Raw genomic sequence first — 72,089 nt, 5'->3', positions numbered from 1 at the left:
AGAGTGGTAGGAGAGATCATATCTCTCCAGTTTTAGAACAAAAAGGTTGAATCGCGTCATCTGAACCAGGTTCTTTAAGTGAGAAACATTTTGTCTCCCATCCAGAAGACTTCGTCAGCCTGCAGCCTGCCAACCAGATCTGTCCCATAAGTAGTCTTCATGGCAGTGTTTCCAGCCAGTCTCCTATGGAATCTCAGAAGTAGATTTTAACACATGCAAACAGAGCACACCCATCCAAAACAATCAATCATCATGTACAACAGTCAAATGTTTTAGGCTAGATGGCCAACTTGCTATACTCACAGAAACAGCCTGAGGACAACCAAGGACAAAGTGGTTCGGAAAAAGGGTTGTAAGCTCAATCATCCAGGTAGATAACAGAAAAAAGGTTAAATCATGTCATCTGGACTAGTTCCTTTAAGTGAGAAACGTTTTGTCTCTCATCCAGAAGACTCCTTCAGTCTGCAGCCTGCCAACCAGATCTGTCCCATCTCATCTCCAGGTTTATCTTCTCTACATTAATTCACTGTCAAATTCAGAATAGAATTCAAAATCTTACTTCTAACCTACAAAGCTCTCAGCAACCTAGCTCCATCTTATATTACAGATCTTATTGTGCCATATTTTCCTAACAGAGCGCTTCGCTCTCAGACCGCAGGTTTACTTGTGGTTCCTAGAGTTTCCAGGAGCAGAATGGGAGGAAGATCTTTCAGTTGTCAGGCTCCTCTCTTGTGGAACCAACATCCAGTTTCTGTCTGTGAGGCTGACACATTGTCCAGTTTTAAGACTTTCCTTTTTGATAAATCCTATAGTTAGGGTTGGTTTGGGTTACCTGAGCTATCCCTTAGTTATGCTGCTATAGGTTTGGACTGCTGGAGGACAAACTGACCACATGTCTTCACTTCACTACTGTCTTTACTTACTCTACTCTACCTGTCATTCTATGTTTGTTTCTCCTTCCCGTCTTCTCAAACCCCAGGTGGTCGAAGAAGACAGCTGCTTGTCCTGAGCCTGGTTCTGCTGGAGGTTTCTTCCTGTTAAAAGGGAGTTTTTCCTTTCCACTGTTGCCTTTGTGCTCGCTCAGGATGGGAGACTGTGACAAAGTGAAGATTCAACGAGTCTGCAGCTTCCTTAGATAGAGAACTTTACTAATTGACTTCTATGCATGTGAATGTTCTGTTCCGTGCCCTGAGACGACTTCTGTTGTGATTTGGTGCTATATAAATAAACTGAATTGAATGTAACTGAATTGTTTTTAGGATATTCAACAGAAATAGGTAGTTTGAATAAAAATTTTATGTTTTTATCGATCTGTACACATTGCATTTGAGCTCCATGAAAAGTTTGACATTAATGCCAGTCTGTGTGATGAAGGCGTTTTCCTTGTCTTCACACCCATTTTGTAGAAGCCAAATCTAAATAAAAAAGCTAGTTAAAATGTGGGACATTATTTATTATTTTATTATTATTAATTTATTCATTTCATTTAAAAAACACATATACAGTATACATAAACATATATGTACACATATACATAAACATATATGTACACATATACATATACATACTGTATATATACATATATATACATACACATACACATAAATATACATACAATATAAAAAATTTTTTTAATAAAATGAAAGGTGGCAGAAGAAGAACTAGTCTTATGAAAACTGCCCCACATTGCATTAATTCAGAGGTGGACAACTCCTTTTTCTAGAGGGCTCAAACCTAGACTGTTGCTGTGTGACAAACCAACAGGCTAAATTCAGTTTTGTCAAACCTTAATTTGATAATTTGATAATTTGATTTTCATCAGCTGAAAACAAGTCAGGAATCAAACCACATATCATCGTAAAGAATGAACATTCACAAAATCATTGGTGGAAAAAAAAAACCTACCATCAAATCTGTTTTCTTCACCAAAAGAAATCAAATTTTTGTTTGATATGAGCAGGTGCACACATAACTTACTTGAGGAAGACGTTAAGGACAGCTGCCAGGTCAGGATCTGTGTTTTGGTTTCCATTTGAAAAAGTAAGTTCAGTGGGTTACTGTTTATTTTCAGTGTAAATTATTGACATTACATGAACTTCACTACAAGAGTGCGTGAGATGCAGGGCCTCTTGGGACAGAAAGAGGTGGACTTTTATAAATTACATGTTCAGATAAGTTGTCCCTGTTGGTTTTTCTGTTTGGTGTTGGGTTGACATTTACATTCAGGTTCAGATTCATGTTAATAACTGTAAAAAATTGACACCATAAGTCAGATGTTACACCTGATGCATAAAAAGATGGAAAGTTAGTTGTGTTCAGCAAGTACCTGTATTGTGAAACTACAAATAAATTGATGCAATCAGACTGTTACAGTTTTATTACCTAACAGAAGGTCTGTCAGGGATCTGCAACCTGCAGCTCTTTGGTCCCTCTGCAGTGGTTCTTTCAAGCTTTGACCAAAACTGACATAAAACTGATTTTTATCGGTTGTTATACGAGCAACAAAAAAGGACAAGTTGAAACAGTTTTCCTGTCATTTCTTTTGCAAATATGTGAACACTGGAGTGAGTACAAGAAGAAACATACTTTAAGTTGATGCTTTATTGCTTTATGAAGAACTGGCTGCTTAGTTTACATATTTTTTAATTAAGAAATTGGTAAAAACTGACTTTTTTCTTCCTTTACAAAATCTGGTTTTAAAATCATTTATATTTTGCTTTTTTTTTAAGAAAGTTTTTTAATGTCACCCCTACCGGCCACAAAAGGCCCCTCCAGCAAACCCAAAGTGGCGCACGGGCCACCAGTTGATAACCACAGTTGTTGCAGGTTGTTGCAGCTCTGGACACGTTTAATGTAGTGAAGGAAGGTGAAGAATGGCTCTTTTGATCGTAAAGGTTGCAGAGCCCTGGTCTAGATCTTATATTTATGGTTCACCTCTATGGAAAATGATTAATATTTGAATTCTGAGTTTTACTGAACCTTCATGGGTCTGGTGGAGATAGTTAACAGGCAGGAAGTGGCTTGCAGGCTGTAAGATGCCAACGTGTGTCTTAATTTAAATGCATTCTGTAAAGGATAAGAGCACAGCAGCAGCTACGTGTACTCCGTCCATCTTTCGGAAGACTGAACAGACATATTCTTGTTGTATCTCGGTACAATGATAATAAAGCTTATTCTGATTCTGAATTTGGCAGACAAGGGACAAATAATTTTAAGAACTTTGTATTAATTGTCTTTTTTCATTCTCTTTGAGGCATTCATATCATTGATGTCCTGTTGGATTGGTGCAAGCTCGACTGTCTAAAAGACCAAAAGTAAAAATATTACATTAGGTGCTTTACAAGAAATAACCGTTGAACAGGACTGAGGTTTCATGAAACTAACTAAAAGAATATAGCTATGGAGTTATTTATTCATCTAGAGTGACACCCACAACACACTCTTCATAAAGTACTTATAATCCTGCAGTTGAATTTAATTGCTGCTGTATCTTTTCAAGTGGATTTGTGTGTATTGAAACAATTCTTTTTTTGTGCAAGTGAACACGATCGTGTCTGACAGCTACACAGAGGAACACCCAACAGACCACCTGGCTGAATTATTTTCTGGAAAAGCAATCTGATACAATATTTCCCCATGACTAGCTCCACAGAAATAGCCCACATGTAGCGGTCAGCCTGGTCAGGTTTTTATGGGAGACGCTGCATGTACAGTATATAACAGCACAAAACAAATTATAAAGCAAGTAAATGGCCATGAGGCTCAGAAACGCTGCTGATACCAGCTGCACGCCGAGGAAACATCCCAAACAGCATGTGTTGTTTGGGTGCTGCTGGAAGCTGAACAATGCTGCTGGTTTTCATAATCAATTCTGTGGGATTAGTTAAAAGAGGAGGACAAAACACCAACAAATCAAATGGCTTCCACTAAAACAGCCTTATAAAGACTGAGCAGAAAAGCATATAGATTTTCCACAGGGCACACTTGTGTGAGAAGTTGTTGGGCTTGCATTATTGACTTTTGCAGAATGGTGGAACCAGAGTAGTTAGGTGCCTTTCCTCAACTCTAATTACGGTGTCATAAACAGGAGAGACCATTAATGAAAACCACTCATGGCTTTAAAACACAGATAGGATGTGGAGAGCAAAGAGGGAGGGAGGGATGGTAGAGGCGTTAGAGCAGTCACGGTATCAATCACAGCAAAGTAGTGTGTCCTGTGTGTAGTAACGAGCAGGAGAGGTGGTCAATAAGTCAGCCGAAGAGTCAACAGACTGTAATAGAGACACAGCGGAGGATGGGAAACAGAGGTATTTGACCCCAGAACTGGCTGTCATGTTCACGAGACTGTGATTGTGCATCATCCAGGAGAAAAAGTCATTCTGTCATGTGCTTGGCTGCAAAAATCAATAACAGAAAATATCACTATGTGTCACATCTGTCCAATCATATGACGATAAAAAAGCTTCAAAATAGTCTGCTACCAGTTTCTGTTCTTTGATGACCTTTTTTTTTTTTAACCTTCTAAACTGGACATTTTCTAAAATAGCATGTAGCTAAGAACATTGTTTAACTGAGACTGTAGTCAATTTCCAGGAAGAGGTCCTGAGTACTCCAGTTTCATTTCTGTGATGGCTGAATATTGGACTAGAAACCAGTCCTGAGTGCACTAGGGATCCTGTTAAAAGGGTATGAAGAGTTTATATTTTGCCTGCTGTAAGCTCTTTACACTGCGCTCGTTGGAAGAAATAGACTTGTTCAGACCTGAGCATCTAGTTAACTGTTAGTCAAAGTCTGGTTAAGATCAAAGTGGATTATTGCCGTTCTAAATCAACTCCATTTCCAAAAGTTTCAGGTGAAATCTGTTCCACAGACTGCTTTTAGATTTTTGTATTAGACTGTTTTCAATACTGGTATTTACACTGAAGTTTGTGGGGGAGCTCGGTAGCTCGGTGGTTGGGTCTCATAATCCTGAAGCTGCATGTTTAAGCCCAGTTTGCATCAAGAGGGGCATGCGTTGTAAAATAATTTCCAAATATTCCATGTGAGTTTTCTCACTGTGGTGAATTCTTTACCAAATATTGTTACATGAAATATGTTGCAAAACAAAATATGTAAAATATAACCTGGCTGAGAAACTTTCTGATGCAGTAAAAATACGGTGTAAACAAGGTTTTTATGCAAATGCACTTTTATTAATTTTCACACGCTTGAATTTATCCATAAAATACTCCAGTTGAGTACACATAACACACTGTTTGTGTCATAAATGATTCTCAAAGAGCTTTTTTGTCAATGAATTGCAAACAAAGATAGTTTTGAATGTAAATAACCAAGTACGGCAGATTTGAGGGCTGTGTAAAATTTATAAACAAGCTTTCGCATGAACTTTTGGGAGAAGTTTTGTTTAAACATGGCAGCAGTCCATTTTGGTTTGGCCCTTCTCAGACAAGCTGCAAATTTAAATGTCTCATCAGGACCAATTTATTGTGGGGATTCCAGTGTTTTCCACCACTGACCACTTTACTGCAGCTCTTGAGTGGCAAGCAGAGCCAACTGGTCCAAGCTGTTTTCAGCTGATGAGCTTCCACCAGCATATCAGGCAGAGTCCAACCATAACCCGACGCTGGAGCGTTGGTTACTCGTTGATACAGCCTACAGCCTCTGTGCACTTTGTCTACATTTAATAGTAACCTTGTGTTTTCTCTGTGGTCCTTGCAGCACTGACTCCCGTCTTTAACCTCTGTCCATACAAACCATACAAGAACCAAACACCAGTGTCACCGGCTCAGCCTTGCTCTGGTGTCTGACCTGTTGAAATCGATGCCGCAGATACTCCCGCCGCACTCCCATTCACCTTAATTGTAAATAAATCACTTACCTTTTATTAAGTCTGTCCTCGTGTTTCCTTGGTTGCAGCGGCTTGAACTCTGGGTTTAAGATATTATTAAAAATGACATCTATGAGGTCAAATAAAGAGCTATGGTTGACATGTAAGATACTGACTTCTCATAACAGCTCCACAGAACCCCACTTCAAAAAAATAAAAATCCCTTTTAAAACTGCAAAATCTAATCTTGTTAAAGTTATATTGTTTTGCTAGTGTAATGTATTAATACATATTGAGTACTTTAATGTGTATGAAATCTTTGTGGAATTTTAATATGTACTTTTTAACTGTTGTGTAACAATAAACATAAAATGTATTCCTACACGTAAAAAAAAAAATGCATAAAGGTTCACATTTATCAAATAAAGTTTAGCTACATCTATTTAATGTTCAATTTTTACATTGTATATAAATTGCTGTGCACAACACGCTATAATGAAAAAGCTCCTGATTCAAGCTTTAAATAAAAACTTGGAGGCAGCACTTTTGTGTTTATTTACAAGAACTGCATGCCACGCGGGCATTTGGAGTTTTACTCTTTGTTTGAACTGTGGCACGTAGCACGTCTACGTGCATTTACAATATGATGGCCGCAGTAAAGCCAATTTGATTTTCCACAGTGAGAGGCAATAAAATGTAATTACAACAATGTTTTACCATTAACTTCGAGACAGAGTCACAACAGCCAAAGCAATTTCATGCTGCCTGTAAAAACAGAAGCCAAACACGAAGGAGAGGCAGAGTCACGCTTGAGTGGCGGAGAGCGTGAGCGAGACATTGATGGCCCTCCATGGACTAAACGTGCACCAGGCCTCACACAAGCACCTAAACAATACAAATCTATCCCAGACACACATTAGATAAATATTTATATGCAATAAACTGTATCAATAAATCCTCTGAGGAGTGGAAGCTATTCTGCAGCATGTCAATAACGGATTTCTCCAGCAGATAATCATTTTTATTTCAATGGTGGAGCTTGATATGATGTCGATACAGGCTGTCAGAGTTCATTCGGGTTGAGGCTGTTAGAAAGAGCATCAGTGAACAGATATGGCACCTTTCTATTCAGCTCTATTGATTGGGAGGTTGTGTGTTAGTGGTGAGAGAGGAGCTAGCTGTCATGTCTCGTGTTTTATGTCATACACGGTATTAATCTAAAGGGATATGGGCGGTAGAAGGTCTGCAGATCCATTTGACCTCAGTCATGCAGGGGGACGTTGGAGTCAGGCCTTTTAATTGTCTTATTGAGACGTGGCTGCACACAAGTAGCCTGGACACGCAGGAGTGGGGAGGGGGAGGTCTGAAATGGCAACAGTACTCTGATACGATGAACATTTACAATCAGTCAGGATAAAGATCTCACCCTTGGTGGAGTGAAAGGGGGAAGTGAGCAGTGCTCAGGAAAAATCAATACGGAACCGCTCATTTTGGAGGGACATGTGTGTCACAGTCAATAGGAGTTAATAGGCTGGGTTGTTCGGTGAAGACAGGCGGCTTGGGAGAGCAGCCCACTTTGACAGCTTAATACATACTGAATGGCAAGCCGGCTGCGTGTAACAGTCACTGTGGACACATGGAGTGTGGAATGGAAGCTGATGGGCGCAGGCAAAAAGTTAATTATAGAATAGAGCTGAAGGTCTTACACACAGAACTACAGAATTACCCGTCCAATAATCAGAACAGACAGATGCAGCTGACCCATCGGTTCAGACCGAACACATTCGCCTGTTATTGTCCACCAAGACTGGATGGAAACACTGGGAGGAAGTTTGCTGAGAGCTGCAGCTCTGGGGTTCTGTCTATGATTTTAATCTGATCACAAAAGGTGTTCTCATTCACAATAAAAAAGATGAGAAGACTAAAGCAAATTAGGAATTGAAGTCAAATACCAATCAACTCAGAGCCGTATTTAAATAAATCATTATTAACATGAATTCCTAAATAGTTCAATTTGCCTACAGGAAGTGCATGTTGGAGTGGAGCTCTATGGAAAATTAGTACTGATTCGTATCATATTGTAGATACAGGTCCTTCTCAAAAAAATTAGCATATTGTGATAAAGGTCATTATTTTCCATAATGTAATGATAAAAATGAAACTTTCATATATTTCAGGTTCATTGCACACCAACTGAAATATTTCAGGTCTTTAATTGTTTTAATACTGATGATTATGGCATACAGCTCATGAAAACCCAAAATGCCTGTCCCAAAAAATTAGCATATTTCATCCCACCAATGAAAGACAAGTGTTTTTAATACAAAAAACACCAACCTTCAAATAATCATGTTCAGTTATGCACTCAATACTTGGTCAGGAATCCTTTTGCATGAATGACTGCTTCAATGCAGCGTGACATGGAGGCAATCAGCCTGTGGCACTGCTGAGGTGTTATGGAGGCCCAGGATGCTTCGATAGCGGCCTTAAGCTCATCCAGAGTGTTGGGTCTTGTGTCTCTCAACTTTCTCTTCACAATATCCCACAGGTTCTCTATGGGGTTCAGGTCAGGAGAGTTGGCAGGCCAATTGAGCACAGTAATACCATGGTCAGTAAACCATTTACCAGTGGTTTTGGCACTGTGAGCAGGTGCCAGGCCGTGCTGAAAAATGAAATCTTCATCTCCATAAAACTTTTCAGCAGATGGAAGCATGAAGTGCTCCAAAATCTCCTGATAGCTGCATTGACCCTGCCCTTGATAAAACACAGTGGACCAACACCAGCAGATGACATGACACCCCAGTGACTGTGGAAACTTGACACTGGACCTCAAGCAACGTGAACTCTGTGTCTCCTCTCTTCCTCCAGACTCTGGGACCTTGATTTCCAAAGGAAATGCAACATTTACTGTAATCAGAGAACATAACTTTGGACCACTCAGCAGCAGTCCCAGGCGAGATGCTTCTGACGCAGTCTCTTGTTCAAAAGTGGCTTGACCTGGGGAATGCAGCACCTGTAGCCCATTTCCTGCACACGCCTGTGCATGGTGGCTCTGGATGTTTCTACTCCAGACTCAGTCCACTGCTTCCGCAGGTCCCCCAAGGTCTGGAATCGGCCCTTCTCCACAATCCTCCTCAGGGTCCGGTCACCTCTTCTCGTTGTGCAGCGTTTTCTGCCACACTTTTCCCTTCCCACAGACTTCCCACTGAGGTGCCTTGATACAGCACTCTGGGAACAGCCTATTCGTTCAGCAATTTCTTTCTGTGTCTTACCCTCTTGCTTGAGGGTGTCAATGATGGCCTTCTGGACAGCAGTCAGGTCGGCAGTCTTACCCATGATTGCGGTTTTGAGTAATGAACAAGGCTGGGAGTTTTTAAAACCTCAGGAATCTTTTGCAGGTGTTTAGAGTTACGTCGTTGATTCAGATGGTTAGGTTAATAGCTTGTTTAGAGAACCTTTTCATGATATGCTAATTTTTTGGGACAGGCATTTTGGGTTTTCATGAGCTGTATGCCATAATCATCAGTATTAAAACAATTAAAGACCTGAAATATTTCAGTTGGTGTGCAATGAACCTGAAATATATGAAAGTTTCATTTTTATCATTACATTATGGAAAATAATGACCTTTATCACAATATGCTAATTTTTTTAGAAGGACCTGTAGCTCTTTAAACAATCTCATTTTGGACAAGGAAATCGTAATTTAGGCTTGACAAATTTGCTGAGACTTTTCGTCCTTCATCCACAAAAGAGTTCTTCAATCTGAGGAGCCAATCAAACAAGTTTGATTCTCATAAACAGCATCCTCCATAGAGGGGAAAAAACAGTTTGCTGGTGCTAAGACGACGTCCGGGGCTGCCCTCTTCCCCGTCAACTCCTCTGAGACAGTCATGCTAAAGTGGTTCAAAGTTAAGGATATAACAAGTAAGATATAAGATAACAAGTTAAGAATATAAATAATTACAAATACAAACAGAGCAAGTAAAACAGCAGCAGAGTGAGGAAATGTGGTCAGTTTCATCTAAATCTATAGCAGCATAACTAAGGGATAGCTCAGGAAACCCAAGCCAACCATATAAAATGTATCAAAAAGTCTTAAGCTCAGTCTTAAAACTGGACAACGTGTCAGCCTTACAGACAGAAACTGGAAGCTAGTTCCACCAGAGGAGCCTGATAACTGAAAGATCTTCCTCCCATTCTGCTTTTGGAAACTCTAGGAACCACAAGTAAACCTGCAGTCTGAGAGCAAAGTGCTCTGTTAGGAAAATATGGAACAAAAAGATCTGTAATGTAATTAGTAATTTATCCGTAATTAAGTGCATTGTTTTGTATTAAGACCATAACTCAAATATTTCATGGCATTTTGTTTTAACACTACTTTACAAATCTTTACACTGCAGTTCATTTAACATGACGTGATTATTGACATGTGTGGCTATTTACATGGACAAATAACAGCTGCTAGGTGCGACACTTAGCTGTAGAAGAAACATAATTTCTAACATTTTTACCACAATCCCCTTGTAATCCAAAAATAATAGTGATGTAAAAGTTTATGTTTTAAAAACTGCCGTTGTTTCAGTACAGCAGGAATCTGTTTTGAAAGTGTCCTCACTCAGACCAGTCTTTGTTAGCACAGGGTAGAGGAGAACCCACACCTAAAGAGGATGGAGGTGATCTTAAAACCACCCCAGTCTTTAAAATATCATCACGGTTCACGTGAAAACATTTCACACACCTTCACACCATTAATTTAGTATTTCACAATAACTCCAGATGAACAATTTCTCCAAAGTGAGGCTGTTTAAAGAACTATCTACAACAGGTAGTATTCAGACGTATGAAAACTAAACGTAACATTCTGTGCCACAATTTTAATACACTCATATTATTATGATACAAATGTAACAAAACCCTTCTGTTAATACGAACAAAAACTTGACATTTTTTTGTGTTTGTTCAGGTCTAGAAGAGAAATAACTTCTCGTTACGTTTAGTTTTGACCCACAATGCACTGAGTGAAGGTCAGAGTTCAGTTCATACATTTCACTTTTTAGATTTTTACTTTATTTTGACATTAGAGCAGGGACCTGGTGACGGCAAACCAAAACAGCATTTAGCTCAATGATATCCAAATGCAAAATATAAGAAAGGAAGAAAAAAAGGGACAGTAATAACTTTATTAATTGGGGTCTTCAGGTCATACCGTTCAGTTCCATAATAAAGGATTCTGCTTTTAATTAGTACCCATTAAGACCCATTATGATGATCATGATTTCTTAATTGCATCCAGCTAATTAATTAATTACAACTTCGGTACTGCCTTTAAGTTATCTCTTGCTTTTAGTTGACAGCTGATATGAAAGGTAAAAGTCATGATTTAAATAAAAAAAATATAAACAATGCAAAATATTCTAACAGAAAATGATCCCTTTTAGATTACGGCAATGTGGATTTGATCATTTAATGTATTAAAACCAAACTTCGTTTTATTGTTTGTTTGTGGATACAACTCAGAGAAGCTCCTTTGAGAAACAGCACGAGGAGAAGTAAAAGGGTTCTGGCTCCAATTGACATTTCAATAAGTGGAACAGAGCGTTAGCAATCCATTCCCAACTTTTCTGAAACAATTATTGAGATGGCACCTCCAGGCGATGTGCGTTCCTGGTCCCCGGAGTGCTGCCGGCTGAAACAGTAATTGACTAAATTGTAGAACATGTCGGGGCCATTTACAAATTTGCCAAAAATGAATCGTTTAAAATGGAATGAGGGTGACTCTCAAATTAGCAAGGAGTATGATTGAGATGTGGCTCTGGGAATTAAGGAACATGAGTTAGAGCTCTGCAGAAAGGAGCATCTGTGAACGGTCCAGCGTTACTCAAAACCCTGCTCTGCCTCGTATTTAAATATCACTGCGGTTTAACAGACTTTCATTAAAACACGACGGTCCATATGTGCATGCTTCCGATTTCAGAGATAGTTCACTTTCCTTCAGCCAGTAATGTGGCGCGCACATCAATTGTGTGATTGACTACACAATAAAAACACAAAGCGAAACAAACAGTAAAAACCACTGAGCTGTGACGCCGAGCCAAATAACTGTAAAAAACACAAGATTTAACCATGCAGTACATTAAGAAGAAAGTGACTTCAGACCACAACCCATGAAACACTTTCATAACTCAAAATAATGTTGTTGTTTTTTTCTTGAGTGCAGTGTGATAAATCACACAACACAGATCTCATTGGTTTAAACATATTGTGCTGCAAGGTGTTTGGGAACGTGATCTTAGCTACATTTTACAAGGTGTACTCATTTCTGGAAAACACTGGCAAATTACTCTGACGGTTCAAGGCCTGACAGCTGTGATTGATTGTTGCACAGACACTGTGTTGATTGTTGCCTGTTGTGCTGTTCCTGTGGCTCCCAGCAGCCACTGCTTTCAACTCGCCCGGGCTAAACTCTTCCAACCAGTGATGAGTAATTACTAACTTCATTAGCTGCACTACTGGCCTAGATATTTATTAAAACAAAATTCGTCATCAAGTCTCTCTCTCTGAACCCTCAGTGACTGCATAATAAGCCGTCGTTATCTTAACTGTGAGTGACTTTACAGGTGAGAGACGAGCAGAAAACTCACATTAAAAAGAGGTTGAATAAAGATTTACTGTATTTTCTGGACTATAAGTCGCTCCAGAGTATAGGTTGCATCAGTCACAAAATGCCTCATGAACAGGAAAAAACAATATACAAGTCACTTCAGAGTACAAGTCGTATTTATTTAGAAGTGTATTTCACAAAGTGCAAGAACAGACATTTAATCTGAAATAACAATAACACACAGAACATACCTGGCATCCTGAACAGGCTTAATAACAAGCCAACGAGTCCGACAAGCAAGTTACTGGTAAATTCACCAATCTCATTCCACATCACTTTCAAATTCAAGTATCTGCAATTACTTTCACAGTCAGTAGAAATATAAAACATCCATACAGCACAAAACATTAAGACAATAAAATAATATGGACATCATTAATGTTCATTGAAAAGCCTGATCACTCCAGGGATGAATGAGTTTTTCAGTCTGTTCGTTCTACATCTGGGCTGTAGATACCTGCGTCCAGATTCAACCTTTATTTAAACAGGTAAATCCCATTGAGCCTCGAGGACTCATTTACAAGAGAGACCTGAAAACAGATGGAAAAAACTTGAACTCACCATGGAGTGGGTGATCAGGATCTGCCAGAATCAGAGTGGCCTCGTTCACTGACCTCATATTGTGTAGGTCAGGGAGGTTCTGTAGAGCTATGACAGCAGTTTTGCTGCAGATCTCGACAATCCCTGAGTTTGTTCCTGTTCTGACATGTTAAAAGTCCAAACCAACAGATGAAGGTAACTTTTGGGGGCATTTTAGGTTAAGTTTTTCTCATTTGTCTCTAAGTGAATATTTGTGGTTGGGGTGGGGGTTTAGCGGTTGAGGAACAACAAATACTGTATTTGTCAAAAGCCTAGAGGGCCCTCTAGGTGATATTTACTCTTCGGTTCATGTCAGTATGAATGAACATTGAACCCGTCAATCAACAATTGCGTCATGAATAGGGGAAAAAGCATCACTTCAGACTATAAGTCACAGGACTGGCCAAACTATGAAAAAAGGTGTGACTTATAGTCCAGAAAATACGGTAGTTCTTCACATATGTGGCTTGGTGGGACGTCAACAGGTAGGTCCTTGTTGCTCCACAAAACTGAATAAATTTGACAGCAATTTAATTATTTGCATTACTGTTCCTCCTCTCTTCATCTGTGCATGCCATGTTTTTAATTGTGCAAAACATTGTTAAGTCAAGCAAAGGCTTAAATCACTGTTCAGGTATTGGGTGTAGCAAAAAAGAAACTGCCATTATTTTATTATTTATTTATTCATTGCTCTTTTCTGCTGTAGGTCACTGAGACTTTGGTTTTTACTTTTGTGCTGTAAAATTTGGTTTAAAAAATTGTAGCTTAAGTCCAAATAAACTCTTGTTTTAGATGTCATGATTTGTGAAAGTAGCAGAAACGCAGACTGGAACGTGGACCTCGAGTATAAAAATAATTTAGAAACACTATAGGCTGACGTGGCAGCAAAACCTAGTCACAGAGGAGACACACACATGGTGTGAATCATACATAATGCCACCCTGCAGGTGAATGAAGACAGGGAATAAAAATGTTGTGACTGAGGAGGTCAGTGGCTGCAGCTGAGACTAATGGGAATGGAGAACAGGTGAGTGGGAGGAGCCGGACTGAGGAGCAGAGGCTGACTGCGGAAAAGTACTGAGGGTGATGAAACACTGGAGAACAACTCAACTCAAGTAAAATGCAGAAAGTACGCATCATAAAAAAGTTTTGTAAGCTCAATCATCCAGGTAGATAAGAACAAAAATGTTTACATCATGTCATCTGGACCTGTTTCTTTAAGTGAAGAAACGTTTCATCCCTCATCCAGAGGACTTTGTTTGCCGGCCTGTCAACCTGATCTGTCCCATAGCTGTGTTTCAGGTCCAGATGACACGATTTAACCATTTTTGTTAAACATCACAAAGAATAGACGAGAGAACTGGAACCAAAAACACAACAAAGCTTCCAATAAACAAAATCTAAACTGTCAATGATCAACGTGGACTTTATTTTTAGTTCAGAAACGAGATGCATTAATAAATAAAACTAAAAAACAAAAACACAAGAATGATTCATCTTATCTAAAAATTGATTTCAAATAAGTGAACAAAAAGAAAGATATATACTTTTTACATGTTTTATGTATGAGATATCAGTAATGACAGGACACTGATTATAAAACCCACCAAAAACAAACAAACAAAAAAAAAACAAGAAGAGGAACAAAATGAAAAAAGGGTTACATTGAAAAAAATAAGGAAAATAGGAGCAAATGTACACAAATGACGAGTACAAATATGTTAATTAATAAAAAAGCTTTGATTTTTAAATGATGATTTTCCTGTAATGTTTTTAACTTGTGTTGGTGAACATTTAAAGTACATGACAACAATCTGTAACATGAAATAGTAATAATGAAAGTACTGAAACCAGTATCGACAGTAATAGCAGTAAAAAAATATAAGGCTAAAAACAGTGATTATTAATAGTGACAGTGAACATCATATTACTTATATTATTCAAATTGCTAAAGATAAAAACATAACTTGAGAATTCCTGAAAAAAAAAAAAAAAAAAAACTAAAATGAATAGAAAGACATTTATCCCTCACAGAGAAACTCCCATTGTTCCTTCAAAGTATCAAGATGAGACGGAGAAGTAAAACAATTCTTAAGTGAATGAAAAAATTTAATTACACCACACACACTTACTACAAGACTAAAGAATAGCAAAAATAAAACTGATAAAAATAACCATATCAACAAAAACTATGAACGTTGAAGCGGTTTGCTCTCAGAATGTAAACATGTGTCCAACTTTCACACATTAACTTATTATACTGTGCCTGTGAGATCAAATATTACACCCAGGTTTTACTTTTCAACAACCTTTAATTAACAAAAAAAACTTATTGGAAAAAAAATGGATACAACAGGAGCTGTTTTCATCAGGGTCTTCTCCTCATCACGACCTTTCCTCCATGGTCTGAGGTAAACAAACCACGAACTAACTTCGTGCATTGTCCTGGTAATTTTTCTTTAATAAGAAAATTGTTACTTATTGATCGGCACTTTGTAATGCCTTCCAGCAAAGCTCCAATCAACACAGCTGTCAAAACCATGAAACACATCCTGTTCCTTGGTGATTTGATGGGACACTGATTCCAATTACTGGCACATTTCCAACGTTAATTACCTTCAACATCACCACCTCACTCCAAAGAGTCCTGCACAGGACAGTGGTGCCCCACCAGAGGACGGGAGGGGGGTAAGAGCGGCGGGGTGAGCACAGAGATGTTGTGCTTTGCCTTTCTGGCGCTCATGTTGAATCTGTGCATCGCTGAGTCTGGCCATTAGGCAACATGATGGGCTTTTCTTTTCCAGACCATTTCATGTGGTCAAAATAGCACAAAAACACAATTTTTGGTTCAATAGCAGAGACTTCAACTGAATAATCACAAGGGTGAAACTGTAACTATTACAGAGGCACCTCTGGGATAACCATATATAACTGGGGTGTCAAAAACAGTGTTGGGTTTCTGGAGGGCAAAGTGTTTAAAGTGAACGCTGTTGGCTTTTGCTTCAACATCTGCTTTTAATTACTCAATTAGCACAATCATTTAGTCTCCTTGACATTCATCCAAATGGCAAATCATAGCCGGAAGTTGTTCTGTTGAAACAGAGCGTTAAGAGGAGTCATGAAAAATGCATGCTCGATAATGTATATGGATACTTAACTAATTGAACCAATTAAAGCGAGGAAACGGGGTTTGAGTGAGAACAGCGTTGACGTTGCCCTCTGGGAAGAAGCTGTGACACTTCTGATCTACAGCCTCCCTTCTCCCTGCTCGCAGACGCCGGCCTGGGGTCATATTTTAGCAGACAAAAGGTTTTTGACTCGAGTCAAACGGCAACAACGAGCCAACAAATTTAAAGACGTGCATATTGAAGAGTCTCAAACGTGAAAGAAAACTGAGATCTTCAAGAAAATACACTGAATTTTTTATTTTATTAGACGCTTTGAGCATCAATGTCAGGGTTTATTAAGCCATACACAAATTAACAACATTTTGCTATGAAATAAGAGTTGCAGACCACTATTTTGTGGTTCTTCGTTAAAATGAGGCCTCTCTGTAGTATTTATACGCGAGAACATACCAACGCATCAACCCCGGGGTCAAATGTAAATTTGCTCAATTTTAGATGAGCTAGCTTACTTATGCCCAAAGTTAAACCAATGCTATCCCCCTGAACTACACACACACACACAAAGAATGATTGTACCCCTGCGGTGGTGATTTCCTGCATGCTATGGATGCATAAATAAACATAGGCATAAATACACAGAGGACACTGACTGGGACTAGCCGGCCAAGTGGGGCAGCTGTTATTAAAAGGGCTATTTATCACTGTCACCCCTCTCAGGTTCCATCCTTCTCTGCCCTCCAGCGATGTCACTACAGGCTGCGCAGGAACAATGTGGCTCATCCAACCGAACCTACCCCCTCTATCAAAAACACACGCAGTAAAAATCTGCAGCTTCACCTGCTTATGTATATTGCATGCATACTCTGTATTTCCCTTCATATTTGATGACTTGGCTGGGGGAAGAAAAAAAAAACTCACAATACAAAGAACCTTGCTTGATTCGATTTCCGACACATACCTACAGCACAGCTACACAGCACACACCGTTAATTTTCTGCTCTGTTACTTTATTGATCTTGGCCACAATTATCCACTTTTCTGAAGCACTGCATTAAGTGAATTCCCCCTTTGTTGGACAATAAGTACAGAGGGCTGGCTAAGTCATGCTATTCCTCAGCCTAAGGGGACAGACTATTTCTGCAGCACCCTCATCCTCATTAGCAGGCCTTGATAAAAAAAAAAAAAAAAGGGAAAAGAAAAATGGAGAAATAAATAAATTAAATAAATAACACGCCTCAATTAGTTCACCACCTTGGATGCAGGAGGCTCAGCAAGAAGACTTTCAATGTTCAATCACAGCATCTCACTTCATATCCAAACAAACAGCCAAAGACCACATGCTCAAACCATCAAGCACGGCTACAAGGCCTTACTGCTCAGAGGGAGACGTTAATTAAAGCAAATCCCCAAATTTAAATCAGTCTGTTCAGGTAAAAGTATACACGGTGTTAGTCAATTACAAAACCACAGCAACACGCAAACAACTTTTTGTGGCGTGGTTAGCCAGGAAAGCACCTAAACCAGGGCTATTCAATTAAATTGATCATGGGGCCACAGCTACTGAAAGCCAAGAGCCCAGGGGCCAAACATCCAGCAGTTATTGTCATTAAATAAGTTTGTTTTATGGTTTAAAATCTAGTTTTATTAGAAAATGAACTCATTGGTGGGCCGAACTGAGTTCATCTGTGGGCCTGATTGGGCCCCCGGACTGCCAGTTGAAGACTTAAACCCTTACAGCACCTTTAAATGGATGTTCAGATTTTATAAGTGGAGTGGAACGGTTTTAAACATTTATTATCTTATAAAAGTTGCTTAGCTTTAAGAACAACCATCTGTAGGAATCGAGTTTAACTTTGATCAGACTGTTAGGCTAGTCCACGTGAGGCTACAGACAAAGTCAATTACTGTTTATTAAAACAACTGCAGTCACAAAACATCATGCACATTCTATTTTAGATGTTTTGTACTGAGATTTTACTTTCCACTGTCGCCTTTGTCCTTGCTCAGGATGGTAGACTGCAAAGAAGTGAAGATTCAACACGATCTGCTGGCTTCCTTCGACGGATAACGTTTACTAACTGGATTTAATAATGTATGTCAATGATTTGTTCAGCACCCTGAGACGACTTCTGCTGTGACTTGGCGCTACATAAATACACTGAATTGGATTCTCGGTTTTGAATCACACGCTTATTTTGGCAGAAATTTAAATATTTCAGCTGAAGTTCAAGTTCAAGTCAAGTTTATTGTCATTCGCCTCACATGTGGTGCATGAGGTGGAACAAAATTATGTACTCAGTGTCCCAGTTACACCCAAAAATAACAAAAAGTACAAAGTATAAACTAGAGATGCATGATATTGGATTTTTGGCAGATATCTGATATGCCAATATGTTAACTTATTTGGCCGATAACCAATACAAATATTGTATTCCTAGACCTACTTACAGAGACTGCAGAGCTTTCTCTGCTGTGGAATTAAAATACTACATTATTCTGCATGGACTATGTCAGTTTGGTCTGTTACCAAACGCAGATGTAAAAAAGGAGCTGAAAATGATGTAACACTTCAAGTTGATTATGTTTAATGTCAGATTTAAATGTTAAATTTTATGCCTTTTATATGGCAGCATGACGGCTCAGTGGTTAGCACTGTTGCCTCACAGCAAGAAGGTCCTGGGTTCAATCCCCGGTTGGACCTGGGGTCTTTCTGTGTGGAGTTTGCATGTTCTTCTCGTGCTTGAGTGGGTTTTCTCCGGGTACTCCGGTTTCCTCCCACAGAATAAAAACATGCATGTTAGGCTGCCTTCAGACCCCTCTTGCAAAAGAGATCTGTGATCTCAATAGGATTTACCTGGTTAAATAAAGGTTAATAAAATATATAAACAGCACCCTTTGTATCAATTAGTTATTTTGAAGAAATGGCCGATGTCCGATATTTAACTTTATCGCTAATATCAGCTGATACCAATAGATGCCAGTAATATCATGCATCCCTGATATAAACAGAAACAGTATATAAGCACTAAGCACTACTAATGTAAAACAATAGGGCAACCAACAGCAGCCCGAACATGAGTCTTCTGAAGTTGCCTAGGCTACACCAGAAGTGCTAAAGCTAGCTGCTACTGCTACCATTTGCACAGCAATTAATCATAGATGTATGTAAACATTAAAAAATGTGTTTGCAGGAACTGTTATGAAACTTTTGAGTTAGAAGTTGTTTAAAACAGAAGCAATCCTCTCGGCCTTGCTTGGATTAGCCGTTAGCTCGTCAATTTTGAAAAAAATACAATTTAAAAATAATTCCAAACTGAGTTTGTTCAAAGAACTAACTATCTACATGCGATAAGATATTATCATTCATAACCTTTTCACAGAAAACGATAACTATTGCTTCGTAACAAACTAAACTTGCAAAGAACACAGAAGCATCTGCCATTAAGTAACCAGCAACTTGTCTTTTTTTGTTTTTAATAACTCGTCTTACTCATAATTCGGCCTAAAAGTGAAAATTCCCATGACTTTATAAAGTACTGAGGTCATCAAATATCTACTGAAACGCTTCAAACTCAACACTGTTTTATTTACCATTAAACTGACAAAAAGAAGCATAAAACGTATTGCAATCTACGTAATTATTTCATTGTATTGAATGTTCTTACAATATTTTAATCTGATAATTAATTGTAAGGATTAAAAATAAAAATTCCCACTGTTCCCATTGAAACGTTCTGCTATTGTCCTCGACTACAGAGTTAATTTGTCTTCCTTTTTGTTCAAGCCAACTTTCTCGACACAAAACTCTTCCTTCTCCTCGCGCCAGCGATCCACACATTCCATCAACCTCTCACACGTAGCAATCCACTCACGATTAATGAAGTGCTTACTTAACCAATTTAAACCCTTAATTCCTATTAATTCAACATAATAGCCACCCTCTCTAGCAGAATTACAACACTCAAGCAGAAACCTCCAAATCTCTGAGGGCCAGAAAGAGTCAACCCAGCAAATTCCATATTCTTTGATAAATATGTAACAGTATGTATATCAGTGTGAAAATGCATAACCCTCGTGTAAGACCCCTATCAAGTCTGCTTTACACCTGTATTACATTTCTCCCTCAATCAGCAGCTTTTCTGAGACGCCGGCCTCCCGCGAGAAGCAGAAACCATTACAAGGCTCGGCAGCTCATTTGCAGAAAGATTGGAGATCACGCCGCATCAGAAAGCATGTGAAACATTTCTGAGAACAAAATTGATTTATTCCATTTCTGTGTTTGCATGCAGCATCAGTACGAGTGTATTTAATGTAAATCCCCAATCTGGAGCTGATTTGCTGTGTAAGTTGCTGCTTATTGTGCAAGGGAGAAACGAGGCGACCGCACGACACAAAAGATGGGCCGGCGGGCTGAAAATACTGCAGTGGCGATTTTAGACTCTTTGGGGGTGCTCAAGCACCCCTACATTTTAACTCAGCGCCCCTGAAAAATAAAAATAAATTGTGGAGGGGCAGTTCTGGGTTTGAATTTTGGGTTCTGTTTATCACATTTATGATCGTGCAACAAAATAAATTTAAAAAGGTAACAAATATACTTATTAGTGGATATATTAATAATTGTAATACTTGGTTTATTTACGTAATGACTTTAATTGCTGGATGTCCGGCCCCTGAGCTGAAACTGTGCCCCCCTGAGCAGTTTAGTTGAATATCCTGCTTTAGAGGGTGGAATAAAGTTTATTCAATTTCAAAAACCTAAACTGAGTCTGGAAAACTGTAGAAGATGATAAAGCCCTGCAGCCGACCTCATGATCAGCTGAATACTACAGTGATAAACAGGAAGTACCACATGTTCATCTGTACGAAGGTAACTGCAGGTAAATCCTCCATTTTCTGTCATTACTACATTGTATGATTAAAGGTTAATGCTTAAAACTAGTTTTACTTTGTTTTGTATGTAGATATGTGTTGTAACTTCTGGCTGTATACGTTTAGTTTTTGTTTGTTATGATCAGTTAAAACTAAACCGATTTTGTACAAAGAGTTTATAAAGTCGTGTAACGTTAAGTGGAGTGATACGACTGTAGCATCACATCTGTATTGCACGCTGCTAGCTTAGCGCCACTTCTTGTTGTGCCGAGCTTTCTAAAATAGATATTGAATTAAGTGTTTACTAATGTAGGTAAATGTATATATTTAACATCCTGTTAAAATACACCAGAATGCAGGAAATGGCATCTACTTTATTCTAAATTTTCTGGGGGACCCAGACTCCCCCTGTGTCAATAATTTGCACACGTCATGCTCAGTAATCGTGTTAAAATAAATAAAAATGGGAAAAAAAATGTTTAGTTTGATTTTTACACCAGCAACAAATGTTATTTAAAAAGCTACCTCATATGGCAACAAACAGCACAAAAACATTTGTTTCAAGGGAAGGCTTTGCTTATTTCAGCAAGGCAGTGTAAAAACAAAAACATTACAACAGCAACGCTCTAAAGTCCTGTCGGCGGTCCGGAGCGGTTCTGAAACATCCTGTGAACAAAAGTTTGAAATGTTTCCTTTGCAATGTTTTCAATTAAGCATAAGTGAAATGTGCAGTGGCCCCAAGGTGTAAATGAACATTTGAAAAAACAGAATTACATTTGAAAATAAATAACAAAAAGTAGAAAGGGTTTGCAAATCATTGTATTCTGTTTTATTTCACTTATTTAAAAAAATGCTTATTTGGAAATGGGTCATATATATCATAAAACTTTGTCTTCAGCTAAATTATTCAAACATTTACCAAATTATATCTATAAAACAAAACAAAACCATACAATGTTTCTTCTTTACTTTTCTGTGCCATGTTGTGAGTCACAAAGATTTTATGTCATTCTTCTGCGAGACAAATAAATAAATATTTCTGAATGTTTTAATTTTGACTTGGGGGAAAAAACAGATCAAGCAGAGCCCGTGGTTAGAGGAGCCTGACTGCAGGCTGGTGGGGGGTAAAAGACAGCCTTCGGGGGTGTGGAGGGGCTCTGTCTTTTAATGAGCTGAAACTTTAAATACTGCATAATATATAATAAAAATAGATGGTACATTCCATTGTCAGGAAGAAAAAAATAAACTATTAAAATCCATTTCTTCACTAATGTCAACAGAGTGAGCATTAAGTATGAATGAACGTGATCAAACGGCACCGCTAAGACGACAAAAACTATTTCAAAATCGACTTGAGCTGAAAGAATTAGATTAATAAAACACTTGGTCATGAAAATAGAGGAAAACGTGCACACTGACTTAACACGGTACAAACAAAAATTATTTAAACTAAAGAAATTAACATCAAAAGCACAACATAACTTGTAAAATCAGTTCTTAAAAGATTAATCTCTCACAAATTCTTAGGAGCAGCGTCCAAGAAAAGCTATAGGACTGATATTTCAATAGACCGACCCCCCCCACACACACACACACACACACACACACACAAGTATGTCCTTCTATCTTTACGGGGACTTTGCAATGCCTTCCATTCAACAATTTTCAGTCAGGTCATCTGGACAGGTTTTTTTTTTTTGTGCTGAAACGTTTCACCTTCCATCCAGAAGACTTCATCAGTCAAGAAAACACACAACACAAAACTGCTTCTTCCTCCGAACAGCTTACTCCAAGTTGGAACAAACCAAAACTGTCCAGATGAACCGACTGAAAATTGTTGGATTGTATACCTGGATTATTGAGCATGAACTTTGTTGCCTTCCATTCATTTCTATAACCTAACACTGACCCTAACTCTAAACCTTACCATTACCAGTACATACCAAATTTTTCGCCCTATAAGTCACAGTTTTTTGCATAATTTGCCTGCTCTGCGATTATACACCAAAGCGACATATTTATGGATATTTCCTCATATTTATAAACCAATTTTTGGTTGAGATGTGACCGTTTTCATTCATTCTGACTGAAAATATTGAACACTACCATTTTCAGCTGCTAGATCGCACTCGAGCAGTATGGCATGCCGTTGTGTCATGTAATAATTAAAAGTGGCTATTAATGACACAATTGGCTTGCCACAGCTGTCACCTTCGTCCAGCTCGCCAGGAGCAACCATCAAATCAGCTTCATTTTGCTGCACCGTCCCAGTGAAATGCAGCTAATTTGAGCATTGAAGTGCATTTATTAAGTAAAAGTTCAACTGAGACACACTTTTACTATAATGTCGAGCAAACAAATAATTGTTTTAGGTGTTTATCTTGTTAAATTCCAAAGAAATGCACAGCGAGTCCTCCCTCTGCGCGTTCCCATTTCTGCGTATCGCGTTTTGACCGTCAAAGTGCATTTATTAAGCAAACGTTAAACTGAGACACAACTTTACTATTATTTCGAGCGAACAAATAATTCTTTTTAAGTGTTAATCTTGTTAAATTCTTGTTAAAGTCCTCCCGTGCACACTCCCACGGCCGCCATTTGGCAGCCAATCGATTTTTGGTGCAACACCAGCCCACATTTCCGGTTGTCAGCGGTGACGTGTAATAGATGCGACGTATTTATGGATTTCTTCACTTTTTTTTTAGACATATTGGGACTGATGCGACTTATAGGGTGGTGTGATGTGTACGGCAGAAAATATGGTACCTAACCCTAATAACCCACCAACGGGACTTCTTCTTATGGGCCTGGGCCCCATAAGGAGCAGTTGGTCCTCACAATGTAGTATAAGTTGGAAAAATGGGCCTTACAAGGTAACATAAACAAAGACCCCCCCCCCCCCCACACACACACACACACACACACACACACACACAAACGCACAAGCAAAGAGCATTGTAAAAAAAAGAATTATGGTGCCCTTTGTCATCCCTGGGGTGAAAAATACACCATAATAGATTTTTAATGGTTATTCACTTGACATAAGAAAAAGAAAAAGGCAGGATTTCCAAATACAGGGCAAGAGGGCAACAAATACTGACTACTGATTTGTTCCCTTTCTTATTTAACCAAAAGTTTAAAAAATAACTTCCATAAGACTCCCCTTTAAAAATAGATCAAACATCCAGTTATTCTAGAAGAGAACTAATGAGCTTCATGTTTCACGATATAATAGTGATGATTTAAAAAGCCGTCTCGCAGTAAGTATTGCGACAGCGCCGTCTGACACTTCAGCATCAACCTGTAATTCCAGCGTGATCCTTAATGTGAGCTGAGTGATGGCTCAGGTGTCCCCGCTGCTCGCCGAGCCCACGCTGGTGGCCGATCCGCAGCCTTTATGATGATAACCTCAGCCAGCATTAGCTGCAGGGGTTGTTCTCACAATAATTGTGTCTGCCAAGCCATATATTCACATATCTGTATGACAGAGGAAACGCTGCGCTGACTTTCCTGCTAAATAATTGATTCACGGAGAGGCTCCAGCAACTATTTCAAGAGGATTAATACGGTTTGTTCTATTAGTTCTTCGTAGACATAAAGAAAGAAAAAACTGAATTAGCTAATTAGAAAATAATTACAAGTCTGCAAGTTGATGAGCAATTTCACTGCTGAACATTAACAATTTACATTAACACCACACTCCATCTGAGCACTCGTTTTGCTTTACTTACCTAAACTCTAAGCAGTGCAAGTATTTAAAGATTTCACCTTGACAAAACTTATTACCAGCTCCGGCTTGCAATTAAACGTGCCAAACTGGCATTAATTGTTTGCTCATTACCACTTTAGTTGTGCGCTGGTGTAATTTAGACACTTCAATATGGGACGAGGCTATTAAAAAGCATCAATCTTGCCTTAAAACGCAGGCGCGTTTTCTTAATTTACAGAAGTCCATTTGCAGTCCAGATAACTTACACCTGCAACGGTGGTGACTAAGGCTCAATATGTAATGCAAAGCCTCTGTCCCGGCTCAAGGGGTGGCCCCCCCCTGCAGTTTAGAGTGACTCAAAGGTGAAGCCCTGAAAGCAAATACAATGCACTCACATGCTCCGCAGTTTAGATTTCACGTCATCCTGTAATAGCTGCATACAAAGCTGCAGTCATCTGTAACCCAAACGCTTTCGTGTCGGGCGGTGAGGTGGTATCAATGCAGCTCCCGGGTCAAAGGGTCAATGAGTAATTAAGACATGGTTGCATGAGCATTCCCCATGCACACTTTCAGCCCTGATGAGAGGCGGCAAACGAAAGCAAGGCTTTGTTTTATGCGTGCAGCCCGATACGAAAAGATCAGATTTCTGTAAGTGTGTCTAAATGTTCCTTGTTCAAGGCAATTAGTTTGATTAGAGTGATAGTCTGGTGTCGTCACGCTGTTCCCGAGGATTTTGCGCGTCCATTTTTCATGAAGTTCAGACGATTTGCATACAACCAGGAGTAAGAACGTGCTTTTTGTGGCGTAGCTGAAGTGCTGCATCAGTACATTCACTTACTTTACTAAACATGGAGTTCAGTAATTATCACCCGCTGTTAAAGGCGTAGAGCGATAATGTTTTTGCTCGTGTCTGAGTTCATTTGTCTGTACCGTTAGCAAAGCAGCTCATGAATCACTAAATACATTTTAATGCTACTCTGAGAGAGGAATCAATGGATGTACTTCTAGAAATGATTAAATTTTGCATCCAATCCACAACTAACCCACTTTAGCTTTCACAAAAATGGCTGTAACAGTCAGTTAGAGATAACTATCTCTATCTATCAGTCAGTTTGGAGATACTCAGCTAAAACTGGGCGTGTTAGTATGTGACGGTCATTCACAACATGAACACAAGAGCTAACACGCAATATATCACAACGTTGCATGAGATTGCATTGATAGTGTGAATGTTTATGAAGCATTCACTCTATTGTGATCCATTTTTCTTCCGTACAGTTTTCAGCATCTTTCTCGTTCAACAATTTTTGTGCGATTTCAGCAAATCAAGTATCAAAACGTTCAGCTCTTTCTGGACAATCCTGCTATGACTTTTGGTATTGGAGAAACTTTAGCTTTTTGAAATATTTAGCCTTTTCTGCCATTTTTTTCTCATAGAAAATGAACTGAGCTCATTCAGCTTCTTTCAGCTTCCTTCTGCAAATTTGAACATTTCCAGCTATTTTCGGTTTATTTCAGCTGTTTTGTGCTCCGTTCAGATTCTTTCTGCTAACCACAACATTTTTGTGCTTCTTCTAACTTCTTTCTGCTTGTTATGCTCCTTTCAGCTTATTTCTGCAAGTTACAGCTATTCCCACTACTATTTAGCTGTTTTATAGCTAATTTAAACTTTTAGCACTAAATTAAACATCTTCAGCCTAATTCAGCAAAATGTGGTCTCTAATTTCAACTTCTTTTTGCTTTTTAACTACTTTTCAGCTGTTTTTCACTAATTTCAGTTTTGTTTTGTAGACAATTTCCTTTTTTTTGTGCTCATTTCTGCTTCTTTAAGCCTAATTAGGCAAACATGTTATTTCTGCCTTTTTATGCTAATTTAATCTTGTTCTACATTTTCAGCTACTTTTTTAGCATTTTTCAGCTAATTTCAGACATTTTCTGATAAATTCAAAATTTTTGTGATCATTTCTGCTACTTTCAGGCTTATTAACTTCTTTGTGCTAATTTCAGCTTGTTATACTCGTTTCGGCTTTTGTTCTGCTAGTTCCTGCTCTTTCAGCTACTATATAGCTGTTTTATGCTCATTTTTGCCTTTTCAGCTAATTAGACCTTTAACTCATTTCAGCTATTTTCACTTCATTCTGGTAGTTCAAGCTTCTTTCTGCCTTTTTAGCTACTTTTCAGCTATTTTTGCTCATTTTACCTTTTGTGCAAATTTCCTAATTTTTGTGCTCATTTCTGCTTATTTAAACCTAATTCAGTAAATATGTGTTCTTTCTGCTTTCTTCTGTTCAATGAGGCTAGTTCTTCATTTCAGCTACATTTCAGCATGTTTTTTAGCTAATTGCAGCTGTTTTTCCAGCAAGCTCTTCTACAATAAGCATTCACACTGCATTTTTGTAGGAAATGTAAATTCTCTTGTCATTTTTAAGATTTAACTAATATAACTACAACTCATCATTTCTTAATACAAGATGATCTTAGTCTAAAACACTGGCATGAAAATCAGCGGGTGATAAGCATTCCTTCATGAAATGCTGGCCCATTAATTAAACTTAAAAGTTAAAATAAAATGTTTGCTCCTATTTTTAAGAAAGATGGCTATGGAATATGGCAGTTGTTTAAACGTTATGGTAAATATTTACACACTCATGATTACATTTTATAAAACAGGACACTCCCAACAAGCATGTAGGCTTGAGGGATACCGCAGCCTTCATGCGCACCAAAAGGTCAAGAGGTGAATTGATTTCCATGTACAACAAGAAATTATTCGTTCATTTTCATTGGGTTAAAAATGAAGAGGCCAAGGCCTGAAAATTGAGGTCGCTGATAAATGCTACAAGCAGGAGATTCTGAGGGGAGAAATCAATATGGCAGTTTGTCAACCTGCCTTTCAGAGGGAGCCGAACGCCGAGGCAGAGCTCAGCCTGCCCCGTCAGCAGAGCACATTACCAGAAATCAAAGAGCAGAGACGGCCTGGAGGAAGGGATGTACACGTCTCCCTGCAAAAGCCACATTTTGGTAATTAAAACCTGTTTTATCAGGCCTGTCCTGACACTGATTTTTCTCTAACACTATTGACTATGTGCTGCACGTAGGATGACCCATAATTTAACTTTAAATAAACAAGCTGCTGTTATTTAGACTTGTTTTTGTCAAACAAATCGGTCTCAAACTACCGTAAAGGCCATAGCAATCCTTAAAGGAATGCATATCGTGTCCATGTCAGAGTTGTAGACTAAGATCATGTTCAGATGAAAAGGAATGGAGTTACAGTCATCTGTCAAACCTTGTAGATGTTACACATCATCTCATGCGATACCTCGAGATGTCACGCTCAGACTGTTGTGAATGACTCTCAGCTACTACCACATCAACCTATAGTTCAAAACCTGTAACTCTGACCGTGTTATAGCAGTTCTTGTCTGTGTTGTAGATAAGTGCAGATGTTTTATCTGAAAGTGTCCTGTGGTAGGATGGTGGGGGGGTCTCCTCCAAGAAGAGACATAAACAGGCTGAAGATCATCAGGAGACCTGGCTTAACTGTGAGAGAGGAGCTGGACCCTGTGGAGGCTGCAGTGGAGCAGAGGACACTCTCAACTCATCTTTAACAACACTGTGCATCATCACAAGGCAGAGGAGTACATTCTGTGGTAGACTGATTTCACAGCAACGATCCAACACTAAACAAAAGTACCACATACGACACATTATACACCTGTCAACAAACTATTATTCAACAATACAGCAATTGGTAGCAAAGACCTGGACAAGCAAAGACCTTGTACAAAATGTGACCTTGATTTATGACCTTTAAAGATGCAAATGTGCATTAAAGTATCTTGAGTGGATCAGAAGTTATGGGTGGAACAAGAGAAAGTTTCTGGACGTACGAATGGACAGACATATGGAGGAGGAGGAGGAAGGTGATGTTGGCTGGGACAGGAAACATCTGCACTGGCACATTTGTCTTGTACTATTTGAACTGGCTTTCTGGGGCTGCGGTAGCTTGGTGGTCAGTGCTGCGGTCTTGCAATCCTGAGGTTGCTGGTTTGAGCCCAGGCTGCCTTAGGAAGGGCATCTGGCGTAAAACAAATGGCCAAATTTTTCATGTGTTTGCTTGCTGTGGTGACCCCTGAAGAAGGGAGCAGCTGAAAGAAACTGACTTGTGATCTTCATTATATTTATTCTGCCTTTTAATCTTTACAACCTTTATGGTTAGCTGCTATTGTATGTTTTTTTTTAATGTAGTTTTGGTCTTTGGTGTTTCAGTCCATTCCGTTTTACTGTAGAAGCAGTGGATTTTATTAATTTTCATTTGAATCTTTCAGATCTTATCCAAGTACAAGCTGTTAGCGCTCAGAACGACTCAGCTACAAACACACTACATTTGTATGTGAAATTGGCAGTTATGTCCATTTTTGTGTTTTCAATTTAAGATGGGTAACTAAAGCCCCCAGTATACTCCCATGTACGCGTGTACTGTACGCAGAGGGTTCAGACTTCATACTCCAGCGTCCACCCTGAGCGGCTGCAGAGCAGCTTCACAGACAAGGGGCGTTTACCTTTGGGACAAATTGAGGTCGCCGATTGGTCATTTGCTGACACGCCTATTGGATTGATTGACAGGTTGGAAAAAAATATAAAACGAGCACTGGCAGCCTCAGCAGTGTTCTGTGTTTATATGTTGTTAATAAAAAGATCTAAAAAATGTTTTAAAACAGGGAGCGCTGGTCCTGCAGCCCACACATCAGACCAGCCCACCAGGAAATCTCCTGACCCTCCTGCAGCCACGATGGACCTGAGTTTAATTTGCTCGTGACAAATTCCTTCATTTCTCACCATTTCAGTCATGGCATCAACAGATGAGGAAGAGATCACCTCTTGGAAAAAAAACAAAAGAAAAGGCCAGATCAGGGATGAAGAAGGGGAATTTAATACATTGGTGTCGTATACAAAACAGTCCGTCGCCGGGAGGTTTATTGTGCGACACCGCGTACATGTACGTGGTCGTAAAAATAGAGCTTTGCATGGACATGCCCTGGGGGGTTCGTTCGTACCTCTGCGTATGGATGTACGCGGTAGTATACTGGGGGCTTAACTCACATGAAGACTTGTCAGTTGTTTTTACACCAGGTACCCTTCCTGACACAACCACAGACCACTGAGCTACCACAGCCCTCTGTGTGGAGCAGAGCTGCTATCTAGGGTGCCTGGGGGGCAGATGGTGGGGGTCAAGGGCCTTGCTCAAGGGCACAGAGTGGGGAAAATGAGGGTGGAGGCAGGTGCAGGTGCTTCACCTTACCCACCCACATTTTTGACATTGTCGGTCCAGGAGTCAAACCGGCGACCACAGGCTCTCTCTCTCTAGTCTCTGCGCTGCCACTTTCCCCCTTATAATAAATGGAACCACTATAATATATAATAATAATAATTATTATTATTATTAAAATGATGATCACAGCAAAGCCAGTGCAAAAAAAGTAAGTTTCTTTTGGCTGATGATAATAATATTACTATTAATAACATGAATATTAATAACAACATTATTATTGTTATTATTATTATTATCCCAGGGAAGACCCAGGACACACTGGAGAGACTAGGACTGGGAACGCCTTGGAGTCCTCCCAGAAGAGGTGGACAGAGATGTCTGGGCCTCTGCTCAAGCTGCTGTCCCTGCGACCCGACTTCGAAACAAGCGGAAGATGATGGATGGCTGATTATTATTCATGGTTTGACCAAGGCACTGACAGGAACAATTTCTCTCTGATGTACATTTTTAAAGAGATGATTCTTAGAAACAGGTGTAAACCCTTCCTCTCCCTTAAACACCAATGTCGTAAAATTAATCTGTATAACAGTAAGCATTGTAAAAATTAACTTTCCAAATGTGAGAACAACTTAGCTTTACACACAAACTGCTGCAAACATTAATGACTTGCACAACTGACTGATTAGTTCAACTTCAAATATTTAATAACTTATCACAGTATGGGCACCAGAGACCCTCGCGACATAAAAAGGGAGAAGCGGGTAAAAAAAAATAATCGATGGATGGAACTTATCACAAATTATATTGTGCAGATGGACAAGACCATAACTGACAAATGATGGCACAAATGTAATGTAAATACAGCACAAAATATTGTCTTTGTAGCACATTTAGTCCACTTTTTTTAGTATTGTGCACCTTCTTCTTCCTTGTAGGCAAAATAGACGGTGACAGGTCCAAGACTTGTGTGAACTGTTTCTGCAGCTCCTATCACCATCCAGCAACCGATCCCATAAGCCAAACATGGGACACCTGCAACAACAGCGCACACTGGGATTATTTACTCTCCTCTGTGACAAAATCTGTAATACAACGACAATAAGAACCACTGACCCAGATTAATCACTTTCAGCATGTTGAAAAACTTGTTTTCAAAGTCCAGGTTCTGCGCATGCGCTTTGGTGCAGTGGTACTTCACGAAGGGGAAGCAGCCCGTTCTCAGGATGTGGTAGTTGGTGCCCTGAACGCTCCAGTTAAAGTTTGATAACCCGAACTGGTCGTTGTGGACGGAGCTGTAGCGGACACAGAATGAAGTCCAGGGTGGGAGTTTGCGCTGCAGCAGGTGGCAGGTCAACACCTCCGAGGCTGCTGGCCGCCGAGCCGAGCGGCCGAAGGTGCTCGGAAACAGAGCGACCTTTAAAAACACACCGTGCACCTTCCGCAAAAACTCCTTCATGATTTCTGGAATAATCATCTGAAGTGCACGCAGAACACTCGGGATGAACGCTAACCAGCTGATGTGACTCGTAAACAACAGAGTACTTCAACAAGACTCGATTAACCAAGAAGAAAAGTCCAGGTCCGACAAGAGAACTTACGAATCCTGTTGTCGCTCATGTCCCGCAGCTTCATGTCCGAACGCACACCCGCGATAAACTCTCTTAATTTATCTACAGCCAGCACAAACATATACAAATTAACCAATACATCTATTTTCATAATGTTTCCTAACAGACATTAGAGTTAATACAACAATTTTGTTCAAGCTAACGTGGTACACCATTTAAATATGTCCGGTCAGAAACGCAGAACAGAACATTTGTTCTGCCAATAGATTCGTAGGAGTTTTTTTTAAAGATTTTGTCACTTTATTATTTTTATTAATTAAAAAAATAATAATACACGATGCTGTTTGTGAGACTTTTCAGACCAGGACTTCTTCAGTTACCCTACATGCTGCAAAAATAATAAATAAATAAACAAAAAATATAAAAAGATTTGAGTATCTTTTTTTTTTACTTTGCTCTAAATATGAATAATAAAACACAACAAGATTCAAAAGATGTAATTTATTTGATTAATAACTATAAGCAATATATATGAAAAGATATGTTTATATGAAAATATATGTTTTCTGCTCCTGTTTCCTGGAATATGTTGCAAAGAGATCTAAAGGGAACTTCATCTCTCTAAGTGACTTTAAACATCTGCTAAGTTCATGGCAAAAGCCAACACAGACATGTTCCTGTTTTTAGTATTTTATATCGCTTAATAATGTAACTGTTCTTGTTCATTTTATACTTTGCATATAATTTCTTCCATTTTTATTTTATTTTATATGCTTTTGATAATGATTGTCTACTGTAGTCATCTGTTCTTTGTTAAAAACAGGTCTCTTGTAAATTAATCCTCGAGGTTCAGTGAGACTAACCTGTATAAATAAAGGTTGAATGAATGAAAAAAATAAAACACCAAGAAAATAGTTACACTAAGTCAATTCTGTTTGTGGTGCTGGTGAGAGTCTGAAGTTCAACAAATACCAAAATTTCAGACCCAAATACATTTCTGTCAATTTTCAAGACATTTTTGATTTCTTAGTGCAAACGCTACAGTACAGGTTGAACATAAAAGAGTGGGACGCTGGGGGTGTACTTGCCCTCATTAGCAGCACCTTACAAATTCACATAAATTTACTAAATCGTTTTTTTATTCTCGATATACAGAAAATGTCTTTTGAGAATAAAACTGTAAACAGTAGTTTTTTCTCCTCTATTTTGTACTGAATGTCTAATGTTTTCTCTTATATAGTGCAAAAAAAAAAACAAGTTACTAAACACAAATGTGCATCTATTATTACAACATGCTCATGATAATATATTACAAACTGTATCTACACTAATTTTATATTTGTAGTTTGTAATTTGAAGTTTCCATCTAATGTTGATGTAAAAGCAAACTGACTTTTTGTAAAAACATCTGAGCTCAGTGCCAGTATAGATTTACCCCTCAACACATATTAAGACTTGTAAAAGAAAACAAAATACTTTAAAGATTTATGACTAAGAGTTGTATTCTTTTAGCCTGTATACATCTCAAAGATGCATTTATTAATGTTGGCGTTGGAAATTTATTTGGTGATATTGCACTTCACGGGTGATGCAGCTGTCTCCGCAGCAGGTTTATCCTTCAGTTGATTCTTGTTCCGAAATATAGTCTGCAGCACATCTTCTATGTGCTTTAGGAGCTCCTACAGCAAAACAAAGTGAAAAGGTACAAAAGTAAAACTGTGATATGAAGTTATTGAACATAAATTGATTATAGTTTCTTCAGAAGACATCTTTCAGCTCACTACAGTTTAATAAAATGCACGTTTCATAACACAGACAAGAAGAAACTGGTACTCGTTAGCATGGTACCTTGAAATTGTTTCCTCCCTGCGTTGCAGAGGATGATATTTGCTGATGAATGACTGACAGATTCTGAGCAAAGGTCACCAGAGCTCCCCGGAGATCCTCTGAGATCGTTCTATTAACAACATTCCAAACAAATGAGTTTACTAATGATCCCCTTGTTGCCCGCTAAGAAACAATCACCTTGTTCATTTGATGCTGGTGGGTAAATGAAACTTTCAGCAGATACATTTCCAGTCTATAGGGGGATGAGCACAGCGTGATTTAACTGTTCCAGAGCTGTGTAATCTAAAGGATTTCTGTGATGAATTTGTTAAATAACCCTCTGCTTAACAACTTGTGGAGTTTCTAAAATTTACAAAACCAGAGGTGGCATTTTAATCTTGTAAAGAATGGGTTTTACTTCCAGTGCTGCTAAACTTCTCACCCATCTAATATTCGTCTTTGGGTTTCTAGTAAAACAAAGTTAAATTAAGTGTTTTGAAACTTTAAATTTGATACCAAATGAGTTTACAGTGGCAAGGAAATGGAACTAAGGATCTTAAAGTAAAACAATAATAATAACTTTTGACCTTTAATGTAAATGTCACAAGGTCATGAACAGACTGAAGACACTTGTGACTTATAAAATATAATTCAGGGTTATAACACCTTTTCCAAAATCAAATTAACTTTTTAAGCACACATTTTCACTCAGTGTTCAAACATGCATACATGTTTACATTTTTCTGACCACAATACATGAAATAGATGTAATGAGAAATACTTACATCATACCAAAGCGACATCGCTCACTGCTGTCATAAAAAGCAAAAACAGTGCCTTGCTTCTGCTGAAAGGTGATTCACATGCACAGTTACAAGCACGCAGATTTTAAGGTACAGTAAAAGTTATTTAAGTCATACTTGTTTCTAAATTGACAACATTAATGTCATCCTAAGCATGATTTTTACCTAATACATGTAAGACTTGTTTCTGCAAAGAGTGGCTCATGCACACTTCAAGTCCACAAGGAGACATCTTTGAACGGTGACATTAAAGATAACTACCTGTATGTTTCAAGCAGCTAATTTGATACATGAAAGCAAAGTTCCCATTAAAATAATGTATTTATTGAACTTAATATTGAGGAAGAAATATAATAAAACAGCCATGAAACCTGGAAGTCGTACCTTTTTGTTAAACCCAATGCCGTGTAGCTTGCACATCCTGAAGAACGAGCTGTGGTACAACATCGAAAGGTGAGAATGAAACAGGTGGCTCCCGATGACCGCATAACCACTGAGCACAAGGTGCTGTAAAAAACAGATAAACAGAAGGAAGACATGCTGAATCTATAACACATTTGCAGAGACTAACCTTTCAGCTAATTAAAACCAAAATAGTTAATTCTATGCTCCATTGTCTTTGGGATTAAATCTGAAAAGTTAGGCTGCATACACCCCACACACCCCCACCCCCGCGCACACACACCCTTTAGGTCATTGCTGAGTTTGCATGTGTGATCATTGAACATAATGTGCATTCGGCATGTGTGGTGAACTGCTGGGCCTTTCTTAATTAACTGAAGGGAGGAACAATTAATTCTGCAAAGACACGTCAAACAAAAAAAAATGAACCTGAGCAAAGGCAATACAATTTTGGGACTGCAAATGTTAATAAATTTGACATTGAACTGAGGGTATATATTCTAAACACCATATCTATTGTTTGAATAGAGGGATTCAGATGAGTAGCACTAGATGGGTTGAATAGTTAAAAGTGTCAGGGCTTAAGAGGATAAAAATGTTGCCGATTCTCTTTCCTGTGGGAGATGAAGAGTGCGGGCCTAAGCTGCAGTGAGCTCAGGAGAAAGCCCCATAACTCGCCGTGAAGGCTGTGTGTTTGCACATGTCAGATCCAGGGCCCTTACACAACCATAAAAGTGTCCAGCAGGGACTTAATTGTGTTTGTAATATGCAAGTCCCTAATGATGGCCACTGCCGAAGCCATTAACAACTGCAGTGGCTAAAACTGCTGCAGCGAAGCACCAGGCCAGCAGCTAAATGAATGTTTGATAAAACAACACAAGTCGCAGATTAACAAGCGTAAACGCAGGCCTACTGCTAATAAAAGAACTCTATTGTTTATAGACTGGCACCAGGTTGATGAAGTATTCAGGCATGCATAATGAAAATTGTATGAATTATTAATGTGTTGATTATTTAGACTCATCTATCAAAACGATAATGAATTCTGGACCTGAACGCCAATTGAGTCTAGTGCGTAGTTACAGTTTTTAGTTGTATTTACTAATAACTAATAATAAGAAAAACAATTATTTGTGATTACCATAGTGGTGTAACCATCTTAGACCTAAGTCAGTCAAAATAATTTAAACAGAGTGGTTGCTTTTTTATATTCAGCCAATTCTAATAGAAATCAAAGAAAAATTCAACATCGATGAACAAATATCAATTAAAACCAAGGTTCTGGTTGTATAAAAGAAATATATCAAAACAGTCTTACTTTAGCTGCAGCCTGGTGTTCACAGCATTTCCTTCTGACTGGCATTTGAACTTCTAAACATCCCGTCCGCCAATTCAGCGTTCCTCCGGTCATCATCAGCAGCATCTGGGTCATGGCCAGCTGGTCACTGTAAGCGATGTCCAGATCGATGACCCAAACCTGCCAACAACAAACAATTAACTGGGCGAGAGCAGCGAAAACTTGACACTATTAAATAACCATTTAAAGTTAAAATTTTCACAGAAAAAAAAAGGAAACTGCAGTTGTTAGAACTGGGGTTAGCACATTTTGATCTTTAAATGTCATCGATGCTGAGAGGCAGGTGGATGGAAACGACCATTTGGTGTTTATTGAGGCTATTTTTAGGTGATCCAGTTGTGTTAGTGACACGAGCACAAAGTAAATCCTTCTGTGTGTGTTTGGATTCAGTCTGCCCTGAGGTAGTATGCTTGGTTCAGGTCTGATGAGAAGTAAAGTTCATATATGTATGGTAAATGGCATCATTATAAGTATATTAAGGGGTCAGGTAAGGACGTAGCCTTCCACTTAAACAGGGCTAATTTTGCAGATAATAACCTAATGGCTATGCCCTTTTTCAAAAGTGGCAAATAAATCACCAGTGAAGGAGTTGTTAATAACTAAGTGGCAGTCGGCTGCCTCCTTTAGCTATTCCTATTTGTCAAAGTAAACGCTCCTGCCACTGGATGCAAATTGCTGCCTGTCTGAACCTATAGTTTCAGTGAACTGAGAACTTTTTTTCCCACTAAAACACAAACATGTGAGCGTAACACTGAGAGGCGTTCATTTGCTTTGTAAAACAATTTAATAAACAGCAGACAGCGGGTCTATGTGGGGAATCATTTTCAATTAAATCTCAGACAAGATTATAAGGGTTTTGCGTAAGCGCGTCAAGGTTTTTAAAAACATTTTCAAATCCAAAATATGCCAGCTAATGTATTTGTTGTGGATCTTTTTTTTTTTCCTTTTAAATAATCAGCCGATTTTGATCATTAAGAAAATAATAGCGTAAATTTTACAACTCGCAAAATATCACAATATGACACTTAAAAAGGTCTGAATGACTTCAGAGTTACAGGGAAAAAAAAGTTCTTAAATGTGTAAGTTTGTAACTGAACTGTAGGGTTTACATAAATTAAAATAAAAGTTTGTAAAATGTGTAATTAAAGATGTGATTTTAATTGCAGCACATGCATTTTTAAATGCCTTCTTTTTCCATAAAATACATTGTATATGCAATACGCACTACAAGAAGCACAAATGTTTTACTTTGGATCCACATTTGGAAACACTTTACCTGGATAAAATAACTACAGCAGAAAGAAAAACAGCATCCACAACTTGGCAGAATCATGTTTGTATGTATCAGGTGAGTGATGGACACTCTACGGCAAGCCATTCACTCAACTCCCCAAAACTCATACTCCCATGTCCCATTGTCGCTCTTAACAAAGCCGCAGGAAATGTAAGCCTGGATTGTACCTGTTTTCTATTGCCTTGCATTTTCATTAAAACCCCCGATGCTGCAGCTGTGGCCTCGCTGTTCCACAATGTGAACAGAGACTGCAAGGGCAAACATATGTGACCCACTTCTTTCAATCAAATAAAGTAGGCAGCTTTTAGCAACAGGTTTGAATCTAAATTGATGTTTAAATCCAGACAGGTTTGCCCACGTGGCTCTTCTCTGTCTGAGCTTTGTGTGTGTTAGGAATCTGACATTAAAGTTCCTGCCTCCATTGAAGTCCACGTTGTATTATATTCTATTGTTATTTATGCTGTCTGTAAATCCGTTTCGTTTTTAGCTCAGCATTGGAAATAAAAATGTACAAATGTAATTTAAAGCAGTCATTTTTTTAAAAACTGTTTAAGAACCAGCATATGTCCCATTTTGTTTATTGAATGAAAAATGTTTTCTGCCTCAAAGTCAAGCTCTTAAAAAATATAATTGTGTTTTTTATTAAAAACACAAAAAAATTACAGAAAAATAAAATGCACCCAAAACTGACAATAATGTAGGAAAATATAGGCAGAACAATATGACTGGCTTTTTTAACGCAAAGAAAATATAAGCCAAAGTTGTCACTAAAGATACATTTCAACAAGAAAATAAATTATTTTGGACAAAATACCAATCACAGCACTGCACTGCTGTACTCTGTGTATTATCATTGAATCCAGAAGATACTACCCTCTAGTGGTGAGCATGTCCACAGTTAATCTGTAATCCAAACTGATATTTAAAACTGAACAGATTACTGAAAATACAGTCATGTTTGTAATTCTAAAATGAATAAGTAAAATTAAACAAATGGGAAAGATGTCAACATGTATTCCAGATATGTAGCTGAGTGTTTTTCAAAACTTTATAGCTTTTTTAATGTTTTCTACAATCTTTAATCTAGGTCCAGCATTTTCTCCATCATTTTGCTTTTTTCTTGGAAAGTGTAGAGCACATTATAAACCAAGCGTTTCATTTTACAGCTCTGGATCAATAGGCAGCCAATACGGCCACATGTTAGGAGCAGAGGTTAAAGCATCATAAACAAGTCCATTTCAAATATCATAAACCAAGAACCTTTCAACAAAACTTAATCCTGACAAATGAGTTCAGGTTTCAGTGCTGTCTTGCTATAACAATGTAATACATCTGAGCAGACCGCTGCAGGTAACCCGCGAGGGGTTAAACACTGACCGGGTATCCTTGTGAATCTGTCAAATCACTTTACAACAACCTATTGTCAGAAAAAAAATAGGTGCTTCTGAATTTCTCTGCATTGTAAGGTTAAAGGGCAAGCTTTAAATGGTGGAATCAGAGTATTGACACAATAGGACCTGACAGTTTATTAGATGGCCTTGTGACACATTTGTTCCCTGTGCCCACAGTTTACCTCGTCTTGTTTTCAAGATCCCAAGGGGGCAGTATATGTAGGAGGCACCTATCTGGTTATATAGATCCCAACCCAGCTGAAAATTGATCTTTTCCACCAATATGGTGAAAGAAAGAGCTTTCATAAGATGGGCTGCAACAGCACGGTTCATATTTATCATGGCAGCCGCAGCTAGAGTCTGTTCTTTCTCTGTCTGCGACTCACCTTCTGCTCCATGGTGCCGTGGTCCGTAAAGGTAGCTAGGCCCACAGAGACATAACCAACAACAAGGTGCTGTAGACAAGCCTGACCCACACGCATGCAGATGGAGTGCAAGGTGTCTGGATGTACTGACGTCTGTGGAACAGTGCACCCTATGACCTCTGGCTGACAGGAGCCGTGGAGCTGGTCTCCACAGGACAGCATGGCCACCTCACCCCCTGGCTCCAGTAACATATCCACTGTCAGATAAGTGACACTTTCTGAAGGGGGATATGCCTCCACTACGCCACCTGGACAGAGGGAGAGCAGAAAAATGGCTGCATGCGCAAAACAAAACACCACCTCTTTTAGAGCACCTGAACACTTTTAACTAGCACTATTAAAGGCATTAAATTATTTAACTTGTCCTTTCACAGAGGCAACATCTAGGAACTAAAAATGGTAAATGGACTGTACTTATATAGCTCCTTTCTATCTTATCAAGATACTCAAAGTGCTTTACAACACCGTGTCCTCATTTACCCATTCATACAGCACTCTACTAGATCTATACAAAGATTAATCAGAGCTTTATCACATTCAGACACCGATGGGACACACGTGAGGCAGTGAGCGGTTCAATGTCTTACCCAGGGACACTTCTACATGTGACTGCTGGTGGAATCGAACTCCCATCTCTCACATTGGAGGACGACTGCTCTAACCACTCAGCCACAGCCGCCAAAAAGAAGGTAGGAAATACATACTGTACAGGACTGTGTCAGAGCTTGATAAAAAGTGTCTAACCTTGCCTGAGGAAGGTCTTCAGGAAGCAGGACCAACTGGGATAAGAGCAGGTTTTAGTAGGTTTGGCATAATGGGCCAGCCATTCTGGGATCTCATCTAAATATCTGCGAAATACAGTCTCCTACAGAAAAAAAAAAAAAGTTAAAGTGCACATATTGCATATCAGTAACATCAAACTGGGAACAGGTTTACAGATGTGGTTAATATATTAAAAATATGTATTTTACTTCGTAGGTCCCTATATCAAGCTTTGTAAGTGTTGACTACATTACTAGAACACCCTGGATTATCCAGATGACTCCAGTGACAGTTTATTATCCGTGAGATTGTGGTGACCTCTTCAGTTTCTGTGTATGCTGGATGCTGCAGGAGTGTGTATGTGTGAGTGACAGCCTATTATCAGAAGGCCTCAGGAGTCTAATAGCTTTAACTCACAGCCTCAAACCACCTGCCCTCAATAACAACTCTCCTCACTGGGCAGCTGATGAATACTTAAGCCAAGCCCATCTATCTGGGGATCAATCAGGGCTTGACTGGGATCGATATCACTCTTGTTTCTGTAACTAGGAAATACCATTATAGTTTCACCACTTAATTATGCTGTTAATTTTTAGCTTTTGCTTTAGGTGTCCCTTAAAGACTTTAGCGACTCTTTTTTTTTTCCTCCCCTCACGAACAGAGTTACTATCAGCACCTACTCTAAACCTTTCACTGTCATTTTTTTAATATATGTACGGTAAAACTACAACTGACAAAGTTAAATAGACTGTGAAAAGACTGCCTCCTTTAAATACAGAGTTCTGTATACAATAGTGTGTGTGTTCCACCATTATGCAAGAATCACATTTGCCCAAACAAAAGAAACTGCAAAATCTGGGTGAAAGATGAATAAATTCAGGATGGAGATAATATCTTTGTTCTTCTCTTGTACTATGTGGAGCGTTACTTTGTTTTGAGTATGTGCTGTTTGGCTTCACTGGAGACAGGACCAGAGATTATGCTGTTGATATTCCAGTCATGTAACAGCCATCATTATATTCAACTACTGTAAGAGGCGAGGTCAAATGCTGCACAGTGATTCCCTCTATACAAACCATAAAGCAGACAATGGTGCGGCAAAAAGTGTAAGGGAACGGTTGTCATTCTCAACGGAAGAGCAAGCTCACCCCAGGACTTTGCCTGTGCAGTTCACAGAAACAGCAGGACAGGAAGAAACGGAAGAGGGGTATTTTGCCATAAATTATTTGGACTTAAAGCGCGTACAGGGCTCTGTGAGAGGATTCAGCCTTTGCTTGGTGTCCACATAAAACTGAGGCAATCTGGCCATAAATAAAATGGATGCTCCCCCTTTTTTGATTTCCGTTTCTTGATTGTGCAGTGGAGCGATCCAGAAACTACAGTAAGTAAGTAAGTTTTGGGAAATATGAGGATACTGGTTGACATGTCCCGTGACCCAAAATGGAAGAAGCAGGTAAAGATAATGGATGGATGGATGGTTGACATGTTGTGTATTTTTCATGTTTTATTAATTTTTTTAAGAATGCCACATCAAAACTTTAATCTCAGCTCATGTATCATGTACATGTATTCTCATTTTCAGTTTTTTTTTTTGTGTTGTTGAACTCTAAATACAAGTGAGGCAACAATTTGTCACGATGTCACAAAAAGTATTTATAGCATTCAACAAAAACACTGACAACAGATGTTTTGAATTCAAGGTAATTATACAAAGCCAGATAATTAGAAACCTAAACTTTTTCATGCTATCACAGATTGCACAATATTTAGACAGACGACATCTGTATGAAATGTCCCTCCACCTCTTCAGTGGTAGTGATTGTCAAATGACCCATTTCGATGACGAACTTAACCTAAATAAGGTTTTCCTTAAGATCTGTTTGTACACAGCATGACGGAAAAAATACTCCATCTGTTGAAGCTATTAGGTGTAATTTTTACCCTCTTGTGCTTAATGATCCATATGCAAGCTGTGTGAGCGCTTAAGTGTGTGTATGGCCCCCTTCAGGCATTGCATGGTTGAAGATCTACATGTCTTTAACCTCTCTCTGTGTAAATGCTAAAAGAGGCCTGGGGGCTTTCTTCAGGCTGAAACACGGTGCTGGAAGCTGTGGGCCTCACAATATTAGAAGAGAAACACACGTTTTCACGTTTCTCTGAGGATGGAAGATCCTAATATTGTGGATAAAATAGCTCCTCCTTCATTTTGTGCACTTTTAGTCTTTGTTTTGCACAGCCAGGAAGAATGTAATTGTTGGTAATACTCTGAAAGACCACGTGGTATTTTTTTCTGAATCGTGCAATTTCATACTGAGCCTTTCAGAACAAGCAGTAGCTAAACAAATTAAAAATGTGCACAAACTAAGAACAGTTATTCTCTAATTTTCTTTCTGCCTTTACATTTATTAGCAATGTTAAAGAGCGTTCTACTCCACAGTGGACACTACACACTTAATTATTGCTTATTTGTTATTTATAGGTAAATTACTGCTGGCAATTAAATACCAATCCCAAGTGTTGAATAAATAATAAATAGTTTCATTCATGTAATGATTTGTGCTTGAATCCAGTTGTTTTTGAAAGCATATGTTAGAGCCTTTGTAGACCTTTAAAAACGTCCCATTTTCTATGTTTATTGCCACTGCAGAAAGGTGTGCAGATTGTTAACAACATGCATGCAATATTACTAATATTATTAATGTGCTAAGGCGCTTAACAAAATATCCACACTTTTTGCTGTAAGAAAATGTTAGTGCAAAAACAAAACCTGATCAACACGATTTTTTTAGTCATTTTTCAGCCTTAAAGGCCAAATTGCTGATTTCAGCCTAAACAAGTACAACAGATGGACAACTGAATGCATTTAATGCATTTCAGGGGAAACAAAGTCGTAATGAAAAAGAAAAGAAACCATGCAATGAGGAGCACAGGATGTGGGCTTTGCTTTGATTAAAAGAGCAAGGTGTAGAATAAAGGCCAGTTAAAGTGTTGTGTCCATATGGCCCAGAAGCCCCGAGGCTGTCGGCCTACACTGGGGGCCTCGGCACTCTTCCCTCTCCATGGGACCCCAGCTGGTGAAAGAAACCCCATTACTTTCCTCTGCAGCCTCAGCCACCATTATAGACCTTGGCTGTGGCTCAGCTACTCTCTGCCGTAATTAACAGCACCAAAGCTACAACAATTACTGCCCCGCACCATGCATGCCCTATGAATCAAAGAACCAGCTAACAGGAATAAAACAGAAAGACCCATAAGAAACTCGAGATGACTGCTGTTCTTTCAAATGGAATAAAAAGTAAAATCGTTTTGCTCCAAGCCCACAATCATTAGCCTGTAATTAGTTTACACAAAGCTCCCAGTTAAATGGCAAAATACGGTAATTAACACATGACAGAAAATCAAAGGCTACTTTGTAAGCATATGAGAAATAAAAGCCAGGTGCTCAGAAGTCGTGCACAGATTGCACCTGAAGTAAATGAATGGTTTAACACTGACTAAGTACATTTTATTTACACTCGATATATCTGACTGAGATTTTATCAGTAGTACATCTATCAAATATTATAAAGAGAGGAATTGTAAATGCTACAATTATATAATTGGCTCGGAGCTAGAAAACAGTGGACAGTTTTCTGCACCACCAAATAAAAAGTTTTACTGTCAGGTGCTCAAATGTACTTTTAGGACACAAGGCAGCTGTAAAGTGCAGCTGTGCAGAATAATTATAGTACATACATAAAAAAATCCTAGTTGTGTTTTATGATTAAATCAACAAGCAGAAAAGTTACTTAGAGTATAATCGACTAAGCAAAACTGGACATGCTTTTGTTTCCCCCCAAAATAAAAAGTTTAGACGTCAGGGAAACAGTTTACAGGGATTAAAAACTGCAAATCATTTAATAAAACTGAACAATGTTATTTTATCTTTCCAAGATCTTTTGTTTATCAAATGACTATAGCAAATCATGTCTTTCATGTACCACAATATTAAATTGAATAGTCACTTTATGATAATGATATTTGTTAAGTACTTAAATGTATCTGTTCTAGTTATAGATATAACAATTTTTCATTAGCGTTAGTGTGATATTGTCCAAAAAGCATTATAAATCTTCAATTTACTTTATAAAATCAGTACTTTGAAGGAAGCCATGAGAAGAAGAGTAACAGTAAAAAACAGAGTTGTGTCAAAAACAATACAAGGGAAAAAAAAATCTCATAAATTTAAATATAAATGCAAAAAAAAATCAAGCGAATATAAATAGTGCTTTTGTTAGAGGTCAAATATTTTATATGGAAGCAGGACAAACAAAATGATCTAAGTCATATTTTTACCTGAGTCCATTCTGAGCCCCATAGATCAGGACCGTCATGACGATAACTCTGCAAAGCCCATTTATAGCAGCTGAGATGGCAAACGTCGCAGTACGCTGCAGCACGACCACCATGTTGCAAGTTGATCTTAAAAAGCCAGCGTTGCATATTAATATTTTGAGTCATGAGCTCTGCTAGTGTTTCATGAAGCTAAAACAAAACAAAAAAAGATAATTACAACTATAATGTGGTATTTTTCTGTAATAAAATACGTGTATGTATTTGTGTCTTTTGGTGTCTTGCCTGGTTTAGTGAGCAGATATTTGCTTGACCAGGGGGAACATCAACTTCTGCCGCAGCAACAATCCTCCTTCCTCCGGATTTAGTGCTGTAGAGCTGTGAAACAGCTGGTTCTGGACCCAAGATCGGCACATCCAGCTCATCAGCCACTGCCAAGTCATCCATGTGGCTAACTCCGCCCACTATGTAGGCCTGATTCCCCTGGATCAGGTGTTTGATACGCTTCAGGGTGCGTGGACTGTACTTCAGCAGTGTAGACAGACACATGTTGTGGGTCTGAATGAACAAAGGGAGAGGAAGAGATGAAGGCAAAAGTTACACCTTTTCTGTCTTCTGTTGTTTCTTGACCTGATTTATCAGAATGTGCACACAACAGATCTATTATTCATAAAGCCAGCAGGGTTTTGACCTCTCCTGTATTCTAGCAGGTTGAATTGATAAAATCTGCCTGTGGGAGGCCTCTCCTATCCCTCACTTCTTTAATGTGTGCTACCAACGAGCTCCTTGGGAATACGACTAATTACTTCACATCTGTATTTATTTGATCCACATGGAATTATCCCTTCTGTCACTGGCAGAATGCGCTGCCAGCCACGGGTCGCAGCGATCCATCTCAGCAACACGTCTGGCAGAGTTTAACAACAAAACAGCAGGAAAATCAATAAAAAGAAATGAAGACGCCCGTGTCATGTTGCACTATCAGTCTAAATAATCCTTAATGGTAGATGGAATACTTTTAAGTTAAAATAAACCGGAGCCACTCCGTGTTTTTACTGCATGGAGGTGAAGAAGACAATCCTGGTGAAGCAGTAGATGTGAGGAATAGGTAAATAAACCAGGTAAAGTTAAATTATCTTCTGAAAGCCACCGCAGTAGCTCGTTACAAATGTTATAATTAAGTACGAACACTGTGTTTACAGAAAACTGAAAAATAATGCAGAAGTTAATTTCAAACTTAATAAGAAGCACTGGAAATGTGATGCTCTCATAGGAAAACTATATAGTACCAACCCTCTCTAGCCCCCTCTAGAGGGAAATTTATAAACTACAAGTGATCGTGCCCTTCCCGTGGCACAGGAGACCTCCTTACAGTAAATTGTATGAACACTATGGAAACACATGTGGCCTTTTATTACTTAAAATTTTATGCCTAAAAAATGAATACGATAAACCTTACAGGGAAATAATCTACAGCTTCTGGAGTTAGGATAGTAAAGTGTCTCTTGCTGTGTGAGGCCTGGGTGTTATCAGCTCCATCTGTGGCTCCATCACAGTTCAGAAGGCTGCTGTAATACTGCAAGATGTCTTCCCCCAAACGCAGCGAGCATACATAGATCACCTCCACATTATCATCTATAATTAACAAAGAGGGCTTTAGGAACTACAAAATTACAGTAAAGCAAGTCAGCTCTGAAGGAAGACTTCCTACCTCTAACGTCAAACAATCTGCTTATTTGGGCGTTCTGGAGGATGTCATATCTTCTCAACTTCAGTCGCTGGCTCTGAGAGAAACCTGTCACATTAAAGTCATGCGATCTTCTCAAACTGAATAAAAATGTGCAGCTCTGCAGCTTCAAAAACATGTCACTACCTGGGAATAAAGGAGTGAAAGTCTAACCAGACTATAGCAGTATTTTGATTAATTCAGCCTAATAACAAGCAGGTGCAGAGCCTGACGTGTGCTGCGAGTCCTTTTGCACCATGTCCAGCCACCACCAAACTACATCCTGCGACACCGCCAGGATTTTAGCCCGTGTCGGTCTGGATTTCTGCCTGAGAGAGAATCCTCAGCTGAATCAAGGTAATTAAATGATTGGATTCATGCTAATTAACAACAATGGGGTTCAACTTTCTAATTATCCTTGCTCACACAGCACTCTCTGTAGCCACCCCAAGTGCAAATAAAGCATTCCATCTGCTTGTAATTAGGCTTAATAATTTTAGACAATCGCTCAATGATTTACAATGTGCATGCCTGATTACAGTCTAAATGTGAGCGCTGTGGATAAATTAGAGCACGAACTGATCATAGCTTGCACTCTATGTTTAGCATAAAAACAGTGTGAATTTTTTTTCTGTTTTATGCATAGCAATCAAAGAAGACCTTTGTGGCTCTTGTAAAATATTCACCATAATGGCTTTTCATTTGCTTAATCTGCAAATTAAATGGCAATTGAGAGTAAATTGTTCAGCTCCTTGGCATGGGTACTGTCATCATCCAGTGAGTGCTTTCCTGCAGAGAGTCGTTTGAATGAGACAGAGTGTCAGCACCAGGGCCACAGACTGGGGCAGCAGAGTGCTGAGACTGGGGATGACTGCTTCTAGATCAAATGTGTGTGTGTTTGAGTGGGTGCAGAGACAATGAAAGCTACCTAATGAAGGGATGTGGATAATGGTCCTCTTGGACGACTGGATGTGTTTCCAGTTGGCTGCCAGATGCTGGGGACAGAGAAAAGGAGTGATCAGAGAGGAGACAGGCTGAGCACACACACACAAACACAAATCATCTCATCGCTGCATGGATAAAACACACCAAACCAATCTCTCTTGGCTCACAGAAGCAAACCAAGCATGAAATACCACCATAATTAAATTAAGCGTTTACTTTAGAAACATCTTCTTACAATTAATTTAATCAGCAAGGTACATGATGCTACTGCCAGGGGAAGATTAGCAGACTTAATTACCAGGGCATGAATGTTTAAAGCGTGAGAACATACATTTATTGCATGTATACACACACAGTGATGTTCCAACTAAATGAACTTGTAGGCACTAATTAATATTATGTCAGCACTCTGAAAGATGCTCAGGCCAGATGACAGCACAGACATCGAGCAAGAATCAATTTACACGATATTACACATCAAGCCCGCGACAGGTATACATTTTTTTGCAAAAAGATTCTAAATTGATCATAACAAAAGAATGGTAAATAGCAGAATATTTGAAATAAAAGAATGTATTGTATGTTTTGAACCTTTGTAAAAAGCAGCTGTTTGCAACTTAAAGGTTTGAATTCTAAAAGGTTTAATTCTCTTTTTTGCTCCTTGTCCATCTTTTCTAGAACGTTGTCTTTATTTGTGGAAGTATTTTAAAACATGTTTCTGTTCATCCCTAACTGGAAGCACTAAAATAAATAAAACCGTGGCAGGGCGGTGTTGTGTAGCAGCGTTTTATTTGTGTCCTTCTGTTTTTTTTACAACTATTTTGGAGCACTAAAAAAATTCACAAAAACTTCTTTATTTAAATACCTAGTATTTAAATAAATTTAGATAAGATATTACTATTGTGAATAGATGAGAATTTAAAAAAAAAAATTTTTTTTACAAACGACAACAAGAAAAACTCCTAAATAAATCAGTTGATAATAGGCCTGTCACGATAACAAATTTTGCTGGGCAATTAATTGTCTCAGAAATTATTGCAATAAATGATAATATTGTTTGAAATTTGACAATAATTAGTAATTACTGTCAAATTTAAAAAGAAAATGTTGTTTCATTTTATTTTGAATGTAGTACCTTTGTTGACCACCGGATGGCAGTATAAGACTGTTTGAACAGAAGGATGGATAGTGAGGGAGCGAGCAGCGTGTCTCTTTAAGAAAAATGGGAGGGAGGCCCCTTGACATGACATGGGCTGTCTCTCCTTCCTTTTTTTCCGGTTTTCAAAATGGCGGACGCTCGGTGTGGTTTGAGCTCTTTAGCATAGCATTTTTCACAAAGCTTTTAATAAAAAAATCAGTAAACAAGTTCTCAGCTTCTTTTGTCAGAGAAAAACAACTTTTTACACGAAGGCACGGGTTTCAACCGTGAATTTTGGAGTTTTGACAAGACTGAGGTTTTTTCTCGAGGTCGGTCTGTTAGCTTAGCTCGTAGTTTAGCTTCTCAGCTTAGCTGCTTTTAATGATCCAAAAACGCAATTTTGGACGGTTAAGTTGATTTTTTTTTTTAGAAAAGAGAAAAGGAAGGGTCAGTGAAGAGCACCGGAGTTGACCTTTTGTCATCCAGTGTCTTCAGTAGAAAAAGAGAGACCCGAAGAAACGATAAAGCCGATAAATGAATATGAGGTTGATCATTTTAATTTATCATACGATTAATTAATTTATTATTTATCGCCACAGGCCTAGTTGATAATTAATATGATAAGAAAAAAGACAAATCACCAACATTTAGATGTAAAAACATCACCTGTGCTCTCCTGCGATGGTTTTCTAACTGACTAAGCCTCCGTGCCTGAAGGGCCTTTTTGACACGACACCTCTGAGCGTGCCCCCACCATGACATTGCGATAATGTGTGCAGCCCACTTGCGCCGCAGGTGCCACAGGTAGGCCGTCCTGGCCAAGTAGCGCCTCCAGCAGGACTGTATAAGGATGGCGGCGGCCTCGATGCCTCCCTCTCCCTTGTAGCGCTGACCTGGGCGTGAGACCAGATCTGATACCTCCTCCTGATTTTCAAGCACTGATAGGAGAGTGATTGCTGACGGGGCCTTTCTCCAACCAGCATCCCAACTGTGACATACGTCCACGAGACGCTCTCCACTAACTGTAGCTAAAGGCACTGCAAAGTTCCTGAGAAGCTTTTTCAGGTCCTCCAGAGCATCAAACACACTGCCCCAGCACAATGTGAAGCTCTGCTTGAAGTGACAGAAATCAGTCGCCATCGGGTCGATCTGCCCTTTTGTGATTGTGAAGGGGTATCTGGTGATATTATCAGGAACTTCCACTGCCAGGTTCTGGAGAGCAAAGAGAAACAAATGAAAAGCTTAGAACAGTACCATCAAACGTGTTCTTATTACTTTATTTCATAAATTAAATTTAAAATCTATTCAAACTTCTTAAAGTGATACCTGAGGGGCTTTAGGCAGAGGACCGTCTGTGTCTTGCACCTCACACTTCAAGTCCATGCTTTTAGAGGCTGTGGATTGAAGCGGCGTCTTTGAGGTCTGCAGAGGTCCACATGCATCAACTTCTTTCACAGCATTGGGTTCTGAATTTGTTGGACCTTTTGGCTCCTTGTGGCACATGCTGTTGGATTCTGTTGGGTCAAATAAATAAATACCAGAGAGCAGTCTGGGAGTGACTCATAAATAATATCCTGTCATCCTCTCCAGTAAATCAACACTCAAAGTCTGTAAAGTATTTAAAACAAATTGTAATTAGTGTGATTAAAAAAAAGAGAGAAAACATAAATGTCTGACAAAAAAAAAAAATCATATTTTATAACGTGGAAGTCATTACAGGGTTTTTATGAAAGCAACAAAAACACTTAAAACTCAGTATTGGATATTTTCTATGAATATATTTACTAAATACATACTGAATAATTAAAAAACAATTGCAAATCAAAGTCATGCACTGTGTAAACTGTTGTATTCTGAGAATATTGAGTGCTAACCCGTTTTAGAAGAGCAGGAGTTCTCTCTGCGGTGAAAAGGAGGAGCGATGTGTTTAACTGATGAACGAAGAAGGCTCGGTTGAAGCGCTGGGAGCAGATTAAAAAAGTGCAAACAGTTGTTAAAACACTGGGCCTGTCATGGTTGATAAAAATAATAAAAATGTAAATGCTTCAAAATTTGCCACTAACTATAGGAGGTAATTGGGAGGTAGAGGGGGAAACAAATAAAATGATCAGCGTAACAGAACTGAAGTAATAAGATGTCAATCAACCTGTCTCCGTGTCGTCCTCAGTTCTAAACGAGGAGCGATGTCCTTCTGGTTTGGTGGCATGATGACGGGCCTCAGAGCGGGGGCTTTGTCTCTGATGGGAAACCGAAACAAATGTTTTATGGTTAGATCTTCCACACAAAAAAACAGCAATGCAGGTCCAGATACTGTTCAAATAATTAAATAAAATACAAAAATGAGGCAACATAATTATGAAATTTTATTTGATTGATAATATTGTTTTGCTTTATTTCAATCATTGGATGAATCTAAAACTACTTCAGGAATTCATATATTTATTGCAATTAAATAACTGTTAATCCCAACAGGCTGAGAGATTAGATACAATTAGTTTTTTTTTGTTTGTTTGTTTGTTACTTTCAAACTAATTTAAAAAATAGAGATGTTTGATACATGATTTTTTTCTGCCTTGATAAATAATTTTGGTAACTGATTCGATTCATTTATTAATATAAACTATTATCATTAACAATGATCTCTGCAACAGTGAAAGAAAACCTCAAAGTAATGGATTATTTTTACATCAGTACTATAAGTTTAATATTTTTTACACAAGCGACAATGAAATTAAAAAAAAAAAAAGATCTTGTCCCAGTTTAAGATCACGTGTTTCAGTTGCAGCCCCTGTTTTTCTGACAATAATCAAACTCAAACGGCTCACTTCTTACAACAACTCAAAGTTTCTTCTCTCCAGACTAATTTCCTAATGTCCTCGTGTTGTTCCTTTCATTCTCCTCAGACCACTGAGCACTATGACAGACCAGGGGTAGGAGCCAGGTGCTGGGAGATTTTCCCCTCACAGGCACACATCTGTTCCAGGCGGGGCTAGGAAAAGGTGCCACCTTTTGTAAAATTGCTAAAATGCAAAAAATCTCATTCCCTGGCACAGGTATGGAGCAGAAAAGAGCTGTGCCGAGTTGCAGAAGGCGGCAGCAGGCAGAGAGCCAGTGGTTAGCAGTTGGGGAAGCTACGGCTGTCTTATTGGCATGCTGGAACAGGTAGTGGATTCTGTCTTGAGACAGCTGTAAACCAGTAGCCCATAGCACAGCAATCAGGTGCCTGTTTCTTTAGAAGAATGCTGATGTGCTGCAATCTGCTGTTTTCCGCTTTCTGCAGCCAGAACCTCCATCTCTCCTGGATCAGAGTGACAGTCTTGGCCTCTATTTCTCACGTCAGGAGCAGATTACTAAAAACATATTGGCAAAGAAAATGAGTAAAATAAATCTAAAACTAATGCCGACCTTTGCGAAGATGAATTTGTTTGCTATGACAGAGGCTGGATGTCATCACTAAGTCAGGTGACCTTTATGTCACAGTTTGTCAGAGCATGAACCCGAGACATCTATTATTACAGACCTGCACCATCACTCTTCACTGCAGCATGAAGTGTCTGAGGAACAGGCAATGCAGAATATTTGTTGCTGTCTATCAAAAACTTTCTATTGATTTCTAGTATTTTTTTCTAATGCATAGACATGTATTAAAAGTCCTAAATATTAATGTACAAAAAATGAAATACAGTGAGTATTAGCTCATAAACAAAGACAATATCTGCTGGAACTGAGATGAATTTAGTTTAAGTTTAATACTTTGAGTAAATATTGGTGCAAAGCAGCAAGATTCATGTGTAAAAACTGAACCTACTACAAAATGATCACACAATAAATCTATTTTAAAAGTAAATTTAACACACGACATCTGTATTTACCACTACTTGCTTTTTAGATATAACAGTCATGATAAATGGTCATACAAAGTATCTTGAATAAAAAGAAATTAAAAATGAGCATTTATAAAAATCATGGACTCTAATGTTAACACTGAACAATGTGATTTAAAATTATTTCATTGATTAATAATTAAACGCATGCATTGTATTTTCTTGCCTTATTGTAATAAACAGTGGAAAACATGAAAATAAGCCCCCAGATCAATTTAAATTTGTGCAAATAAATAAATAAACATTTGTTATGTTATCTTCAAAAGTCAAATCTCACATTTTTTGGTATAAATTGTTTATGTAAGCAAGATTATACAACAAATGTTTAAATTAGATTAGATTACACAACAAATGCATGTTTAGCTAATGAAAAAACACATAAAGGTAAGTTAAATACAACACTAAGTCATGTACATCAAAGTTCATGCTCAATAATCCAGGTCGAAAATCCAACATTCAGTCAGGTCATCTGGACAGTTTCATATTTTTTTTTGTAGAGATGTTTTGTCCTTCATCCAAAGGACTTCATCAGTCCGAGGAGCCACATTAAACTCAGTCCCACAAGCAGCACTGTGGGGTTTTGGTCCTGTCTCTGTCTGTTTCCTCATGTTTCCAGCTCTCAGTGTTTTCCTCCTTGTGCTCAGTCCCTGTCTCACCTGCGTCATGTTAATCACTGCAGGTGTCTGTTATTTGTTCCAATCAGTGTGTGTATATTCAGCTTCTCTGCGTCATGTCTTTGTCTCGGGATTGTCCTTATGGTGTGTTTCTGCCTTCCGTCCTGTGTCCTGGTTATTCGTGAGTACGCTGCCCAGTCAGCTTCAGTTTAGTTTTTGTAAAATAAATACTTTTGATTTTTTTCATTGAGCCTCCTGTCATCCTCCTGCACTTGGGTTCAACACTTCGTACGGCAGAATACGACAAGCACACCCACATAGTGGACCAACCAGTTTGCTGGTGATAAGATGGTTTCTGGGGCCCGCCCTCTCCCCAGTCGATTCCTCTGAGGCAGCCATAGCCAAAGTGGTTCAAAACATCAAAGTTCATGCTCATTCATCCAGGTAAAAACTCCACCAATGTTCAGTCAGGTCATCTGGATGGTTTCTTTTTGTTGTTGTTGAGACATTTCGTCTTTCATCCAAAGGACTTCATCAATCCGAGGAGGCACAGCACACCCACATATAGTGAACCAACCAGTTTGCTGGTGATAAGATGCCCCCCCCCCCCCCCCCCTCGTCCCTACTGCACTTAAGGGACTCGATTTGTTTGTGGCTCCTCGAATTGATGAAGTCCTTTGGATGAAGGACGAAACGTCTCGACAAATAAAAAGAAACACTCCAGATGACCTGACTGAACTTTGTTGGAGTAAATATGTTACATATCTACAGTACGTTGATGCTAACAGGTCTTAAGAGATCAAAGCAGACTTCTTCATTTATTGAAATGAAAAAATGTTTATACTCTGCTCAGATTTCACAGAACTAACTCAATATTTTACAAGTATTATTTTCCTCAGTAATAATACTAAGAATCAATACATACAGTAAGTACAACTGGAATTGGGCTGATAACTAGTAAAGTGTTATGAACATTAGGGCCTCAGTACAGTACTATAAAAATAAATTACTTCAGTACAGCACTATAGCTGAACATTATTGTCTGTGAACATATTTTTATATTTCCCTCTAAAAGAGCATGTTTCAGATATCTAAAGAAAAACAGGTGCTAGTATCAATCTCTTATTAGGGTGGTTTAAAGACATTTGGAAAGCAACTCAGGTTTCGTAATTTTTTTACATAACGTCTCATGGATTTTGGAAATTTAGGAACCACATATTTCTTCAAGGCAGAAATGTGTTTTTTTTTTTTCCTCTGTATGTGCTGATATTTAACCATATCCACTTTAGACTATCTTCACTATTTTACTGTATAATGCACCAGGAAAACAAACAAACAAACAAACAAACAAATCAGGAAGAGTCTACCTTTTTCTTGGGTAAGTGCTTCAGAAGCTCCTTCCTTTGTGAATGCACATCTGGGAGACTCTCCAGAGGAGGATTCCTGAATAAAACCAGACCATAATCTCTATGAACAAAACTGTTTACCAATTCAACACATATATTTAAAGGTACAACAATTGACAGATTGTAACAAATATTCAAAACCCTCAGGTTTGTTTTCACTTACCATCTAGGTGTTTTAAGTGTCTGTGGCTTTAAGTCCTCAATGCTCGGAAGAATCAGCTGCTGCCTATTCACTGTTTTCAGAAAATCCTCAGCATGTTTCTGTGTGCAAGCAAATGGTGTTAAAAGACTGTTTGCAACTAGTTGGTTTAATGTTGGGTAGATGTAAATGTTTGTATCAGTGTGAAGCTTTCTCACCCTGATGCTACTGTGGGCCCTACAGATGCCATCGCTCAGGGCTTGGATGTCCAGAGTTGTGGCCCTGTCACTGACACTGACCTTCTCAATACTGCACTTAAGTTGTCTCAGATCATGATGAACCTAGAATATAAAATGTAAAAACTTAAATATAAAGTTTAAAAAAAAAAAAAAGACTTTTTATAGCCAGGTATTTTGTCAAGACAAGAATAAATGTTAAGGTTTTTAGTGACATTACCTGAACTAAAACCGCCCCCAGCTTTTCTAGGTTCTCGCGTTTGTCAGACATTTCCCATTAGTGGGCTGAAATTTTCATTATGCACAACAATATCATGACAGCCTGTCCCGGGTAACTACAGCTACTGAACCAGTGTGTTAGCAACATAGTTATAACTGTGTGTTTAGCAGTAAAAACTCGTAACTATGACGACAAGATAATGTGTTTTTTTTTTACCTGAATCTTGACTGTCAGGTGTTCACTCCTTCAGGCAACAAGCAACCCGCCAAATATCTAAATAATTAAGGGGAGGGGGGGGGGGGGTCTATTTTAATACTGTATTTATATTACTCTATTCAACTATAGTTTTTTTTTAACAAAATCTAGGTTTTTATTGTGTTTTTGCCTTTAAGGATTAAAAAGGGATACATTTTTCCCATATTAACTAGGGATTTTGATATAAAAAAAATTTTTTGTTTGTTTTTTTACATTATACTATTTGATTAAACGTCAAATCTGTGTTTGAAACAGTTTGTGTCGTTTATTAGTTAAGTTTTTCAACATGACGTTGCAACGGAAGCGACCATTCACCGGAAATCCGGAACTGTCAGAGTTGAAAGGTCAAATAAATAGAGTAGCTGCATCGTTAGCTTAGTTAGCAGCTAAATAAATTTAAAGAAAATGTCAGCGACGGAGGAAAACACAAGTATGATTCTTCCGTGTGTGCTTGTCACTAGCTGTGACTGCGAGTTTAAAAAAGAAATCTTGATAAAACGTAAGTTATCTAAACATCGTCTGCTCTATTTAGCAAGTAGGCTAAATGGCTAATGTAGCACAGCAGCAGGAAATGCTCAGAATGAGTGCAAAGGAATAATTTTAAATATTAATTTCCTGATGTGCTCATAGCAGTGTTTTACTTTCTATGTTGAGTATGATCGATGCAATATGAAATGGAGCAATTAGCTTAAACTGATATGTTTGCTTGCGTGTTTTATTTCGTTTAGAAATCCTCGGTTCAGAGACTTTGCCTCAGCCAGCTGAGCGAGACGACACGATAGCCTGGTACCCATGGACCATCAATAACAAATATTATACAGCAGATGTGCGACTGTGTGCTGTACCAAACACTTATGCGATGTCATCTGAGATCGCCCAGTCCATGCAGGCTTTTATTGCTTACTTTGACAGTAAAGTGGTATGTAATTTACGAACAATGTGTGCTTTTAAATGTAATTTACTGTGTTTTAACCGTCATGGATGGTGCTTGCAGAAAGATGGGCTGGAAAAGCTAAAACCTTGGATATCTGTGGTGGAAGACATCGCTCCAGAGGTGCTCATACTTGTGTGCGACAGAACTGATGAAAATGGTTAGTGAGGGGTGTTTGTGGATGTATAAGAAATTATTGTGATGTAATACACATAATATTACAATTTTATGTATTCGCCAGGCGTCACAAAGCATGAAGCACATCAGTGGTGTTTAGCTCATGCTTTTGAGCTTGTGGAGCTCAATCCACTGGAAATACCAGATGAAGATGGTGAGTTTAGCAGAACAGTCACACATGTTAATCTAGAAATCCTTTGTGATTTATTTTTTCTATTCTTTATTGTTGTCTTTTTAGATGACTTTCCAGAATCCACAGGCGTAAAGAGAATTGTCCAGGCTCTCAATGCTAATGTATGGTCCAGTGTGGAGATGAAGGATGGTAAATTAAGTTACAGTACATATACATAACTGAACTTTTATTATTTATTTGCATGTATGCGGGGCATGTGATCGTTTATATGTCTGCTTAACAGGGCACAATCAGGGTTTTGGTCTAATGAGCAGTTTAGTGGCTTCCAGACATAACCAACGCCGCTGCCAGGATCCACCAGTGAGTGGAATGTTGTTGTTTTTTTTATCACAACTTTTATTTGTATGGCTTTATGTAAAATAACATGTATAATTTGACTTAAATGAAACTTTGAATAGTAAATTTAGTTTTCAATTAAGTTATCCATTTCTAAATGATTGTTTTTGTGGAGATCTGTTAGTTAACCCAAGCTGTTTGTCAGTCCTCCAGTTTGCCAGCAGAGGGCACACTCCCTGATGATGCAGCCAGAGAAAATAATACAAAATGTGACAGAAAGGAGGAGTCAGTAGTGGGTAAGTATCTTTTGTCAACTGCTAAACCTGAAGTCCTTTTCCCTAAACTTAATTCCTGCTGCTACTATAATTAGACACGTACATGAACTGAATATTGTGTGTATTCCTGCAGATGCAATGACTGATTTAGACATACAGGAGCTTGCCAATCTCACAGCTGGAGATGCAGATGTGGATAATTTTGAGCGCCTCTTTACCAAATTAAAGGAGATGAAAGGTAATTGAGAAAACTCAACTTTAAAACTATGTTGGATTTTTGTTAGTATTTCTATTCATAATGCCATGGCTCATCTTTGATTTGATATTTTCTGATATATATTTTTTTATCCTGCAGATAAAGCTTCTTCATTACCTCATGAGCAGAGAAAAGTTCATGCAGAGAAGGTTAGCAATTTTATTAGTTGCAGCTTAAACATTTTTTGGGAAGTGTGAATTACTGACACTAAAATTGGATTTTCAGGTGGCAAAAGCATTTTGGATGGCCATTGGTGGTGATGAAGATGAAATAGATGGATTATCTTCAGGGGAGGAAAGTTAAAATCAGTTGCCTGTAGTTCCGTACTCCTGATCCTCCTCTTTCCTTCGCTCACACAAGAGTCTGCGCTGGTGGACGTCCTGCTCACGCTTGGAAAGTAGAGATGCTTACAGATATTGTAGGCATTTTTGTATTTAGTCCATTTGGATTCCTAAAATAAAATAATGCGTTTTTAAAACCTGATGGATATCTTGTTCAGAGAACCCACGAGTGTCTCAGATACTAAGTCTTCCTCTCTGGGTCTCGTTCTAGCCAGTGATCCTCAGTACATGATGGTGATGCAGGCGGATAACTATTTTGATGTCATGTTTGTTTGTAGGTACAGTCATCAGATGTTTTTTTTTTATATATATATATATGTGCCTTATATTGAGTTCTAAAAGATTTAATTCACATTTAGATGAATCAACATGAAGTCTTGTAGTTTGTTGTCTGTTTTTAGTGAGTAGTGTATTTATTGTGAACACTATTCCACAACATGGGTACATATTATATCATTTCAACAAAATGACTAACACTAAATTGGAATTCAATAAAATGAATAATTAAGATGATGTGCTGTATTGGGAGTGTTGTTACACTAGATTTATGAAGAAACAAAAAAAATGTAAACTATGTCGGCCTTTAAAAAAATAACTACACAAACTAAGATCAGTAAAGTTGAGCAGTGGTTGAAGTTTAGTTTATATTTCGGTTGTTTAAAGGATCCAAACGCAGAGAAAATATTCTGTTGCATTTTATTAGTTTTACATTTAAAACAATTGACCTCAAATATATATAAATATGTACGGTATGTACATAAGACTTGGAACAGAAAACACAGATCTACCAACTACAAAATGCACTGCAATACACAGTATTTCAGAAAAGCACCATGTTGTCAGTGACGTGGTGACTTGATCTTAAGTGCAGATTTAACGCAGCCACATTCGAACCAAAGACAATGAGCATATTCCATATGCGTGTAATGTTCATGTGTTTTACAAAGTTTTAAGACAAGCAAATTACTTCATCAGACACAAACGAGGTGCATCAAGCTGCATGGCGTGCTATATGTTTATGTTAACTCTTGGTAAAATAAAACCCTGGACATGTTTCAAACATACTTTTGTAAGAGGAACAATAGCCTGGGTTAAACCATTTGAAGTCACACTGGGTCTGAATTCAATCACCCCCCACCCTCTGAGGACTAACTACAGTATATATATTATGGTTCTATTATGAACTCAAAGTAATAGCTGAGACAGTAATCCTGTCTGAGTTTGGAGAACCAGCTGACCTGGGTTAAGAACACTCGATTCATCAGGACGAGTTTTCATTCATTAAAGCAAACTCGTTCAAATTCAGGCCCATGGCAGAGGTCAGTATTGGTAAGTTAATTTTTCTGAACATGTTATAAATACTTGCATATAGTCATATTGAGGCAATGATAAAAAAATAGACATTTCCATGCAGAACAATATGCAAAAATAACTTGTAAAATGTATTTTTCACTAAAGAAAATAGTCTTTAAAATGTGTTCTATTATTTTCCATAATGGTGCTTTTTATGTGTTGATAAATTTAGTGGTCAATAACATTGTTGATTCTTTAATTTATGCAAGAATAAGAAAATAATATAAAGTACTTTGTACTTAATAAATACAGTATACTTAATCATTACATATTTCTTTCTCAATGTACGTTTAAATTGAAACATAACTACCGTTTAGTACTTGCATGGATTGGGTCAAGGACCACGAATAGGACAATAACAAGTATTTTTTTTTAGGTTTGGTTAATTCATAGAATTAAAACAATGTAGGAAATAAGCTAAATCTATTTCATACACAAAAATTAGGGTAAACATTTCAATATTTATGGAATAAAACTACAGACTAAAACAAAATGTTTAAAAAAAACAATGAACAAAATTAGATTTACCCTCTGAATCTCAAAAATACCAGGTGGCTCTCACATCAAAACTGAAGACTAAGATTCCTAACGTGACAAAGTTACACAGGTTGTAGCTAAAGAAAGTGTTTTAGATGTCACAAAACTGAACAGGATTGAAGCTGCTTATATGGCTGAATATTTTTGTATCCCTGATAAATGCTTGATTTTTCCTATGCGGTTTGCAGTCGGTCGTGTGTTTGGGACAACTGTTCCTAAGACACACTGGAGCAGTGGATGCTGGGAGAACCCATTTGTGTGAGGACCTTGTCTAGCCACTGCAAAGGACCATTAAGATGTAGCTCTATCCAGCAGGGGGTACTGGTCACCGTCTGGCGTCTGCAGGATACAGAGATGCACAGGAGTCTGTTATTCCTTGTAAATGTCTTTATATTAATTTATGGTATACTTGTAACGTCTGTTAATAATGCCGTTTTTATTCTCATTCAAGTTACCAGTAAAACCAACTACAGGCTATTTGGTATGGTATAAAGTTTATTCATTTTAAAAAACAAAACAATTCCATAAACTATATAAAAAAAAAATACAAGAGATTTTAAATTAAATTAAAATTATTTCTGAGTATATGTAATATGTAAATGTCAAGCAGACAATACGTTCAGCTGAAGGTATTTCAAAATATTTACCTGTACTCTGCTCCCCAGCCCTTCACAAAACTCATGCGAATGGTGCACATCCTGGTGAGCTGGTAAACAGCCTCGAAGCCCTGATTAACTGACTGCGTGAGGAGGGCAGCGAACTCTTGGTTGTTGAAAATCTTTAGGTTGCAACCTGACAAAATGTTAACGAAATTAGTAACGCAAACAAACAACAAAAATCAGTGTGTATGATGCTTTAAAACTTTGTTATTGATAACATCTAGGTGAATCACTGTCAGACTAACCTGGAGGTATTTTGCACACAGTGGCAGGATGCCACCTATAGCGCTGGTTACAGTTTGGACTTTGAACAAAGAGGGCGCTGTCACTAAGACACTCTGCGAACACTTCTCCCCCAATGTAGTACAACCTCACACCTCGTCCTGGAATGAGAACATAGAGTAAAGCCAAGCACACAAACAAACCACTGATTTCATTACGCACAGTTATACCAGGCAAGTTAAATCAGAGGTTATGTTGTACCTATGTGTCTGCGCGTGAGCTCTACTGCCGAGTTGCGGTTGACGTTGGACAGCAAGCCCAGACAAAAGCGTTCAGAGTTGGAGGGGTCAGTGAAGCCATCGACTGTGAGGGAGGGCTGGGATGCATGGAAGGTCTCTCCAACACGCTGGTTCAGTTCATAGTAGGAGATGGAGCACCAGAAGGCCGACTCACAGTACGTCACAGGTTGCAAGTCTAGAATGACAATGATACGAAGAGACTCTTATAAATACAAGCTCAAGTTAAGTCGATCTGTGTAGTTTTTGAATTAATGAGCAGAAATGAATTGTCTCAGTCTAACAAATATCTCGTAGTTTTCCCAAACTTGTTAAACTGGCTGTGAATGTTTTGCCAGCTGAACAGTGAAGCATACGCCCCAGTGGAACGTGCCTGCTAAAGTCTCATGCACTGACTACTGGGATGGTGCACTGTTGTTCTACACGCCTGTTTTGAGATGATCTAATCTTACATTCTGGACTGTCATAAGTGATAACACAAGCCACACTGGTAAGTTACAATATTTAGAACCAAAACAGGGGGTGGGGGTTGAGGAATAGAAAGCAACTGAAAACATGTTTATCTAACAAAAGACCAAATTCAATATTTTGCAGATTGGTGTCACCGTAAGTGTTCTTGAGATATGAACAAATTGCACATTCAGGTGTGCAGTTTTTTGTTGTTTTTGGCTTTAAATCACACCCAGGAAACTTTGCAACCTATTAAAAATAAAATAAACCTTACACTGGAACATTATAATAATGATCAAAAGAATAGCACAACTTCTAGGAGCAAGCTATTGGAAAAAAAACTGTTAGACGTGGCATGACTCAAGTAAAACATAGTGAGGACAAACAAGGTCCTGAAAAACACTTGGTAGTACTTTTACGTGATTTGTAATTACACGTCAATACACAACTGAATATATAGTACTTGAAAACTACAACTTCATAAATTGAATAAAATGTTAAAACTGCCAATTGAAAAAAGTAGTTGCCAGCTCAAATTGTTCCGAGTTCATTTATCTGCAATAATAAAATGGTTAAGTCCACTTCAGGTTCAAATTTTAGGTTAATGCTCAAACTAAAGATAATAACAACGGGCTCGTCATGTGAGTTTAAAATATTGTAAAGCAGTTTAAAAAACAGTATCTCTACTGAAAGGATTAACACTGCTGCAGAGGATACATTTATATGCTTATATTTGATGTTCATAGTTTGAGGTGAAACCTAAGGAGTGACAGAAAGATTTTATCATTTTCACAAGGGTACGAACCGCACGCTGGGGGGGGGGGGAAGAACTAGTGTACGCTTTACAAAATAAAAAATAATGTTGACCGTTTTAGTCTCTCTCCATCTCAGTGTCCAGAGCAGAGCTCCACGCTGCACTCACTGCAAACAAACTGCACACGTGCACAGTCATCAGTGATCTCGCTGACCGCACCGTGACCCCAACCTCCCAGGGACTTTTGTATCTACAATCTTACTTGGTATTAAACGTTAATGTGTTCGGAGCGTTGTCATCATTGTACAGATGTGTACAACTTGGACACGTGACCAAACTCCTGGTTCTCTTTCCTCTCGCCATCGTGGGAGAAGTTCAAGTTCAAGTAGGTTTACTGTCATTTGCATCACATGTGGTACATGATGTGGAACAAAATTGTGTACACCGGGTCCATCCAACAATAGCAAAAATATAAAGTGTAAAATGAAACAGTAAATAAGGATCTAAGATATAAACTAAGAAATACTCTAAACACTAATAGTGCAAAACAATACGCCGAACAACAGCAGCACGAACATGAGTCTGTGTGAGTAGAGGAGTACAAATGAATACAGCAGTATGAGATCAGCAGCATGAGATCAGCAGCATGAGATCCGCAATCAAAGTGGCATCACAGTGATTTTCTTTTCACAGTGATTATCCTGGTTAGAGATTCACGAGTCTAAGAGCCTCAGGGTAGAAGCTGTTCCTCAGTCTAGTGGCTCTACACTTAATGCTTCTCAACCTTCTGCCTGAAGGGAGCGTGCAAAAAGTGTGTGTGCTGGGTGAGCGGGGTCCTTCATGATGCAGGTGGCTCTTTTCCTGCATCTAAATGTGTAGATGTCTGTGATGGTGGAGAGAATGACTCCAACAGATTTCTGTGCAGCCTTCACCACTCTCTGCAAAGCTTTTCTTTCTGCAGCTGTGCAGCCTCCATGCCACACGTTGATGCTGGAGCACAGGATGCTCTCCACTGCACACCTGTAGAAGGAGGTGAGGACTGAGCTTCCCAGACCAGCTCGTCTCAGCCGCCTGAGGAAGTAGAGTCTCTGATGAGCTTTCTTGATCAGGCTGGTGGTGTTGTTGTCATTCAGGTGTACACCCAACTACTTGTAGCTGGAGACTACTTCCACCGCAGATCCTCCTATATTGGGGGGGGGTGGGGGTTTCCGTCTGAAGTCCATGACCATCTCCTTCATCTTCTTCACATTGATTTGAAGGTTGTTCTTCCTGCACCAGCTCTCCAGATGTTCCACCTCCTGCCTGTAACTGGACTCATCGTTGTTTATGATGCATCTAACCACTGCTGTATCATCAGCAAACTTTACAATATGACAGCCTGGATGGGTAGGTGTGCTGTCATATGGGAGCAGAGTGAAAATGAGAGGGCTCAACACACAGCCCTGAGGGGAGCCAGTGCTGAAGGTTATTGTGGAGGAGGAAAAGTTGTGGATCCTCACAAACTGCGGATAAGAAGTCCAGGACCCAGTTGAATAGAGAGGGGCTTAAGTGTCTCTTTGACACTCGGTTTTGCTGCTTTAGTTCTTACAATTGAACAATACTAACACTAAAAGGTGAATATTTGTAGGTCCTAGATTGAAGTGAACATGTGCTGTAAACTGACACCATGAGTCAGTGGTTGTTCCCGGTGTGTATAAGGGGGAAAGCATTCCTGGTGGAGGGCAAACCTGTGCACCAATAACAAAGGGTGACATTACACATGAGCAACTTCATAGCTATCTTACTGTTAGCTTATGTGGGTTGCTACAATATCCAGTGTTTCCCCTGCCATTATACAAGAATATTATCTTGGTTCTGTCAACAGAACCGAGTGCCCCACATACAAAATCCTCTCCGGCAGACAGTCCTGATAATTCCAGACCGGGAAGTCTGGAAGTCCCCAGTCCACCAGTAAAAAAGGTAGGTTTAGTGGGAGTCATCATTTTTCTGTACGCTTCTGAAAGGCAGGAGGGAGGTCTCCAAAAAGAGTGTTTTGTACTCTTGTGAAAATGATGAAATCTGTGAGACTCCTAATTGAAATACTCATATTGCTGAAAAAGTTTTAAGTAATTGTTATGGAATGCAGCCAAGATTTGTTCTATTAAGATCTTCTTCTTCTCCTTCTTCTTTTGGCTTTTCCCTCTTCAGGGGTCTCCACAGTGAGTCATCCTCCTCCGTCTCACTCTGTCTTCTGCATCCTCTGTCTTCACTCCAACCTCCATGTCCTCTCTAACTGCATCCATGTATCTCCTCTGTCTTTTTCCTGGCAGCTGCATTTCTAACATCCTTCTACCAATATACGCACTGTCCCTTCTCTGGACATGTCCAAACCACTGTCCCTCCTCTGGACATGTCCAAACCACTGTCCCTCCTCAGGACATGTCCAAACCACTGTCCCTCCTCTGGACATGTCCAAACCACTGTCCCTCCTCTGGACATGCCCAAACCATCTCAGTCTGGTCTCTCTAACTTTATCTCCCAGTTGTTCAACCTGTGCTGTACCTCTGATGATCTCATTCCTAATTTTATCCATCCTTGTCACTCCTAAGGAGAACCTCAACATTTGTTCTATTAAGATAAATTGTTCTATTGTTGCAGAGGTGTAGCATTCTGTTAAGCAGCGCAAACAGAAAGTGTCAGGGTAATTTTGGTCAAGGTCAAGAAGCTTATTACTAATGTTAAATTAATGTTGAATCGTGTGTGTGTGTAGGTGTGTGTGTGTGAGTTCACAGTTCTTTTGCTCTCAGAGAGGAGGCTGCATATGCAGCCGAGGTCAGGCTGAACCAAGAACTGATAAGTGCATTATATAAACACCAAAGTTCATGCTCATTAATCCAGGTATAAATGGTTATTACATAAACTCTTCTTGCACACTGTCTGGTGCAGATACTCACAACTGGGCTTCAATGAAACATCTGTGTAAGCCTGTTGTGACTGTCTGTCCTTTTACGTAAACCTCTGTTAAATAATCTTCTCCTGTCTTCATGTGTGGCTCCTTTTGATAAATAAGGTGAATACAGGAGTTTTATCAAACACAAAAAACAGTGAAGCAAAAAAAAAAAAACTAAACATTTGTTACTGTAAGCATTGACGGTTATTTGTAATAGATCCTGCCTCGTGTGATTGTTGTGAATGTTGTGATTGTCTCGTGTGTGTTTTTGAACAAGATGAGTGCACCAGTGTTGACCAAGAAAGTCTGATCTTTTTGCGTACCAAGGTTTCCGTTAGTGGGTGATACAGGATTGGGTGACAGGCTGGGCGAACCTGGAAAACCAAAAAACAATGTTCATAAAGGGTTGTTCCCTGAGGATGATAGGTCTTTTTATAAAAGTACACGTTTTGGTGACGTCTTTAGTCATTAGACTCACTCGTGTCCATGTTGTGATTGATTTGATGGTCATTTGTCTCACCATCCTCACTTAGGTATCCTGGTGTAGGAGTATCTGCAACAAACAAAAACTGACAAAGATTATGTTCAGTCTCTTAATGAGCAATATGACAATTAAAGTCTGTCACTTTTGTGCATGTGGAAACAACAAAAACAAAGAAAACATAATTAAACCAGAGGGATGTTTCACCTTACAGACAAACTTGGTGAAACTCCTTGGTCAATCTGCACCCATCTTATTTCATATTGTTATTCATACATATTGTTTTCAGTAAAAGAAAGGTCCAAACAAAACCCAAATTGTCATTACTGCAAAAAGTATTTAGCAAACTTTAACTTAAACAAGTGAGGCACAATATCTCTCACCAGCATTAAAGTTGCTCTGAGGCTCAATGCCAGAAGGGAAATTGGTATTTTCAGGGATAGAAGATCTGTAGTCGTCCAGTGGTGGAAACTCAGCAGGAATATCTGTATGGCGTGGCACGAGGACAGGAGGTAAAACTGGAAACGCACAAAAAAATCACTTAATTTCTGTTTACAGTTTGATCAAATAATCCAGTAAAATGTCTCATTAAGCAATCAGTTCTCTTACTTGGAGTCTCCACCCTCTGGTAATGGTAGGGGTTGACACACACTTCATCCTTCTTGGTGTGAAAAGCATATTCACAGTGGTCAACGGCCCTCAGCTCATGATGGGACTGCAGGTCTGGCCAGCGCCACAGGCGACAATAAATCACATGAGGAAGACCTTTTTTGTGAGAGACCTGCAGACGTCCATCCAAAGACCTGAAAGACAGCGCAAACAAATCATGGTCCGTAATGTGATCCTCGTTTGTCTTTTCCAGTTTTTAAAACAATAAAACAAAATTTGAACTGGGACTGTAGCTTTGCAAAAGCTCCATAAAGACTTCAATAAGGATGTGCCAAAGGTTAAAGCATTGATGAACTGCTAAGTGTAACTTAACAGTAACATTAGGACAAAACAGCTGAAGATTTGCCAATTGTTTGACCAGTTATGTGTTTTTTTATATCTGCTCACATAAAGTTCCTTTTAAATCTGGTAACATAAAGTTATGATTAAATTTGAGAATACCATCTTTTACTCTAATTCATTGGGTATAATTAAAAACCTATCTGGTCCCTGCTACATTGTAAAAGTAGAAAATTTTATTTTTTTCAGTTTACTTATAACTACACCAAAATTCCAAAAATACATAATTTAAAAGCATTTCAAAGTACTTTTAACAATAATAACCTGGGTGGTCACTTGGACAAGTCAATATTACAGTAGCTCATCAATACAGTCTGATCAGTGGGGGGACCACTTCTAATGATGATTGTTCTTCTTCTTTCAACTTTTCCCTCTTCAGGGGTCTCCACAGCGAGTCATCCTCCTCCATCTCACTCTGTCCTCTGCATCCTCTGTCCTCACTCCATCTATCTCCATGTCCTCTTCAACTGCATCTATGTATCTTCTCTTGGTCTTTTTCCTGGCAGCTGCATTTCTAACGTCCTTCTACTAATATACCCACTGTCCCTCCTCTGGACATGTCCAAACCATCTCAGTCTGGTCTCCCTAACTTTATCTCCCAGTTGTTCAACCTGTGCTGTACCTCTGATGATCTCATTCCTAATCTTATCCAGCCTTTTTACTAAGGAGAACCTCAACATCTTCATTTCTGCCACTTCCAGTTCTGTCTCCTGTCTTTTTGTCCATGTCTCTGTCTCCAGACCATACATCATAGCTGGTTTCAACGGTCTTGTTAACTTTTCCTTTGATCTTTTCTGACACCCTTTTGTCGCAAATCAATCCTGAAACTTTTCTCCATCTCCTGCCTGGACTTTCTTCTTCACCTCTTTACCACATTCCCCATTTTCCTATACAGTGGACCTCAAGTACTTGAAGTCCTGCACCTTCGTGACCTCTGCTCCTCGTAGCCTCACTGTTCCACCGACCTCCCTCTCATTCACACACATGCACTCTGTCTTACTATGGCTGACTTTCAATCCTCTTCTTTTGTTCTCTTCTTTCATCACTTCTAATGATGACTGTTGTCATGTTAAAATTACTTGACTCTTCAAAATGCAAAGGCAGTTCTCGCAAACACAATTATTTTTATTTAGATGTTTACATCACGAACAATTTTGTACTCCATAGATATAACAAAACTATGATGCTACTCTTGTCAAGATTGACCCCAGACTGCAGAGAAAGTGTTACACCGCACTGCTGCTATTTGCACTCACAAATAACTAGAGACCGACTGATATGATCAGTACGGCCAATATTTTAGGCCGATATAGACGTTTGGAGACATATCGGTATCGATGATAACTCTTCCATTAGTGCGGATATAAGCACTTCTAATTTTCACCTCTAAAATGCTGGGAATCAGCTGTAATTGTACAATGTATCCAGCAGAGGGCGCATACTTTCAAGTCATGGCCGTTCACTATATGTTTCACATTCACAACAGTTGAAGCAGGGAGCAATATTGTGTAGCTGAACAGAGAATGGTAAGTTTATTTTAACTGGTCTGAAAATTAAATTAATAAATCAACAATAATACACGCTCTTCAATCCTCTAACCTGCTTGTCATTAGCTACGTGGCTCTCAAGTTAGAAAGCTCACGTTTAGAAAACCTAGCATAGGCTATTGCCTTTTAAAACTTTAGCTAGAACAATAAATCTAACGTAGCGGTAAAACATATCAGTGTAATGTTATCTTTGTCGTCCTCAATGAAATGCACTGTTTGTCTGAAATCTTTACTTCTCTGCAAAGAGAAAAAAAACCAGCCAAAGTCAATAGTAATCTGGCCTTCACTGACTGTTTAAACTCTGAACAGGGAAGGGCGTTTCTTTGTTTAATTTATATTTTTGTGACACACTTGATAACTGCATGGTGAATAGTGGAGGATAGAAAGTGTGAACGCATGTTAGGAAGACTGTTTCAAGACTTTGTGTTAAAACAGGTTTAAAAGTAGCTGTTTACTTAAATTCTTGGGGGTGAACAAAGTTAAAAAATCTTCAGGGAGTATTAGCATGCCCCTCCTAATATTGGTGTCGGTGATAGCCAAAATTACCATATCAATCGGGCTCTGCAAATAGTCAAAAAGCAATATATGTACTGGTATATATTTATACAAAATACATGGCAGTGTAAAGTTCATGGCTGCATACAGACTAGCTGTTAACTCTCAGTCCTGTTGGATGTAAACTCTATAAATGAGGTCATTCAAAAAGTTATTTACAACAGGTAAAATAATAATCCTTCAAAACCTTTCCACAGAACACAACTTTAAAATGGCCAAAATATCAATTTATATAATAAAGACATCACCAGGTTTCAGACATTCATATCAAACAAGTTCAAAAAATTTAAATATCCTAACGAACTGTAATCACATATCTAATCTAAACCCCTGGTTCTAATTATACAAAACTTTAGATGGAAGAAAACAGAAGGTGTTGTTTTATGTGGGGCTAAATTGTTTATATATATATATATATAAATAAAACAGCATTTAAAATTTTCTATTTATGCACCATTTATGCAATTTTTATTTGTTTTAAAGCAGATGACATGGTTAGTGGTTTAAATAAACTGAAAACCCTACTGGACTTTTTCCACAGTAAAGTTGATTTAAAACTGAGGGTTTTATTTTTATCAGATTCATTCATGGTATCAGGGATGCCCTTCTCCACTTCAATTGCAGACAGAACATTTCTCACAAACTCAATTCAATTTAATTTAGTTTACTTATATAGCGCTAAATCACAACAAAGTTGTCTCAGGGCACTTTACAGAAACAAACTCAGACTAGAAGACATAATATAAATTACACCAAAATATGGGACAGCTGAAGTGCTAAAGTCACTACACACACCATTCAAGTGTCCGATAAAACAGCTGTTCTTCTCTCAGATGGCAGGCTCAGAACAAACTGAGATTGAACCATAATCCAAAAAGTGGTCCACACCCTCCTTAAAGCTTGGAGCGCATTCCAAAGAACTGAGAAAATGCTTTAAATATAGGTTAATACCCATGTTCTGACTATGTAACATAACAGGGGACTTCCATCTTTGCCAGTAAGCGGGGCTTAAACATTGGCTGTTTGATTTGTTTTTTCTTTCTTTTAAATAAATTGTTAGGACAACAGTCGGGTGGTTGCTTCAGTACTAATTGTTACCAAAATGACCAGGAGCGATAGACACAAGACAGAAAAATTGTAAGTCTAAAGGATCAAAAACCTCGAAAGTCATTAACTATATAAATACTAACCATTATTCACAGTTTAAATTTTTAGTATACTGTTCTTCTGATTCTTTCCAGTGTCGTCTAAAAATCCCAGAACCCAATAAGTAACCTAATTAATCAATTCACAATGTTAATTCATAAAATAACACTACCAGTCTACACAATATTGTAATAGGCCATATGATTTCATCTTCAAAGTTTGAACAAATTAGTTTCTGTGAATCACCAGTATGTTTTATGGGGAATCCCACCTTCATCTAACTTTCCCAGCAAGAACCCCTCCAGTCTAAACATCCTCTGTGAGTCAGGGTTAAGCTTGGCCAGATTGATCCTCCTGTGCTTTATCACAAATGTGAGCTGTTGATATGTTTATGTACACAGAGTACTGCTGATATGTTTATGTACACAATGTACTGCTGATATGTTTATGTACACAATGTACTGCTGATATGTTTATGTACACAATGTACTGCTGATATGTTTATGTACACAGAGTACTGCTGATATGTTTATGTACACAGAGTACTGCTGGTGCCTAAACTCTGAGATGTCACTGCTGCTGTTTCTCCTATTGAAGGCTGCTCTTGGTTCAAAAGTGGTGCTTATGAAAATAACTAAAATAAAAAGCCTATTTTATACCTATACAGTAGGCTAATAATTGGATATTTTAATGAGGAAAACTACAAATGTACTATTTCATGAGGTTTTCGTCTCAAAACTGGTTAACTTGGATCAACTAGTGGATAGTGCTAAAATAACCAACAAATAATAGCTTTATAAATCCGTTCAGTAAAACAAAAAACTGTCCCTTTAAATACTTTATCATTTTTAATTAACACGATAATTTACAGTACAATGTATGCATTAACAACATACAGTACTTAACTGCTAATGTTAGCTCAATGTAGCTAGCCATAGCTAGCATTAGCATTAGCTCGGTGCGGAGCAGTCCGCTCCGTATCTTACCTGGGTATGGTTAAGCATTTGGTGCAGATATTCTGTGTTGTGATGGCTTTTTCCAGCTCGTCTAACTGTCCCGTCCTTTTCAGCTTCTTCACAAGACAGCTCACAGCCTTTTCACACCATTTCTCCTCCAGTCCGTTCTGCTCTCCTTTCTTCCAGCCGAGGAGCCTCTTAACGATCGGAGGAGTAAACGGTAATATGGACATATTGGGTTTCAACAGATTCATCTGTTTACACCGAGTGCTCTAAATTAACTTAATGCCCAGAGTTGCACAAAAAAGTTCGTCGTTTCTGCGGTAATGAGATCTGACGTCCGTGAGTTAGCTTGCTGGACTGAACTCCACAGAGACGGACCGCTGCCTGGGACTCAGGAGCAGCAGCGGCTTGAGTCGCAGCTTCTCCCCGGACCAGATTAGCTGTGAGTCGGCGGAGAGCAGCAGCAGTAGCCGAGCAGAGCCAGGTGACTCCCCTCCTCCAGCACCCCCACCGGTCAGCTGCTAAGCCCCCTGTCTACCCTGACCACCTCCATCAGCACTTTCCACTACCACCGCGGGCTTTCAGGTCCACTTTCTTAGATAAATAAAATCACTGACCTGAAAATATTACATTGCAACAATCTAATTCGTCCCCTTTTGTGCTACCGCACTAGCTGCAAAAACTATACAGTATAATTTTTTAAAAAGTAGAATTCCTTGAAGCAGTTCTTTTCATGGCATAAACTTAAACTAAAAATCATCTTAAGCTGTTGTGGCTGTTTCTCTCAAACTTGTGCGTGAGCTCGAGTGATGTGAAGTCTCGCGAGATATCACAAACCGTTATAATAGCGCTTGTAGGATCTCGCGATATCTCACTGCACGCTCTGAGCGTCGCGATAGCGCTCAGAGAATGCTTGGTATGACTCTCAGCTACCATCCATCCATTATCTTTACCCGCTTCTTCCGTTTTGGGTCGCCCGTGCCCATGTCCAGCAATCACTGTGCGAGGGGCGAGGTACGCCCTGGACAGGTCGCAAGTCCATCACAGGGCCACATAGAGACAAACAACCATTCACTCTCTCACTCACACCTAGGGACAATTTAGAGTTACCAATCAGCCTGACATGCATGTTTTTTGGTCTGTGGGAGGAAACTGGACTGGAGTACCCAGAGAAAACCCACGCATGCACGGAGAGGACATGCATACTCCACCCAGAAAGGCCCCCAGACCGGGATTTGAACCAGGGTAACCTGCTCGCTGAGAGGCAGCAGCTACCAATTCAGTTCAGTTTATTTCTTTAGCACCAAGTCACAACACAAGTCATCTCAGGGCACTGAACAGAAACAAGTTTAGCTCAACGTATGTGAAACCGAATGAGTTGGAGTCATTTTTGTGTTGGGTGATGTCAGTCAATCAGCTATGACGGCCATTTTGAACTGATATGACCCCCCCCCCCCCCCAAAAGCTCTAGATGTACATCCAGGGATGACTTTGTGAGAGTTTTATTTAAATCTGTCCAGTGGTTCATGAGATATTGAAGGATGTCATCAGAGATGTGTCACAAGTCTGAAAAGTGATCCAGCTCTTGGATTTACTGCGTCCACAAATAGAAGACCTTTTGATCCCCCATAAAAGTGATTTTATTTCCCTTCAGCGGCATCTTTTGAAAGCTGGATAACGGTGTTCAGAGGTATTTGAGATTTTATGGTATTATTGATAAGTCAGCCCCTGGCTGCTGTCTCCACGAAACAGCAGTGTGCCATTGTCATAAATATCTCGTCCAAAGACTTAACCCCTCTTCCTCTTTTCCATTTATAACCCCCATTTAAGCACATATTGGCACAGCGTCTTACTTCCTTTTTAAATAAATCGCCACTAGGGCCAACATTTCAGTGTAATCACATATAATAGAACATTAAAGGACACCTTCACAGCTCACTGTTGAACAGTCAGTAAGTAGCTCTGAAAATAA

General features: G+C 38.7%; 4 protein-coding genes across 4 annotated transcripts; 1 reads left to right on the top strand and 3 right to left on the bottom strand.

The window, feature by feature from the left end:
* Positions 1-30,952: 30,952 nt before the first annotated feature.
* Positions 30,953-31,504, bottom strand: c10h15orf61 (chromosome 10 C15orf61 homolog). The gene is made up of 2 exons (XM_037682942.1): positions 31,162-31,504; positions 30,953-31,080 (listed from the first exon to the last, which is right to left on the bottom strand). Exons 1-2 carry the CDS (start codon positions 31,502-31,504, stop codon positions 30,953-30,955), a joined length of 471 nt encoding a protein of 156 aa, XP_037538870.1.
* A 1,671-nt stretch (positions 31,505-33,175) lies between these two features.
* Positions 33,176-54,568, bottom strand: iqch (IQ motif containing H). The gene is made up of 19 exons (XM_037683687.1): positions 54,518-54,568; positions 54,280-54,402; positions 54,086-54,183; positions 53,884-53,959; positions 50,165-50,255; positions 49,345-49,532; positions 48,685-49,230; positions 46,864-46,930; positions 45,921-46,004; positions 45,669-45,844; positions 44,495-44,767; positions 44,213-44,401; positions 39,860-39,980; positions 39,077-39,363; positions 35,967-36,125; positions 34,631-34,753; positions 34,229-34,290; positions 33,465-33,573; positions 33,176-33,295 (listed from the first exon to the last, which is right to left on the bottom strand). Exons 1-19 carry the CDS (start codon positions 54,566-54,568, stop codon positions 33,176-33,178), a joined length of 2,943 nt encoding a protein of 980 aa, XP_037539615.1.
* A 526-nt stretch (positions 54,569-55,094) lies between these two features.
* aagab (alpha and gamma adaptin binding protein) lies at positions 55,095-57,657 on the top strand. The gene is made up of 10 exons (XM_037682941.1): positions 55,095-55,271; positions 55,501-55,691; positions 55,767-55,863; positions 55,945-56,034; positions 56,119-56,202; positions 56,297-56,373; positions 56,555-56,645; positions 56,758-56,862; positions 56,980-57,029; positions 57,106-57,657. The coding sequence occupies exons 1-10, from the start codon at positions 55,178-55,180 to the stop codon at positions 57,181-57,183; spliced, it is 957 nt and encodes a 318-aa protein (XP_037538869.1). The 5' UTR covers positions 55,095-55,177; the 3' UTR covers positions 57,184-57,657.
* Positions 57,658-59,136: 1,479 nt separating this feature from the next.
* Positions 59,137-70,560, bottom strand: smad3b (SMAD family member 3b). The gene is made up of 9 exons (XM_037682940.1): positions 70,145-70,560; positions 65,512-65,705; positions 65,286-65,420; positions 64,900-64,974; positions 64,745-64,795; positions 60,254-60,466; positions 60,016-60,153; positions 59,759-59,903; positions 59,137-59,450 (listed from the first exon to the last, which is right to left on the bottom strand). The coding sequence occupies exons 1-9, from the start codon at positions 70,366-70,368 to the stop codon at positions 59,327-59,329; spliced, it is 1,299 nt and encodes a 432-aa protein (XP_037538868.1). The 5' UTR covers positions 70,369-70,560; the 3' UTR covers positions 59,137-59,326.
* Between the last annotated feature and the right edge of the window lie 1,529 nt (positions 70,561-72,089).

This window comes from Nematolebias whitei, chromosome 10 (genome assembly GCF_014905685.2).
Source record: "Nematolebias whitei isolate Nwh7 chromosome 10, NemWhi1, whole genome shotgun sequence".
Lineage (NCBI taxonomy): Eukaryota > Metazoa > Chordata > Actinopteri > Cyprinodontiformes > Rivulidae > Nematolebias > Nematolebias whitei.
This window is presented reverse-complemented; position numbering and strand designations above follow the sequence as displayed.

What these genes read in the sequence shown, in the direction of transcription:
- aagab (XM_037682941.1), top strand. Translation starts at nt 55,178, where the DNA reads ATGTCAGCGACGGAGGAAAACACAAGTATGATTCTTCCGTGTGTGCTT. An exon ending in GCCGCTGCCAGGATCCACCA is followed by an intron (nt 56,374 to 56,554) that starts GTGAGTGGAATG and finishes GCTGTTTGTCAG; the next exon opens with TCCTCCAGTTTGCCAGCAGA. An exon ending in AAAGGAGGAGTCAGTAGTGG is followed by an intron (nt 56,646 to 56,757) that starts GTAAGTATCTTT and finishes GTATTCCTGCAG; the next exon opens with ATGCAATGACTGATTTAGAC.
- iqch (XM_037683687.1), bottom strand. Translation starts at nt 54,568, where the DNA reads ATGTCTGACAAACGCGAGAACCTAGAAAAGCTGGGGGCGGTTTTAGTT. An exon ending in ACCATCGCAGGAGAGCACAG is followed by an intron (nt 46,931 to 48,684) that starts GTGATGTTTTTA and finishes CTCTGTCCCCAG; the next exon opens with CATCTGGCAGCCAACTGGAA. An exon ending in TATCCACATCCCTTCATTAG is followed by an intron (nt 46,005 to 46,863) that starts GTAGCTTTCATT and finishes TTAATGTGACAG; the next exon opens with GTTTCTCTCAGAGCCAGCGA.
- smad3b (XM_037682940.1), bottom strand. Translation starts at nt 70,368, where the DNA reads ATGAATCTGTTGAAACCCAATATGTCCATATTACCGTTTACTCCTCCG. An exon ending in TCAGAGCAACTTTAATGCTG is followed by an intron (nt 64,975 to 65,285) that starts GTGAGAGATATT and finishes TGTTTGTTGCAG; the next exon opens with ATACTCCTACACCAGGATAC. An exon ending in TGTGTGCAAAATACCTCCAG is followed by an intron (nt 59,904 to 60,015) that starts GTTAGTCTGACA and finishes ACATTTTGTCAG; the next exon opens with GTTGCAACCTAAAGATTTTC.
- c10h15orf61 (XM_037682942.1), bottom strand. Translation starts at nt 31,504, where the DNA reads ATGAAGGAGTTTTTGCGGAAGGTGCACGGTGTGTTTTTAAAGGTCGCT. An exon ending in GCTGAAAGTGATTAATCTGG is followed by an intron (nt 31,081 to 31,161) that starts GTCAGTGGTTCT and finishes CTGTTGTTGCAG; the next exon opens with GTGTCCCATGTTTGGCTTAT.